This window comes from Aquarana catesbeiana, linkage group LG03, assembly GCF_042186555.1.
Source record: "Aquarana catesbeiana isolate 2022-GZ linkage group LG03, ASM4218655v1, whole genome shotgun sequence".
In the NCBI taxonomy this organism is placed as follows: Eukaryota; Metazoa; Chordata; class Amphibia; order Anura; family Ranidae; genus Aquarana; species Aquarana catesbeiana.
The window spans coordinates 197,746,536-197,818,624 of record NC_133326.1 but is presented as its reverse complement, the minus strand read 5'-3'; the positions used below and the strand labels follow the sequence as shown (position 1 = coordinate 197,818,624).

Sequence of the window (72,089 nt, the reverse complement as noted above, 5' to 3'; positions counted from 1 at the left end):
CTGGCCAAATTACTTGGCTTTGTAACACAATGTAACTCCTTCAGCCGTGGGCAGGCATGTGAGCATGGCTACAGTATTGTGAGGCAGGTAAGTGACGTCAACTTAAAATCCTATGTTTGACCTTGTTAAAGAAGTGATATTTATTTTGCAAGCTGACCTGCAGGCTTCTTATTTAACCAAGGGTGTGGAGAGTAAATATTCAGTGGATTAGGTGGAAGAAAAGGCCTGAATAGGAACTGTCAGCAATAACATTTGCATATGCTTCATCAGTGAACTGTTCTACAGGTGAAAATACTGGATTTTCTGGACCCAGTCAGTATAGTGTTTACCAGTCCTGCTTTTCATTGCTTTATTCGGAATGATAATACTTTGATGTTTTATAGACCCATATACTCTGTACCATGGTAACAAAAGCAACCAGACGTCCATTCAGTGTAGTCCAATTGCAGTCCATGTACGATTTATAAGACATTGCTGAAACATTATCAGCTAGATCGGGTTTCCTTACTATTGACTCTGTGCTTGACATGAAGACAATAGTTCCTTTACTGGACTAGAATTTCTAGTGTGTTATTTGGCTGAGCAGCTATTGTGGCAGTTCATGAAGCTTACACACTTGTATAGAACATGACCTCACATTGTCCAACAAAAACCAGGAATAGCTGACTTTTCTTTTTTGAAAAGTTATACTAAGGAATGTTTTCTAATGCAGATTTTTCATTTAAAAAAAAAAAAAAAAAAAAGTGCAACCTATACAGTACATTGGAATGCTAAGGCCCCAGGCGACAGTAATAAACACAAATTTTCCCAACTTCAAGAATTTTATATTTATTTTTTCTGTACCAAAGTCTTTTAATTGTATTAACTGTTCAAGTGGTATAATTCAAAATAGGAGGCGATGACCCAAGCAGAAGCATGACTGATGAAACTACTTTAGCTATAAATTAACACACAAAATAACAAGTGTATCTGTAAATTTAAATGACTTTTTTTTGTAAAAAATAAAATAAAAACTGAAGCTCTAACTCCAATGCCCCCCCTGCAGAAATACCACTTCACTGTCAGTCCTCTTCTGGTTTCTTCTGGTTTACATGACCAGCCTTGTGCAAGCCACATCCTGTGATCTCGGGATGGGATGATGGGAAGCGTGTCACCACACCAGCCTGGACTTGTAGTACAATACTGTAGAGTGGTGCCCATTTTAACATCAGCACCCTCTGCAGTATTGAAGAATGCCCACATGCTGCCAGAGGGAGAAGATCTTATGATGATGTGGGACCAACCAGAAGACGCAAGGAAAAAGGTATCTTTTTTTTTTTTTAAAGGAGTCTATACAGTTGACCCTAAAATGCAACATTTATATAAATACAATAAAGAAAAAGGACTTGGGTAGAAAAAAAATGTAGTATGGTACTGAAAGGGAGACTGCTGAACAAATGATAAATTGCCACAAGTGCTCTAAAACAATCTTGGAATAGTTCCATTATTATGTGTTCGAGGGAGCTCAATAGTGTGTATATAGTCCAATGTACATATAATTGTAACTATCCTAGAAAGGAGAAAAAAAAGGGGAAAAAATATGTTGCCACTGCGTTATAGAGCGATGGTAACTTGATCAGGGAATCAGTATAACAGAAAGTTAGTAGAGTGCAGCATCACTGTATGTTTGTTTAAGAGCATGTTCATAGCTAAAAGTTATGTGCTCTTGGCATGCAGTTATGCAAAGAAACATGAAGGTAGCATGTTTTTTTTTTAAATCTTCATGCACAATTTATTCAATCAGCAGTGAGGAGCCAAGATCAGGAATAGGTAGACTGGTATCCTCTGGCTGACAGGCAAGCCACAGGAATCTGTTGTAGCCTCTCTAGCCAGGCTAAAAGTGATTGCTATTAATTCTCTTTTTCATGTCTCTTTCTGATATTACCAAGAGCTATATATATGCTAGTTGTTGTATTAATGTCTAGTTGCACACTTTATGAATTATAGGACTAATAGGTGCTTACAGCATGCAATACATTGCAATGAAACCCCTGGGTGCTGAGCAATACGCTGTGGGAAAAATGCATACTGTAAGCGTTTTTCTGCAATGGATTGGCGCTCACCTGAAGACTCTATTTCTACACACCGCAGAAATGTAACGTTAAAAGAAAAAGGAAAAACAAAAAAGTACCCAACAGAACAGATGCCCATCACACAGTCCTTTCCCGGACCTCACACTGACAGGTGCCTACACAGTAAAACCTTAAAGGGGCGCTGGACCAATGTAACTAGGTATAAAATATACATGGGTTTCCTCTTTGGCAAATTCCACCTTTTAAAACATTTTTCTTTTAAAAATGCACCCTCATTTTCAAGTAGTGCAAAGTTGTTTGCATTGGAGCTTGCAGAGCCTTGCAACAGAGTAGTAGTCTCTTCCCCCAAGTCCCTTCAGTTATGGACTATAACACCCCAACGTCACCACCCCTGTTCCCCAATGAGTACCGTTCATATCTGTGCAACTTAAAGTCACAACTTTAAAGTAGTTCCTGCACTACTTTGGTTCAAATTCCATGTGACTTGAGGGCCATAGACTTCAATGTAAACCTTCAAAAGTTGCATGAAAGTTGCACCTGCAGGATATACATGCGACTTGTGAAAAGAATGCCGGCAATGAAAAAAAAACAGTGTGGGTGCCCCCCTCCCATCCATACCAGGCCCTTTAAGTCTGGTATGGATTTTAGGGAAATCCCATGCCAAAATTGGAAAAAAAAAAAAAATGGCGTGGCCCCCCAAAAATCTCTACCAGACTCTTATCTGAGCATGTAGCCCGGCACGTCATGAAAAGGGGGGGGACATGAGCGAGCGCCCCCCCCAAACCACACCAGGCTACATGCCCTCAACATAGGGGGGGTTTCTTTGGTTGATGGGACAAGGGCCTCTTCCCCCACAACCCTGGCTGGTGGTTGTGGGGGTCTGCGGGCCCCCAGACGCTCCGTTTCATGTGAATGAGTATGGGGAATGACCACCCCCTTGTAACGTCACCAGCCCAGCATACCCCCGGTCTATGACATGACAAGGGAGTGATGCCACTCTGTAATATTGCCAGGTGGCCCTGCCCCTTGGTTATTTAAAAGCTGTCAAACGGCAAGAGCCTTTTTGATGGATCTTTAACCAGGGGACATTTTTCTTTTTTTATATAATAAACGTGTTGAGTTTTTATTTACTTTTTACACTTTTTTGGTGGAAAAAAAAAGCACCCCCTTATGTTGAGGGCAAATGATATGATGGGGAGGGGGGGTGCTCATCCTCCTCCCCCCAGTTTCCTGACCTGCCGGGCTGGGCTGCACGCTCAGATAAGGGTCTTGTGTGTATTTTGGGGGGGATCCCATGGCTTTTATTTAAATTTTTTTTTTACTTTGATCATTTCCAAATTGATCAGCCGATTTGAATTCTGTGGGGGGTGCCACGTCCTTAAACGATGACTCATCAGCTGACAGCCGGCAACAAAAAAAATAACGTGGAGGTCCCCCCCCCCAATCCATACCGAGACTCCACGCCAACTTTTACACTGTTTCATGACATCTGTGTCAAACCAGATTCCCCATTGGTAGAGCAGGAGGTAAGCCCCTGTAGCAAGACTGAGCCTCCAAGTAGTTCAGGTGGGGAAAGGAGTCTCTGCTGCCACCAGATACTGTTCTTGTGCTTGATTAGTAGATAATCCAGCAGAAGCAAACTCAGGGGCTCCCTCAACAGCATTTTACTCTCCTTGTCACTGTTCCCAAGGGGAGAGTAAAACACTGATGTGTGTATTGAAGGTTCTTTCTGTCCTCTGCTACCACAAAGAAAGAAGGGAGCTTTGCTTTTTTTTTAATCAGTATTTTTATCAGTGCTTTATCAGTATTTTTAAAGTAGGAAAGTACATGGAACTTTTAGTAAGTTTTTTTTTAATTCACTCGCACAACACTTGACCTTATTCTGTTTATCTTTCAAATATTTCAAAGTTTCTAGACAGGTCATGGAAACTGAAGATTTTTTTTTTTTTTTTTATCCTCACTAAGGTGTGTATGGTTTCCAAATGCAATCTGCTCTTCTGTAGAAGTTAGACAATGAATATGACTTTGCATGTCTCACTAATGTAAATTAACATTAGATTATGCAACTTTAGTGTACCAATCATTCTTTAAGTCTGAAGTGGGGCAAAATCTATTGTTACAGGTTAAGGCAAGACAGGTCTTATGTTCTTTATAGATGCCAAAACAGTGGATGGGGTGGTGAACAATGATTGATGTATGATAGATTTGGAATTACTTATGCTGCTTGTACTACAAAAGGACAAAGGACCAGTTACGGGTAAAGGAAACCTGTAAACTTAGAAATATAAAAGCTGAGGACCAATATGAAGGACAAGGGCTCAGAGATTTCATATTTCACGCATGTTGCAGGTCAGTAAGGAAAGCTTCTCTATTCCTATACTTGTAAATTCACTTACACCCTAGGCACTGACCTGTAACTAGTGTGCAGGTCAGGTGGTCTGACATTCTAAATTTACATGCATGTTCCTGATCAGTGGCGCAAACATTTAAAGTCAGAGGCAGCCAGGCAACTGGTATATATATATTAGCCCTGAAAACTGCATAAACCCCTCCAAAATATTATATATTTTCTGGAAGCAGACACCCTAGAGAATACAATAATGGTAGTTCCAATTTTGTATGTTACATATTTACGCAAAGGTCTAAGAAATGTAAAAATTAATTACATTTTAGGGCACACATACTCAATAAATTGGCCAATTTTGGTAAAATACACAAGATGAGGTTTCACCAAGTAAATAGACCTTAAAATTACGTGTGCCTGTGAAATGGCAACAAAACTTCAGTATCTTATGTTTTCCTTAGATTTGGCGACACTTTAAAAGCCTCTACGGGTCATCAGTTTAGAGGTATCTATGGGCTCTGGTGCTAGAATTTTTGCATATTCATTATAAATCAACATTTTCATGCACAGTCACCCTCAAAGCGTGCATTTACATTCGCATGTGCGTGCACTTGAGGGGCCTCCATTTTTTGTGGAGGGGGGGTTATGTGCTAGGGTGTAACTTTCGTTTTTTGCAATTTGTTTCCTTACTCTGCTTTCTCCCCCCCCATCACATAGGGGACAGAAATTGTGATGATGTTTTGGTGGCGACACCAGGGGTCAGGGCCGGTGCTACTACTAGGCAAACTAGGCAGCCGCCCAGGGCGCCCGGCCGCTGGTGATCCTACTCCCTCCCTCCACAGAGTCAGCAACTCTCAACCAGGCAGCAGTTCCCGAGTCCCTCTGTACATAGTGTCAGTCTGTCTGTCATCAGAGGTGGCGGAGGACCTGCATTGCTGAGCGCCTCTGATCATCAGTGACCTGGCTGTTTCTGTGTCTCACCGCAGACGCTCACGTCACCCTGTAGTCTCTGAGCATCTGAGACTGACTGTGACCAATCCTACAGCCAGCCAGCTTTGCCTCTTTATTCTGCCAAGCCAATACACCACGCAATTTCTAATCCTGGAATCCCCACTGCCCTCCCCCCCCCCCCCGCCATTGTGGAGGCCGCTCTCCATCACTGGAGTCACTCAAGTGCTATAGTGCGGTGCCGCTCCAGGCTTGGCGAAAACTGGAGCCTGGAGGAGGCACCAAGGCAGGCACAGCAGTGTTTAAAATTGCGCTGGGTAGCAGGGTTACCACGTCGTCGGATACAGAGCAGTTTTTAGAGCCCAAGCCCGTCACCTGGCTGTGAGTAAAAAGTTTTAAAAACTGTCATTGGATTATCACATGCAATTTATAAATAAATGTATATAGATATCGTGTCTAAGGATTGTCTGATCTGCCAATCAAACTGATGTGTGTGTGTGTGTTTACCAAGGGCCCCCCTGGTGAGGCTGTATTTATTGGCACTGGTGAGGCTGCATTTGATGGTCGCTGATCAGGCTGCATTAGCAGGTCTAGCAAAGCGTTGCATGCAAAATAGTAGCAGTCATTAAAAAGGTGGGGTATACATGGGCAGGGCAAAGGGAGTGGAGCAGCAAAATTAGGTTTCATCTAGGGTGTCAAAATCCTTGCACCAGCCCTGCCAGGGCTGTTTGATGTCTCACCTGTCTTTACTGCAGATCAGATTGCACAGCTAGATTTTTTTCCCAAGCCTTACAGGCTGGGGAAAGGGACACTGGGACCCAGCAGTGACGTTTTAAACGTCGCTTCGGGGTCAGCAAGAAGGGAAGGAGAGCGGACACATGTCCGCTTGGCTCCTCCCCCTCTACCTGCCTCCCCCATCCTGGTCCGGGGCACACCGAGCTCAGGATCCATGGCAGGAGTGGCATGCTGCCCAGTTGCTGGATCGGTTCCATCTGTCAGTCAGCTTGTCAGATATACACAGACTCCTGGTGTCTGCAGCCCCCAGTAGTGTGCGGAAACCACGTGCAAGTTGGCATAGCTGTAGAGCGGCAGATGCGATGGCGGCCGCTCGTGACCGCCGCACGAGCGTGCCCAGGGGTCAGGCACACCCTATGTCTGCCGGCGACCCGCGATCGCCTTTTACAGAGGCAGCACGCCTTTGTAAACAAGGCAATTCCCCGTTCTGACAGGTGACATGACAGGGATCTACTGTTCCCAGTGACCGGCGACAGTGATCTCTGTCATGTTCCAGTAAGCCCATCCCCCCCCACAATTAGAACAGACCTAGGGAACACATTTAACCACCTAGTGTTAACCCCTTCCCTGCCAGTGACATTTACACAGTAATCAGTGGCTATTTATAGCACTGATCGCTGTATAAATGTCAATGGTCCCAAAAAAAAAAAGTGTTAAAAGTGTTCGATCTGTCCGCCGCAATGTCACAGTCCCGCTAAAATTCGTAAATAGCCACCATTACTTGTAAAAAAAAAAAATATATATATATATATATATATATTATATTATATAATATAATACAGTGGTCATCAACCCTGTCCTCAGGGCCCACTAACAGGCCAGGTTTGCAAGATAACTGAAATACATCACAGGTGATATCATTTGCTGCTCAGTGATTGCAGTATTCTAGTCTGCATCTCCTCAAGGTAATACATAAAACCTGGCCTGTTAGTGGGCCCTGAGGACAGGGTTGATGACCACTGATATAATGCATGCCATAAATCTATCCCCTATTTTGTAGATGCTATAACTTTTGCGCAAACCAATCAATATACGCCTATTGCGATTTTTTTAATATATATTAAATTATATATATATATTTATATTAGGGGTGCTGAAATTAATCGATGCATGCAACCGTAAAAATCGATTTCCGGTGACGTAATTGCCCCGCCCCTCCCGCGAGAGCGATCTGAGAGTATCCCCTGTTGTGTACAATCCATACCGCTCATGTGACTGCCAGGCCTGCCTCTTTCCTGACGTCAGCGGAGAATTCTCAGCCCCGCCCGCTGACTGTCACTATCAAATCAGAAGAGAGGCTGAGAATTCCCCACGGACATCAGGAGAGACGTGAGAGGGGGGCCAGGCAGCCACATCGGGGGTGCATATGCTCATGGCCGACGGTCGCGATGGCCGACGGTCGCGATGGCCGCCGGCCACGAGAGGCAAAACAGGGACGTGTGTGTGTGTGTGTGTGTGTGTGTAAACGCACAAATCCCTGTTCTGAGAGGAGAGACACAGATTGTGTGTTCCTAATAGCTAGGAACCACAATCTGTCATCTCCTATAGTTAGTCCCCTACAGTTAGAAACACACACTAGGGAACACAGTTAACCCCTTCCCTGCCAGTGTCATTTACACAGTAATCAGTGCATTTTTATAGCACTGATTGCTGTATAAATGCCAATGGTCACAAAAATGTGTCAAAAGTGTCCGCTGTAATGTCGCAGTCACAATAAAAATCACAGATCGCCAACATTACTAGTAAAAAAAAAAAAATTCAAATAAAAATGCTATCCATCCCCTATTTTGTAAATGCTATAACTTTTGCGCAAACCAATATACACTTATTGCGATTTTTTTTTTTTTTTTTACCAAAAATATGTAGAAGAATACATATCGGCCTAAACTGATAATTTTTTTTTTTTTTTTTTTAAATAAGCAAAGGGGGATATTTAAAACTAAAAAGATAAAAATAATAATGCGCCAACCAAAACAAAAAAGGAGCTGCCGACACAACAATCAGACTAATTGTGGTGAGAATATAAAGTAAATAAGTGTGGCGCTAAATAATATGTGCGTTATTGGGCAAAGCCTGACAAAATGGATATCCGTGAGGACAACAGCCCAATAAAGTATATTTAATGAAACACCAAATAAATTGTGTATAATACTAGTGAGGGTAAATATATAAGAAAAATGTGTAAATAAATCATTCAAAACGGTCCTGTGTACATTGGAGATCCGTAATGATAGGATCTAATCACTATAAAATAGTGTGAAGAAATACATCGAGAAATTGATCCCTATGAATCTCAAATTAATGTATGAGTATATAGAAAAATAAAGGGGGATATTTATTAGAGCAAAAAAAAAGTACAAAATATTGTGTTTTTTTCAAAATTGTCGGTCTTTTTTGTTTATAGCGCAAAAAATAAAAACCGCAGGTGATCAAATACCACCAAAAGAAAGCTCTATTTGTGGGAAAAACAAGGACATCAATTTTGTTTGGGTACAACGTCGCACGACCGCGCAATTGTCAGTAATTGAAAGTAACGCAGTGCCGAATCCCAAAAAATGGCCTGGTCATTCAGCAGCCAAATCTTCCGGGGCTGAAGTGATTAAGGGAGTGAGGTTGTTTTGAATTCAAAGCGGCGTTCCAGTAAATTTTTTGTTTCTTAAAAGTCAGAAGCTACAAAAAAAAAAAAAGTATCTTCTGACTTAATAAAAAGACACTCACCTGTCCCACAATCCAGCGACGTGGCCACCCAAACCCTCCCTTCTCTCCCCGCCTGTCCACGACGCTGGCAATACTACTGTGGGCATCCGGCTGTGACAGCTTGCAGCTTCACAGCCGGGTGCGCATGTCTCACTGCACTGTCCTATATGGCCGGGCAATCTTATTGGACCTGCGATGCGTCCCAGAAGATTGCAGGGAGGAAGGGCCGCCTAGGCACAAGCAGAAGTTCGTCGGTAATCGTGATGCATCGCGGAATCCAATACCAGATAATCGTAATCGAATCGTGAGACCAGTTAAGATGCGCACCTCTAATTAAAATAAATATATATATTTTTTTATTAGGGTTGTCCCGATACCACTTTTCTAAGACCGAGTACAAGTACCGATACTTTTTTGAAGCACTCGCCGATACCAATTACCAATACTTTTTTTTAATGTCATGTGACAGTGGCACGTGTGTCAGTAGGTTTTTGTTTTCACAATTAATTTTTTTTTAATTATTTTTTACAATTTTATGTTTTTTTTTTTTTTTTTTACAATGCTCTCTACTTTTTTAAGGGGGGGGGGAGTGGACAGTATCAGTGTGTTTTTTATTTTATTTACAATTAATTTCTTTTTATTTATTGCAATTCTTTTTTTTATTATTATTATGACCCCTGACATCTCCCCTTTGAGACAGGGAAAGGGACTGAGGACACGTGTTTCCCAGTCCCCTTCTCAGCAGCCTCAGCTGCACTGAAAATGAAGAGGGGAGACAGAGGCTCCTCTCCATTCATGAACTGAAGCATCGTAAAACGGAAAATTGTATACTCACCTTTCCGTAATTTTCCTTTCCTGTCGCATCTTCATGGTAGCATACACGTTGGTTTGTGACTCCGCCTCCACAACCTGATAGGACCACATAGCTATAAATTAGAGAGTAGACACCTGCCCCAGTATTCTCTGTAAATATATACACGTCACCTCAGAGGGTGGGTGATTGTATGCTGCCATGAAGATGCGACAGGAAAGGAAAATTACGGAAAGGTGAGTATACAATTTTCCGTTTTCCTGTCGCATCATGGCAGCATACACGTTGGGGAGTAACTCGCCAAACTGGGTGGGAATGCAAAATTAAATTTATTGACAAGAAACAGAAGAATTGGCCTGTATGACGGCCCTCACAAATTCAACTGCTGCTAAGCGTGCAGCGTCTATTCTATAATGGGAAATGAAGGTGTTTCTCGAAGACCAAGTGGCCGCTCTACAAATGGTTTCCACTGAAACTTTACAGTAAGCTGCCCATGAAGTAGCCAATGCCCTGGTGGAATGCGCTCTTAGATCTTCCGGAATCTGCAAGGTGCTTAAGGAGTAGGCCTTCTTGATAGCTTTCACGAGCCATGAGGCGATGGTACGGGCAGAAGCTGCCTGGCCCTTCCTGAACCCATGTGGGATGACTAAAAGGTTCTCGCATTTTCTGAATGACTTGGTTACCAAGAGGTAATGCAGAATGTTGCCCTTGACATCCAGGGGATGAGGGACGCCCTGATCCGTGATCAAAGCCGGGAGGTCAATCTCCTGGTTAAAGTGGAACGAAGAGGAGACTTTTGGGATAAACCTGTCTGAAGGCTTCAGGGTTAGCCTGTCTGAGTAAACCATCAGATACGGTTCTTTGATCAGCAAAGCTTGCATTTCTGAGACCCTCTTCGCCGATGTGATGGCAATTAGGAATGATACCTTTAGAATCAGGTCCCAGAGGGAGGTATCCTCAAGTGGGGAGAATGGCTCTCCGGATAAAACCTCTAGGACAGTTGATAGATCCCATGTTGGAAATGAAGGTTTTCTGGGAGGTCTTAGCTTCAGGCAGGCTCTTTGAAATTGTACCACCAGAGGGTTAAGTGCCCACTTAACCCCTGTCAAAGCAGAGATGGCAGAGACTTGGACTTTCAGGGTGCTGGACCTAAGGCCTTTGTCTAGACCTGACTGGAGGGACTCAAGCACTTGTATTGCTGATGGGGAAGAAGGGTCCCAACCTTGTTCCTGAGCAAAGGAAGAGAACTTTCCCCAGATTCTCTCGTAGGTGCTATTCGTGGAGGATTTCCTGGCTTGAAACAGGGTATCGACTACCTTCTGAGAACAGCCTTGATCTAGGAACCTAGACCTTTCAGTCTCCAGGCCGCTAGGTGCAATCTCTCTGGATTCGGATGTAGTAGCTGGCCCTGGGTTAGTAGATCCGTTGTCACCGGGAGTGGAAGTGGATCCGCTGTGCTCAGTTGCAGGAGGGTGGTGAACCAAGGCCTCCGTGGCCAAAAGGGAATCACAGCCAGTACTAGAGCTGTTGAATGTTTGAGCCTCAGAAGGAACTTAGCTATCAGTGGGGTCGGTGGAAAAATGTAGCCTAGGCGAAAGTTCCAGGCGTGCTGGAGACAATCCGTACCCTCTGCTGAGGGGAAGGGGTTCCTTGACAGAAACCTCTGACACTTCTTGTTCTCTGGTGTTGCTGCGAGGTCTATGTCTGGATGACCCCATGTCTGGCATATGAGGGCAAAGGCCTGTGGGCTTAGACACCACTCGTTGTTGGAAACGAATGTTCTGCTGAGAGAATCCGCCAGTAGGTTCTGAACCCCCGGAATATAGGCCGCCTTCAGGTCCCGCATGTTCAGTTGAGCCCATCGCATCACCGGACCGACTTCCCGCATCATGGAGATGCTCTTGGTACCCCCCTGCCTGTTGATGTAGGCTACAGCCACTCGGTTGTCCATTTGAATGAGGACCTGTTTCCCTCTCAGAAGTGAGCTGAATGCCAAGAGGGCTTGGAAGGCTGCCTTCATCTCTAGGACGTTTGATACTACATCCTTGGTTTTGAAGTGCCAGCGGCCCTGAGCTGCATAGTGTAGGTAGTGTGCCCCCCATCCCTCCAGACTGGCGTCCGAAGTTACTACCTCCTGGTGGAGGATGACTATCTGCTTGCATCTGCTGAGGTTGTCGGGGTGGGTCCACCACCGTAGAGATAGCCTGGCTTCCTCTGAGATGCAAATCAATTGGGACATGGACCATCCATCCCACTGGCGCAGGAAGGAGGCTTGCAGGGGTCTGGTATTCCATTGCGCCCATCTGACCATTGGAATGGTTGCTGATAGGGAACCCAGGAGGCTGAGGTATGCTCTGGCCAGTAGACATGACGCTGGGACAGCCTCCTTCACTTTCTGAATTAGTAGGGACAACTTCTCCCCTGGCAATTTCACTGTGTTTGCTCGGGTGTCTAGTTCGGCTCCCAGGAAGACCATCCTTTGGGAAGGCTGGATGTTGCTTTTTTGCCAGTTGATTATCCATCCTAAACTCATTAGGGTGGAAACCAGGATCTCGCGATGTTGGACGAGTGATTCCTGGCTGCTTGAGAGGAGGAGGATGACGTCCGGGTAATGGTGGACCCTTAGACCTTTCTCCCTCAAAAAGGCTATTGCTGGTAGTAACACCTTCGTGAATGTTCTGGGGGCTGTTGAGATCCCAAAGGGAAGGCTTCGAAACTGGAAGTGCCCTTGACCCACCGAGAATCGCAGGAATTTCTGAAATGCCACGTGGATTGGAATGTGCAGGTAGGCATCCTGGAGATCTATGGAGAGCATCCAGTCTCCCAGGATTATGGCCTGGAGGATAGACTGCAAGCTCTCCATCCTGAATGACTCCACTCTGATGGACTTGTTGAGGTTCTTTAGGTCTAGAACCGGTCGAAAGTCCCCTGACTTCTTCTTGACGAGGAATAATGGAGAATAGAATCCCCTGCCTCGTTGTGCTGGCGGAACTTCTATTATTGCTCGTTTTTGGAGAAGATCTTGAATGTAGTTCAGTAGAGACAACCTTTTTTCCCGAGATGGAGGAATACGGGTTGGATAGAACTGATCCCCTGGGGGTCGGTTTTTGAAGGACCACCTGTGGCCGAAGGTGACAGTGGCCAGGGTCCAGGTATCCCTTATGGTTTCCGCCCAGACCAGCTTGAAACTGGAGAGTCTTGCTCCCACTACCGCTGGTCGGACGGGCGCACCTTCAAAAGGGCTTCTGGTCACTAGAAGCAGGCGCCTTAGTTTTCTGAAACTTCATAAAGGAGGTTTGAGGGTTCTTCCAGCTCCTTCGATACTCCTTCCGCTTAAAGGGAGGAGGTCTCTGCTGCTTGGGCCTCCTGTCTGAGGGGATGAGCCCAGACTTTCCACCGGTTACCTTGGAGATGGCTGTGTCTAATTTTGTTCCGAAGAGGTGCTCACCATCGAACAGAATACGACACCAGTTAGATTTGGAAGCTGGATCCGCCGTCCAGGGCTTCAGCCACAATGCTCTTCTGGCCTTTACTGAGGCCAGCATAGATTTAGACGCAGACCTGATGGTGTCGACCGAAGCTTCAGCCACAAAGTCACCAGCCAAGCTTAGCTCTTGCAACGCCTTCACTATTCTTTCTTGGTCTGCACCCTCTAATACAAGCTTTTCTGCGCTTGTGGACCAGCTCGAGATGGCTCTTCCTACTGCAGCGAGTGCTATTGCAGGCCTGCAGGTGCCTCCAGCCGACAGGTAAGCCCGCTTGAGATCCGTGTCGATCTTTCTGTCGAGGACATCTCTAAACGTTACCGCGTCTTCTAACGGGAGGGTAACATGCCTGGCTAGGCGCATCAGGGATGCGTCCACTACCGGAGGGGACACCAGAGGGTTCACCTTAGGCTCCTTGAGTGGGTATAGCTTCAGGAGTCTGTTATTCAGACTAGACTTTTTTTCTGGCCTCTGCCATTCTTCTTTGATTAGGTCCTCTAGTTCGTCAATGAACGGGAAAGATTCTGGATCCTTTCTGAGCTGAGGAAAATACTTCCTTTGCTTCGGTTGGGCTTCCTGGGGTTTCTCCCAACCTATTGCCTCCTTAACCGATTAAACAAACGGCTCTATCAGACCGAAGTCGAATCCGGCCGATACCTCCAGACCTTCATTATCAGACAGGGAGTCTTGCTCCTTTGATGTGCTAGCCCGGGCTGGAGAGGTAGTAGTGGAGAAATCCACATCTGATATCGAGGCCTGGGGGGCTACGGCCCCAGCTGAATCTCCGACCTCCAAGACTCTCTCTCTTGTGGCCTCTTCCAGGCATTTTTGACAGACCAGTTTATCCGGAAGAGCCGCTGCGCCGCAAACCCAGCATGCGTTCCCGGCAGGACGGGAGTGGCGTGTGGGGGAACGATGTCTGCGTGAGGGCGATCTTCTATGGCAGGATCGGCCATGTCTAGAGTATGACCTGGAGCGGCTTCTTCTGCGGCTTCCTCTCGAGCGACTTCTTCTATGATAGGAACGGCTCCTTCTGTGTCTGGAGCGACTCCTCCTGCGTGAGGACTCTCTTTGTCTTGAAGCAGACGTTCTTGAAGACCTGGTAGGGCTGACCAATTTAGGCAGCGTTAGTAGTGCTCTCTTTTTCAATCTTCAATACTTACACTTGTCTTCCCCCCCCTTACCTAATAGGCTGGCGGTGATCTACTGGGGCAGCGGTCTCCATGGAGAGAAAGTGGACTGGAAACCTGCAGGGAGAAAAAAAATAAGCAGAGCTATGCAGAGGGAGCAGGAATCCTGACTTAAAAGCCGAGTAGAGGAAGGCCACCTACCTTTGTAGAGCGCTTTTGTAGTCCAAAACGATCTGTCATGCACAGACAACCAGCAGCAGCAAATACAGCTACTGCTGGGCTTTTAAATCCGCCGCCATCAGCGTCGGACGCTCGCGCATGTGCAGTAGCGCCGCGGAACACCCGGCGCCATCTTGGAAGCTGGAAAGCGGCACAGAGGTGCCCAAACGACGCACTGCGCATGCATGAGGACGCCGAGAATGCTCGGCGCTCTGGACGGCAGATTGGAGAACCACAGAGCCCAGCAGATGGGCAGAGATACTGGTAGGAGAGGGGGAAAGAGGGGGGGGGGGGAGACCGCTGCACACAACTAAGCCTGTTTAAGGCTTATTTCATGAGGCCACACCGAAGCTTCCCTGGCCATTCCTCCAGCAAGCCTGTTTAAGGCTTTTGTGGGCTGCTGCACTTGAAGCCTGTTTAAGGCTTATATTGTGGTCAGACAGCTGAGTGAGATGAGAGAGTGCCCGAGTGGGGCTCCTTCCATTTAGCTCGTTTAGAGGCTGTACAAGAAGGACTTCCACCCAGGAGAGGCTAGAACCTGGCTGGGGCGAAGCGGTAAGGGGGTGCTGATCCGTGCGTCCTGACAGGTGAGGAAAAATAAGAGAATACTGGGGCAGGTGTCTACTCTCTAATTTATAGCTATGTGGTCCTATCAGGTTGTGGAGGCGGAGTCACAACCCAACGTGTATGCTGCCATGATGCGACAGGAAACACAGGTTATGATGTTTCAGTTATGCGAATGGACAGAGTCAAGTTATCACTGACTGTTCATTCGGAAAAGGAAGGAGCCGGATTTACTGGCTCTTACCTCCGCTCTCCATCCTGAAAGATCGAGGGGGGAGCAGAACGGAGGGGGACTGGAGAAGGATACAGGGACAGTCAGTGGTGATTGGTGCGGCTTTGGGGGCAGTTACGAGCACTGATCACCGTTGTGTAGATTTCACTAAAGCAGCTAAAGGGGGGGGCTTGTAACTCCCCCTCCAATCACCCTGACTGGCCAGGTACAAGTCGGACAAATGCTCGGTACCGATACTAGTATCTACTACTATCGGTACAACCCTAATTAATATATATATATATATCTATCACCATTGATCTATATCAATTACCTATATCAAGGGGGTCAATTACCACCAAAAGCAACGCAGTGCCGTATCGCAAAAAATGGCCTGGTCATTAAGGGGGCAAATCCTTCCAGGGCTGAAGTGGTTAACCACCTCCCGTCTGCACTATAGCCCAATGACAGCTACAGCACGGCCCTTAATTGCCAGGAGGCCATCATGACGTCCTCCCGTGCATGAGCTGCCTGTGCAACCTCTGTGATCACCAAGTCTATGACTCAGCTGATCACAGATCGGAGTAAGGGGCCACCAATGACAGCTGATCACGTGATGTAAACAGAAGATCGGTAATCGTTTTCCCCACACACACTGTCAGCATGAGGGGAAGAAAAAAAAAAATAATGCCGATCACCGGCTTCTGTCACACAGAGAGCCGCGGCTGCCTCAACTGTGCCACCTATCAGAACCTACCAGTGCAAACAGTGCCACCTACCTTTGCCCAACAGTGCCACCCATCAATGCCCACCAGTGCTGCCAATCAATGCCCATCAGTGCCACCTACCCGTGCAGCCCATCAATGCCCATCAGTGCAGCCTCATCAACGCACATCAATGAAGGAGAAAAATTACCAGTTTTCAAAATTTTATAATGACCACTATGAAACTTTTTTTTTCCAAATTTTCGTCCTTTTCATTTTAACAAAAAATAAAAAACCCAACAGTGATTAAATACCACCAAAAGAAAGCTCCAAAAAAAAAAAAATGATAAAAAAAAAAAAAAAAAAGTCATTTGTGTACAGTGTTGCATGACCGCGCAACTGTCATTCAAAAAGTGACAGCGCTGAAAATTAGTTCTGGGCAGGAAGGTGGTTTTAAAGCGGAGGTCCGCCGACCAGTCATTTTTTTTTTCTCAGCCATTAATACACTTGCATAATAATATAACACTCAACTTTTAGGTGTAATATCTTCCCCGGATGTCCGGTTTCGGATTGAAAATGAAGTTCTAAAAATTCATGAGGGCCGGTTCCATTTTGCTTGTGGGCATGTGAAGCCCACAAGCATTACATTTCCTGGATGCGATGAATGCTGATCTCCCAGCATTCACCGCTCGTACCCGCGCATGCTCAGAAGTTAACACCGGTCACGTGATGAGGGCGTATCGAAAAGCGCCATTTTAAATGAGGGCATGCAGCTAAATTGGTTTTGTTGCCACGGGGCAGGAACTTACGACAACGCCACCCGTTGTGATGGCAACAAAACCAATTTAGCCGCATGCCCTCATTTAAAATGGCGCTTTTCCATAAGTGATGTTTTACGATCTCTTGAGATTTTGCAGCGGCGTTCAGCACTGACTCCTGGGAAGCATCACACTTAGCTCCCAGGAGACAGTGCACCGCAGGGGAAGGGGAAAAGAAAAAAAAAAAAAAGAAGAAGATTATAAACGCCTACTCCCTCGGGAGTGACAAACAGGAAGTGCCACTATAAAGACCAAGGTAAAGTTAAATACAGCACAAAAATTTTTTTTGTTCATTTGAACATCTGTTCATAGCACTGATGGGGTTAAGATTAAAGTGGATGTAAACCCAATGTCATCCTTTCTAAACTACTGCCATAGAGGTTATCTATATGGATATACATGCCTCCTGCATGTATCTTTACCTGTCAAATGTCTCCCCTCTGTCTGTTATGAGAGCCGAAAAACTGCAGATTCTGTGGGTGGGTCTGTTGTCTGGAGCTCGGTGGGTGGAGTCGTGATGTCAGTAGACTCCCCGCCCACCTCTACACTCCCCTTGTCAATATGCATTTTCTCCTGTGTATTTCTAACACTGAATTTCTGCTATGATCTCTAACATCTAAATCATGCTGAGGTGTGATACAGCCAATCCTTGCAGAGCAGCAGAAGAAAGGAGTGGGGGAGGGAATTAAAAAATACTGCATGTCTCTTAGGCTAGTGCACGAGATATGTAAATCACCTGTCACTCACAGCAAGGGGGAGGATTTGACAAAGTTTTTCTCTGTTTGTCAAGATTTATCTCACTGAACAATAAAAGAGGATTGCTCAGAGCTGGATTAACTCTGTGTGGCAAGACTGGGCTCAAATGATAGGAAATCTTATACTCTACAGTATGATAAAAAAAAAAAAATATTTGGGTTTACATCCACTTTAAGTCAATAATTTGTGTGGACCTCCACTTTAAGTGTCCAGTAAGCAAGTGGTTAATAAATCAACCTTGCAGCCTGAATGTTAACAAATATAATACAATTTGCTGAAAAACATACCCACACATAAAGAGACACAAACATAGTCAATATTGTAAAACCTCATTTTTATTGCACTAAATGCCCTGACCTTCTCAGTTTGTTCAAGTAAAAAAAAAAAAGTAGTAAAAATGTAATTTTCTCTTCAATATAAAAGACTCACATATTGTCTGTAGAAAACAATTGATTATTGTTTATAAAAAGGCCTCAGAGGTAGGATGCCAGTCAGAGTCTGTCAGAACTTGTCCCTTAATTAAGCTAGAGACAGCGTGCTTTCGTTCTGCCATCATTTTTTGGCTCACATTTCACTAAACACTTTCAATTAGCTGAGAAAATTGCAGCAGTCAGGTTAGTGGATCCAGATCTTTAAAAGTCTCTGCTGACACTTTTGCCGCCGCCGCACATTTCATTCTCTCTTCGCACTGTTGTAAGACGTACAATGAAGGCCCCAGTCTCATAATCTTCCCACTTCCAAGACATTCTTCCCCTTTGTAGAAGACCGCAAACTGGCATGTAAGCAATATAAACAGGAGTTATAAAATTGAAAACTTGCAATGTAAACAAAAGGAATGCTTTTAGAATACTCAAAGATGACTTCATGATAATCTGAACAAACTCTGAAAATCATGAAAGTCTTGTACAAATCTGGCACTCTTACATTTTTGTCTCAAACTGTTGCAACTTGCATATGGTCTACAAAAAGATACCTTCTATATAGAAAAACATGGAGGCAGTCATGTCCTTGTAAAAATGGTGGTGTAATATATAGACTCTGCGTTACCTGGACTTCCCAGCCCTCAGGAGTGTATGAATGACAAACAGAATATCTCCACCTCTTGGTACTTGGGTTTATACAGCCATGCCATCAAAATCAATGACCGAGAAGCAGGGTGGTAGATTGGCCCTTGAGACAGGAGGATACAGATGATCAGGAAGGGCCCATGAGGTGAGGAGTACCATGCTCCTCTGTGTTAGTTTGGCACAGTGAAAATCATCAGAAAGCCCTACATCATGATCTTGAAGAACAGATAAAAGAGCTTCAGAGGAGGAAAGGCATAGATCAAGCGGTACTGATCCCGAGGTGTGACGCTGTCTTACCGAATCTGGATCTCATGACTGTGCAGTCAAGGAGGTCAGCTTTAGAGGGATAGAGGAATCATACAGAGCTTCGGTATTTTTATAGCGAGCAGCGCTTCTGCTGGTGGTCACCTTCCCTACACTGTTAGTGTCCAAAACGCCTCCCCAGTCTGTCAGGCTGGTATCTGTCATAAGGACTTTTCAGAATAATGGAAGAAAATATTTGCCCGATTCTAGGGCTGGGTTGGTGAGCCAACAGGCCAAAGGCATCCTGATCCTGGGAGTCAGACTCATTGGTAGATACAAAGATTGTACCTTGTCCCAAGCAGCCAAAACATTGAGTTGCAACCTTCTAGAATACAGTGGGGACGGAAAGTATTCAGACTCCCTTAAATTTTTCACTCTGTTATATTGCAGCCATTTGCTAAAATCATTTAAGTTGATTTTTTTTCCTCATTAATGTACACACAGCACCCCATATTGACAGAAAAACACAGAATTGTTGACATTTTTGCAGATTTATTAAAAAAAGAAAAAAACTGAAATATCACATGGTCCTAAGTATTCAAACCCTTTGCTGTGACACTCATATTTAACTCAGGTGCTGTCCATTTCTTCTAACCATCCTTGGGATGGTTCTACACCTTCATTTGAGTCCAGCTGTATTTGATTATACTGATTGGACTTGATTAGGAAAGCCACACACCTGTCTATATAAGACCTTACAGCTCACAGTGCATGTCAGAGCAAATGAGAATCATGAGGTCAAAGGAACTGCCTGAAGAGCTCAGAGACAGAATTGTGGCAAGGCACAGATCTGGCCAAGGTTACAAAAAAAAATTTCTGCTGCACTTAAGGTTCCTAAGAGCACAGTGGCCTCCATAATCCTTAAATGGAAGACGTTTGGGACGACCAGAACCCTTCCTAGAGCTGGCTGTCCGGCCAAACTGAGCTATTGGGGGAGAAGAGCCCTGGTGAGAGAGGTAAAGAAGAACCCAAAGATCACTGTGGCTGAGCTCCAGAGATGCAGTTGGAAGATGGGAGAAAGTTGTAGAAAGTCAACCATCACTGCAGCCCTCCACCAGTCGGGGTTTTATGGCAGAGTGGCCCAACGGAAGTCTCTCCTCAGTGCAAGACGCATGAAAGACTGCATGGAGTTTGCTAAAAAAAAAAAACACCTGAAGGACTCCAAGATGGTGACAAATAAGATTCTCTGGTCTGATGAGACCAAGATAGAACTTTTTTTTCTAAGCGGTATGTGTGGAGAAAACCAGGCACTGCTCATCACCTGTCTAGTACAGTCCCAACAGTGAAGCATGGTGGTTGCAGCATCGTGCTGTGGGGGTGTTTTTCAGCTGCAAGGATAGGACGGCTGGTTGCAATCAAGGGAAAGATGAATACGGCCAAGTACAGGGATATCCTGGATGAAAACCTTCTCCAGAGTGCTCAGGACCTCAGACTGGGTCTAAGGTTTACCTTCCAACAAGACAATGACCCTAAGCACACAGCTAAAATAACGAAGGAGTGGCTTCACAACAACTCCGTGACTGTTCTTGAATGGCCCAGCCAGAGCCCTGACTTAAACCCGATTGAGCATCTCTGGAGAGACCTAAAAATGGCTGTCCACCAACGTTTACCATCCAACCTGACAGAACTGGAGAGGATCTGCAAGGAGGAATGGCAGAGGATCCCCAAATCCAGGTGTGAAAAACTTGTTGCATCTTTCCCAAAAAGACTCATGGCTGTATTAGATCAAAAGGGTGCTTCTACTAAATACTGAGCAAGGGGTCTGAATACTTGGGACCATGTGATATTTCAGTTTTTCTTTTTTAATAAATCTGCAAAAATGTCAACAATTCTTAGTTTTTCTGCCAATATGGGGTGTTGTGTGTACATTAAGAAGGAAAAAAAAATGAACTTAAAATTATTTTAGCAAATAGCTGCAATATAACAAAGTGAAAAATTTAAGGGGGTCTGAATACTTTCCGTCCCCACTGTATATATGACTTAGTTTAAAGTTTTCCTTTTCTGAAAAGTTTTGAAATTCCCTTTAAAGTGAAGTTCCACCCAAAAGTGGAACTTCTGCTCATTTGTCTCCTCTCCCTCTCCGGTGCCACAATTGGCACCCGTCTTTGATGGGTATCCTGTTCCCACTTCCGGGAGTCCGGGCCACAGCATAAATGCGGGGCTCCCTCCTCCTCTCCCTGTCACCGGGCCAGTAGGAGAGAGATGCGCAGTAGGGTTCCCAGCGTGAAGCCGTAAGTCTACACTGCCGGGTACCCTTACCCGCAATGGTGGCGGTAGCACCTGACAGCTGATGGAAAGATCAGCTGTGGTGCGGACATCGCTGGACTCCAGGACAGGTAAGTGTCCTATTGTTAAAAGCCAGCAGCTGCAGTCTATGTAGCTGCCGGCTTTATTTTTTTTTTTTGGGCGGAACACCGCTTTAAGAACTAAAACATTGAGGCCTTCCATAGCATGATCCAGTTGTGAGAAATTATGTCCCACAGGTGTGCAGTACAAAAGTATTTTATGTTGTAGGTTAGTGCAAAAAAAAAAAAAAAAAATTTAATAAAAAAAAAAAAAAAAAAGGCATGGGATTGATTTACTATATAACTAGAGAGCGCAAAATCTGGTGCAGCTCTGCAAAGAAATCAGTTTCCAGTTTTGTTTTTTGGCCACAGTTTAATTGAACAAGCTGAAGTTAGAATCTGATTGGCTACCATGCACAGCTGCACCAGATTTTGCACTCTCCAGTTTTAGTAAATCAACCCCATTGAGTGTCTTGAGATTCAGGATGGGGTATATGGCCCTTTGGCTTTGAAAATGACAAACAGGTTTAACCACTTCAGCCCCGGAAGGATTTACCCCCTTCCTGACCAGAGCACTTTTTACAATTTGGCACTGCGCCGCTTTAACTGCTAATTGCGCGGACATGCAATGCTGTACCCAAACAAAATTTGCGTCCTTTTCTTCCCACAAATAGGGCTTTCTTTTGATGGTATTTGATCACCTCTGCGGGTTTTTTTTTTTTTGCACTATATAAACGGGAACAGACCGAAATTTTTTTTTTTTTTTTTTTTCAAAAAGATACTTTCTACTTTTTGTTATAAAAAAAAATCCAATAAACTCAATTTTAGTCATACATTTAGGCCAAAATGTATTCGGCCACATGTCTTTGGTAAAAAAAAAGTCAATAAGCGTATATTTATTGGTTTGCGCAAAAGTTACATTTTCTGGAATTTACACAGCTTTTAGTTTATGACTGCCTATGTCATTTCTTGAGGTGCTAAAATGGCAGGGCAGTACAACCCCCCCCCCCCCCCCCAAATGACCCCATTTTGGAAAGTAGACACCCCAAGGAAATTGCTGAGAGGCATGTTGAGCCCATTGAATATTATTTTTTTTTGTCCCAAGTGATTGAATAATGACAAAAAAAAAAAAAAAAAATTACAAAAAGTTGTCACTAAATGATATATTGCTCACACAGGCCATGGGCATATGTGGAATTGCACCCCAAAATACATTTAGCTGCTTCTCCTGAGTACGGGGATACCACATGTGTGGGACTTTTTGGGAGCCTAGCCGCATACGGGGCCCCGAAAACCAATCACTGCCTTCAGGATTTCTAAGGGTGTAAATTTTTGATTTCACTCTTCACTGCCTATCAGTTTCGAAGGCCATAAAATGCTAAAGTGGCACAACCCCCCCCCCCCCCCAAATGACCCCATTTTGGAAAGTAGACACCCCAAGCTATTTGCTGAGAGGCATGGTGAGTATTTTGCAGCTCTCATTTGGTTTTGAAAATGAAGAAAGACAAGAAAAAAACTTTTTTTTCTTTTTTCAATTTTCAAAACTTTGTGATAAAAAGTGAGGTCTGCAAAATACTCACTATACCTCTCAGCAAATAGCTTGGGGTGTCTACTTTCCAAAATGGGGTCTTTGGGGGGGTTTGTGATAGGCAGTGAAGATTGAAATCAAAAATGTACACCCATAGAAAGCCTGAAGGCGGTGCTTGGTTTTCGGGGTCCCGTACGCGGCTAGGCTCCCAAAAAGTCTCACACATGTGGTATCCCCGTCCCCAGGAGAAGCAACAGAATGTATTTTGGGGTGTAATTTCACATATTCCCATGGCATGTTTGAGCAATATATCATTTAGTGACAACTTTGTGCAAAAAAAAAAATTTGCCTCTTTCCCGCAACTTGTGTCACAATATAAAATATTCCATGGACTCGACATGCCTCTCAGCAAATAGCTTGGGGTGTCTACTTTCCAAAATGGGGTCATTTGGGGGGGTTTGAGCTGTCCTGGCATTTTATGCACAACATTTAGAAGCTTATGTCACACATGTCACATATCACCCACTCTTCTAACCACTTGAAGACAAAGCCCTTTCTGACACTTTTTGTTTACATGAAAAAATTATTTTTTTTGCAAGAAAATTACTTTGAACCCCCAAACAAGCAAATGCCCTACAGATTAAAATTGAGGGCGTTTGACTTTTTTTTTCACACAGTATTTGCGCAGCGATTTTTCAAATGCATTTTTTGGGGAAAAAACACACTTTTTTAAATTTTAATGCACTAAAAACACACTATATTGCCCAAATGTTTGATGAAATAAAAAAGATGATCTTAGGCCGAGTACATGGATACCAAACATGACATGCTTTAAAATTGCACACAAACGTGCAGTGGCAACAAAATAAATACATTTTTAAAAGCCTTTAAAAGCCTTTACAGGTTACCACTTTAGATTTACAGAGGAGGTCTACTGCTAAAACTACTACCCTCGATCTGACCTTCGCGGTGATACCTCACATGCATGGTGCAATAGCTGTCTACATTTGACGCCAGACCGACGCTTGCGTTTGCCTTTGCGCGAGAGCAGGGGGGGACAGGGGTGCTTTTTTTTTTTTTCTTTTTTTTTCTTCTTCTTCTTCATTATTTTTTTGCTTTTTTATCTTATTTTTAAACTGTTCCTTTCATTTTTTTAAAATGATTTTTATTGTTATCTCAGGGAATGTAAATATCCCCTATGATAGCAATAGATAGTGACAGGTACTCTTTTTTGAAAAAATTGGGGTCTATTAGACCCTAGATCTCTCCTCTGCCCTCAAAGCATCTGACCACACCAAGATCGGTGTGATAAAATGCTTTCCCAATTTCCCAATGGCGTTGTTTACATCCGGCGAAATCTAAGTCATGAAATGCTCGTAGCTTCCGGTTTCTTAGGCCATAGAGATGTTTGGAGCCACTCTGGTCTCTGATCAGCTCTATGGTCAGCTGGCTGAATCACCAGCTGCATTCTCAGGTTCCCTGTTGAGACAGGAGAGCTAGAGAAAAACACGGAAGACAGCGGTGGGGGGGGGGGGGGAGGCGCATTCCCTCCCACTGCTTGTAAAAGCAGTCTAGAGGCTAATTAGCCGCTAGGATTGCTTTTACATGAAAGCCGACCGCTGGCTGAAAAGAATGATACCAAGATGATACCTAAACCTGCAGGCATCATTCTGGTATAACCACTCAAAGTCGTGAATGGCGTACCTGAAGACAAAAAAAAATGGTTAACAATAAAACACAGTAAACAGTAAAGCAAACATGATAAAACATAATAACAATAAAACATTGCAGAATAGAATACAGTAAAAAAAGAGCAGAACAATAGAGAGAGAATAGAGAGAGAGAGAATAAAAAAACGACTTTTTTATTTTATATATTTTTTTGTTTTTTTACACTTTTTTTTGTAACTAACTTTTATAACTGTAACCGGTTCTAGGTTCGGGTCTCTCAAAACGCAATGGCATCTTGGGAGACCCTGTGCAAGTGTGCCTAGTCTGTGCAATGCTGTACCCTACGCTAAAACTCAACTAGTGTATGGTAGCGTTCAAAACATTCACCAATGCAAAGACCAGGATTGTCAGGACAGGAGGGACAATAATAGCGGGTGTCACGCCTATATCCGCGCTTGCTGCAGACACGACATCTTTTTTGGGGGGGGGTTCGTTGGGTAGGGGTACTCGGGAGGACATAAAGAAAATGCCTCTCATGCAGCCAACTGCATTTGGTTGGGGATGTGAATGGGGGAAGTACGGGCGCTGCAGAAGTGGTGGGTTCCCAATTAGGATTGGCGAATGCAGCAGGAAGGGCATTATAGGCACGACGGGCCTGTGTTTGTCTTCTTCTTGGTGGCAGCGGGACACTACTTGTGCTTGCCACCTCACCAGCTTGAACTGCACTTATGGGACTCGCCACGTCACCAAGTGTTACTGCAGTGCTAGTTTGACTACGACCAGGGTGTACTAGGCCGCTGGTACTTGGCAGTTCACCAAAACGCTACCAAAAAAACTGTTAGCGATCGCAGGGATCAGGCCTGACTCTGCGAACGCTGCAGTTATGTGTTTAGCGTTTTGTAAGTGACAGTGATCGATCGATACTGCACTTGGGTGAGCTGGGCGGAGGGGCAAAATGCAGGTGCTAGCAGGTATCTGGGCTGATCCCGCTAACACTGCGTTTTTGGGAACCCTAAACTGCTGGGGACGCTAGTATAGATCTGATCGGATCAGATATTGATCCGTTCAGATACTATACCACTAAGGGAGGCGTATGCTGCGTGGGTGTTATCGCTACTGGCGCTAACTTGACGCTGTCTGGGGCGACGCATATCACCGCCGGGCGATCAGGGGGCTAAACCTTTATTCGGTAATAAACGGCGGGTGCCCTGACACTATAAAAAATAAACGAACTAACTAGTGTCACCCGTAACGGTTATACAGTGATCAGTGGTGAAAGGGTTAACTAGGGGGCAATCAAGGGGTTAAAACATTAGGTAGTATATGGGGGTTTCTGACGCTATAAAACGCTGACGGCGAACCTAAATATTTACCTCCCTAACTAGCATAACCAGTGACACTAATACAGCGATCAGAAAAATGATCGCTTAGCGACACTGGTGACGGGGGGTGATCAAGGGGTTAAAACTTTATTAGGGGGGGTTAGGGGGGTATCCTAGACCTAAAGGGGGCCAATGCTAACTGCCCTACCACACTAACTGTCACAAACTGACACCAATGCAGTAATCAGGAAAAAAACAAAAAAAACTGCTTGGTGTCAGTGTGACGGGGGGGGGGGGGGGTTATGTATGCCTGGCATGTTCTACTATGATGTGTAGTGTTGTGCACTCACATTGCAGTCTTCTTTCCTCGGCGCCGGAACGGAAAATACCGAGCCGAGGAGAGATGACATAATTTCCTCTGCCTCTGTGTACTATACAGAGGCAGGGAAATTATCCCATTGGCTGGGAGCGATCGGGAGGGGGGGCCACGAATGGATGGCCTCCCCCTCACCTCCGATTGCCGGGGGACAAATGCCGACCGCCTTGGGCACCGGGGGGTACGTGATTCTGCCTGCCCGTGCCATTCTGCCGACGTACATTGTCGTGAGGCGGTCGGCAACTGGTTAAGTAGAAACCTCTCTGTTTGAGAAAGACCAAAGACTTCTTGACCCAAGAGTTCTTCCAGGGGAGCATGGAGATCTGTTGGTCTTTCCTGAGAGGTAGACAGATTTGATAGAAGTCAAGCGGAGGCAGAGATTACATTAAATGCTTGCCCCGCAACACTGGGTATGGCCTCCAAGATGGTGCCAAAGATTAGCCAATCCAGATACTGCATATCAAATCCCAGCTCAGCAACATAAATCAAGAATCTTTAAGAAAGTAGGTCTACAACTAATGGATGATACTTTTCTCTGCTAAGAAAAGACATCAATCCTCCTAGGTTACACAAAAAAAAAACACCACACACAAACCACTGGAGCATTATGGGAAAGGGTGGTGTTATATTTGGATGTTCAAAGGCCTTTTGGGTTTGCCATTGTCCAGGTCCTCAAAGGCGGCAATATAACCCAATATTCCTGATTCTACTGATCTTATGTCACTTGATGAATGATTAAAAAATAATATATCCATGAGTAAAAGGACAAGTATAGTATGCATTTACATTATAAAGCACTGTATAAACTGTTGGTGCTATACAAATATCTATTAAAAAAAAAAAAAAAAAAGAAGAGGAGCACGCACACACACGCAAAATCACGTTTGGGTGATCTATGTACATTGCAGGGATTTTTGAAAACGTAGAAGAGTCCACTTGTTTCTGTTCTTAAGAAAAAGCTGTATATTCCACTATGTCTTTAGAATACCGATTCCTGAGTGGGAGTGGCTTTCTTCAATATATTCAGCTGATTCACTTGCAGAGTTCGAATGAGGAAAGCTGCAGTGTCTGCATCGCTTTAAAAGTAATTAACCCTTAGGTAGTATCACTCCTATTGCAAAGGATACCTAGATTTTTAAATACATCTTATTGAAGACTTATGGACTATTCCGTACTCACCTGTCCTGGTGTCAAGGCTCTTATTGGCTTTGCCAAGGTTACCCAAACTGTGCCATCCTGGTTTAGGGTTAATACACAAGGTACTGAAACATGAAAAATGTGTGTTAAAGAATAAGAAAACGTTTTACAGCTTTGTTAAATATTTTACATAATTCCACCAATGGTCTGCTGCTTTAGCTGCACAAAATGTTATCAATCAATACTAGAAATTGTAATTTTTTTTTTTTAATGCGGGAAGTTGAGGAAATCTCCCTCAAGGTGGGATAAATATTTTTTCAGTCTATCGTTCCTAATTTTTTTACTTTATTATCATAAACTTTCCATTTTGAACCTTCAAAGACCAGGTTACACACACACACACACACACACACACACACACACAAAGTATTTAGGGTGTAACATGTTGCCAAGTGGGTTAACAATGGTCAGATGTCCACGAGGTCCCTCGCCAGCATCTTCTCCTCAGCCTCTTCCAGGTCCCAGTCTTTGGCAGTCTTGATCAGCTTGTATGAAATGACATCATGCATGGGAGTCATTCATCCTCGCACTGTGTCCGAAACGTAAACTGAGCTGCACATGCGCAACGCAGTGTACATTCTGCAGAGGACTGCAAACAGGTAGGCAAGTATTTTATTGCAAGTCTCTTTTGCAATTAATAGCCTGCCTGCTTGTATTTTATGGTCTTTAGTTCCATTTTAACAGTAATCCTTTCTTTCCGCCTCATTTAATAAAGAGATCAGTTAAAATGCAGTGATCGATAGCAACCTAGTACAATCCATCCTGCATTGGTTTTACTTCTGCAGAGTAAATTAAATAAATATGCATTCCTATACTCCTAAAAATGCAAGTTGCCTGGTGTCAATACTTTCTGAATCACTAACTTTGAGCCAGATCATCCACAAAGCAGCCCATAGATGTCCAAGGGTCCCAGCTACAACCTCCTGCAGTAAACCAGGGGGATAGCAAAATTTGTCAAAGGTGTGAACCTTCCTGTAGAATGCACTTGTAGCCATTTTATGTCCAATGGGACCATGCCCGTACAGATAATACAAATGACACGGCCTCTGTGTCTACTGCAATTCCTATCAATGTAAATCAAAGCCGCTAATTAGGGACTCAAAACCTTAAATTATAACCATTGGGCAAACATAAAAGCCATAATGACTTTTCACAAGGACATCTGTCGTAATAGTTTCCATATCTCTCTCATGACAGGTTTCTATTCACATTCCAAAATGGAGCACCGTTTGGAGCATATCTGAACATTTTGATCTGACGTGTGTGAAGGCCACATTTATCCAAATGCCAAGCAGTTTCCACCTCTATGCAGGGTGTAAATTTTGCTTTATATTCATTATCATGCACATAGCAATTCTACTTCTCCTCAACCTCTGAACAATGTAACCATTGACAAGAAAATAGTCAGACAATTCCAACAAGATGTGACAGGTAATGCATTTCTTGGGGATTAGAGAGCGCTCTTAGTACATTATATGGAATTAAAAAAAGTCCCACAGAATGCTGTACACACTTTCTAATAGCTCCTAAAATAACACAGACATGTCAAGCAAATTTACATAGGATCCCGGCAACAGGAACAAATGGTGGATAGTAAAAGGTATGCTTATTAACACATGCACATTGGACTGATTTCAAAAAGTACGGAAACAAAATGACTCTTCACAAAGAACTATTAAAAAAAAAAAAAAAATGTATGTCCAGGGTACCTTCATTAGGTAGGATGGATAATGGAGACTTTTGGTTGATCGTCTACTGTTCATATTCTCAGTTAAGAGTTAAGTTCCAGGGTTACTGGATGGAGTAAGTGTACTTTACAAGTCTTTCATGCATAGGTTAGCATTAATTGGCCTCATTACCAACGTATGTGTAGGGACAGAGACCGATGGTTTATTTAACAAAGCAAAAAGGAAATATTTTTTTATTTTATTTTGGGTACATACAGTACTGTGAAAATGTTTTACGCAACTGTGAAAAATGCTGTAAGCTTTCAGAAATAGAAGTGTTAATAGTTTGCCTGTATTCCTCATTTTGTTAATTGAATAAAAAAAACATTTATTCATCATGCCATACCATCAGGGAGGTGTGTGATTGACCCCAAATGTATTCTACAGCAGGACAACGACCCCAAACATACTGCCAATGTCATTAAGAACTATGGGCAGCACAGTGGCTAAGTGGTTAGCACTTCTGCCTAGCATAATAAGGGTCGTTGTTTCGAAACCCAACCATGGCACTACATGCTTCGAGTTTGCATGTTCTTCCTGAGCCTGCGTGGGTTTCCTCTGGGTCCCCGGGCTTCCACCCAAACTCCAAAAGACATGGTAGGTTAACTGGCACCTGTCTAAATTGGTCCGTGTATACGTATGAATGTGAGTTAGGGGGGACAGAAAAAAAGAAAAAAAAAGAAGACCTCTAGTAGCAAAAGAGTTAAGCAAATAACGCACATGGCTAGCTGACAAAACTGTTGCTAATGAATAGGCGCTGTCAGCAGGCAAGGACATTACTGGTAGGTAAGGCTTAATATACATTTTTTTTTGCAAATAGTCAAATGAAAAACGCCTGTACACAAAACGCGGCTAAAACGCGAGTTACCGCATTTACAAGCTGTTACAGGCGTTTGGCGTTTCAAATGCCTCTGAGCAGCCGTCTGAACCCATTTTTTTTACTTTCTAAAAAATGCTTATGAACTCAACTGCCTAGAAACGACCCTGTGTACATGTACTGATAAGATAACAGAGGAGAGTTCAGGGGCAGCTGAAAAAAAAAAAAAAAAAAAAAAAAAAAAAAAAAAAAAAAAGCCCAACTGCTCCTAAACGTTCATTTACCAGCAACAGTGTACATGAAGCCTTAGGGCTCTTTCACATGGGGCGGATCAGTGATGATCCGTCCCGTGAACATCCGCTTGCTCAGCGGGAATCGGCGCAGGAAAATGACAGGTCCGTCAGAGCGCCGCTCTCCCCTATGGGGGATCGGGTGATGACGGACCGTAGAGTCCGTTGTCACCCGATCCGATAACGGATGGAAAAGTAGGTTTTTCCTCCATTACACTTTTTCAGATCGGAGCGGGTCGGATGTCAGCGGACATGTCAACGCTGACATCCGACGCTCCATAGAGTGTCTGTCAGGTCCGCCTAAAAAACTGACAGGCGGACCTGAACGGACAGTCCGCGTGAAAGAGGCTTTAGGAAAAAGGCTGCAACAAATTCACAAAAAAACAAACAAAAACAAAAAAAACCCACAATACAATACATACTAAAATAGCTGATCTGCGATTTACACACTATTATATTTGCAATTTAGTCATTCCGACACAGAATTTGCCTCCTTACATGATGGCAATGCTTGTATTAAACACCAAAGTCTTTATCACACTATCTATTCCACACCAGTACGAACCACTATAATATCACACTGATTTTGGGAAACTATATGTACATAATACATGAACTTGATTTCTGAGGGCAATGGACAAATAATAGAAATTGTTATAAAAAAATTCATGCAAGTACCTAGCTACTTGGCATTTTATTTGGTCTTTGCTTATAAACCACACTGTACGTATTAGAACTCACCTAGTGCCATCTGGTGTTGAAATCTGAAATGACAATCCATCATTTTGTACCTCACCAACTCTGCAGGAGGGTCTTCACAGATCCAGTGCACTCTATCCGTTTGAAGGTGGTCTCTGTACAAAGCTGGGTGGTCTGTAGATGGAGCCTTTAAAGACGGAAAAAAAAAAATAAAAAAAAAAAAGCTAATTTTTCTTATGTCTTAAAAACTGATTCAGAAGGGGAAAAAAAAAAATTAGGACGATGCCACTTTTTATGAATAAAAGACAGAGATCTGAGTATTTGTAACAGGATGTATTTTCTTCGACACTTTACTGTAAGAGAGGAGGAAATAACAGCCTCCCTTTACTGCACCATGGTAAGTGGGACTTTCGTCACATACATTCACAATAGGGGGTCGACCGATCTCTTTTTTTTTCGGCGCCCATACCAATACTGATTTTTCGGCTGCCTTTAAGGCAGAGAGCAGATATCAGATGCCGATATATTCTGTAGATTTAAAAGTTTTTATTTTTACACTCTCCTTTTACATTGTTTTTTAATCACTTTTATTGCGGTCACAAGGAATGTAAACATCCCTTGTGACAGTAATAGGCAGTGACAGGTACTCTTTATGGAGGTTGTAAAAGGAAAAACCACGCTTTAAAAAAAATGATTAAATAGATGAGAGAAAAAATATATAAAGGATAATGAGCAGCAACTCTGTGTGATATCACAGTAAAAGCATAAAATTCCAAAAACAGAGTCGCACATACCATTTAAAATGGCATAATATTCATAGACATATCAGCATATATATTTGCAACATTAGAGTCCTTATTTGAACAGCTGAAAGACTACATGGATATCCAATGTAACACAGTCTTATGCAGTGGGAAAGAGACAGATGCAGGACCAGGGTACCCAGACTGGAACCAGGTCTCCGTGCAGGGCAGACTGGAACCAGGTCTCCGTGCAGGGCAGACTGGAGAGCAGTAATACTGCTGAATACTTCCTTTTTTGAATGGGATATTGGCGGATAGTTGAAGCGAGAGGACAGGAGGGAGCACTCACAGGACCGCCGTGTGCCGAACTGACTGCAGTCCAAAGGCCCTGGCAGGATAATCAGTCACAGACGCTGTTGACCTTCCTTACAGGTCTGATAAATCTGGTAAGCAGGCATTTTTCTTTGGTGGCAGCTACACATGGTGTTAACAGCATATGGGATTTGGAATGCGTGGAGTGCACCTATGAACCTTGACTGGGAAGTTAGGAGTGCGACGCCTCTATCCTTTCACTACCCTGGTCCTGCATCTGTCTCTTTCCCACTGCATAAGACCGTGTTACATTGGATATCCACATCCACAGTCTTTCAGCTGTTCAAATAAGGACTCTAATGTTGCAAAATATATATGGCGATATGTCTATGAATATTATGCCATTTTAAATGTTATGCGCAACTGTTTTTTGAATTTACTCTTTATGGAGGGATCAGGGGTCCCCAAACCCCTCCGCTGCACTTAAAAGCATTCCAAACGTCAACTTTTTTTTTTTTTTTTTTTTAAGACTGGCGCCTTTAGGATGAGAGTAATCGGAAGTGATGTCATGACATCGCTTCCTGTTACTAGATCTGAGACCTAGCCAGCTGGCGGACATGCTGTTTGGTTGCTCGGGCCACCCAGTGGGACGGGAGACCCGGGCTAAACGGTGAGAGGGCGTCACCTCCCGCTACTTGTTATAACGGCCTAGCGGCTGCATCGGTTGTTATCACACATAAAAAAGCCCATTGTCCGCTCTAAAGAATGGTACTGTGGGTGATGCCTGCAGCTGCACGCATCACCCCGGTACAACCACTTGAGGCAATATTGGTAAGTTTGTTACCGATACGGATTCTTAAAAAAAAAAAAAATTTATCGGCTGCGCTGATAAATCTGTCAACCCCTAATTCACAATCAAACATAGTGCATCCACCAGAAAAGCAATATTTTTATCCCTTATTTCCGGTATACACCAAATGCGGCTTTGAAAACTCTACTTCAGCGAGGTTTCAAAGCCGCCAGTCAGTGCCATTTCATGTGCGGCTTGCAAACATCTGTGCGATTTAATGGACAGATGTAAAGACAAGTTTCACATGAAATCGCCACAAACAGTGCAGGAACCCTTTTCAAATCGGAGTCGCATCGATGTGTTCCATAGGCACAAATAGGGTGTGACTTGTCATGCAATTTTGGACTGTCAAATCACATAACAATCGCACTGGTGTGAACAGGGGCATACAGTGGAATAACCCAATAGTGTATATAAAAGGCAAGTACAAACATCTACAGTCTTCATAGACTACTGTTCCTAGCTTGTAAACCTGAAATACAGTGATGAATTGCTTCATCTTCAACGCACCATACAAAGTAGAGAACCCCTGTCGACGGATGATCTACTTCGAGAACATTCAGGCCCTGTTCACACCAATGCGAATTAGATGCGCGTTTCTCCGCATCCAATTGGCATAGCAGGAGAATGTGACTGGCTCCCTATGGAGCCAGTTCACATATCTCCGGGGCAGCTGCGGAGCGCACTGCACATGGTGCGTCTTTGGCTCTGTTTCAGGGCCGAATTCAAGGAATAGAATCGGCCCTGATTCGTCCCTGAAACGGGGAACAGGGACGCACAGCGCTCCTGGGCGATCCGCAGCGTGTTATAGTGTGAACCCGGTCTTAAAAAGGGGTTGTAGACCCTCATGTTTTTTCATCCTATGCATTAAGGTGAAAAAACTTCTGATACTGACCGGCCACCCAGCCCCCCCATTTTTCTCACCTGAGCCCTTTGTTCCCTCAGCAGAGAAGCACTCTTCCTTTCTGCCCGGGGTACTCGGCTCTTGATTGGATAGATTGATAGGAGCGCAGCCATTAGCTTCCACTGCTGTCAATCAATTCCAATGACGCGGGGGGGCGGGGCCCAGTCTGGCATTGTGTGTCTATATGCCTTTTTTTTCTTTTTTTAAACAAAGGTTTAGTGTCACTATAATCTATAACTGGAGAGTCTGTTGCCTTAAAAAAAAAAAAAAAAAAAACTATAGGGCAACTGGCTTGGTACCCCAGCTTAGCCCCTATGTTACTGATAACTCACAGACTGCTCTCTCAGTAAAATATACTGCTGTTTTGAGTTGTTCTCTAATCTCAGTTTCCTGATAAATTAACACGTTGTTTATTTTTATATCATGCATCATTAAAGCAGAACTATACGCAAAAAACTTTTTTTTTCCATTTTTGGATAGAGTTAAAACCCCTGTCATTTTCTCCCCATCTGTGTTCCATTGCGGAGATTTCCCTTCACTTCCTGTCCCATAGCCAAACAGGAAGTCAGAGGAAATCTCTTCAGATTAAGGAAATTCCTTGGGGACCCCCAGGTCACCAGAACTAGTGTCCCCATTAGAAGATTTCTCCTCTATTACTTTTCTGGGGACAACCCAAAATTTGGGATTTTCTTTTACTTTCCCTTTCAATGATAACAGCAAACAGGACAAAAAGAGAAGGCGAATCTCCCTAACGGAGCTGCAGACAGCAATAATAACCCGGCAGCCCTTCTAATATCTCTCCGCTCTATCCAAAACGGTTTATTGATATACGGTATACTACTTATAGTCAGAGATGGGCTGGCTTTCCTTCTTGTCTCACCCCTAATACTAGTATGCTTTGATACTCAATTATGAGGTATGTTTCTTTTTCTATCAAAGTGGTGTTCAGCCACATTCTTGGCTGCCGTTACTGGGTCATGTCTGGGATACCATTTAAGTGACCCCCCCCCCTCTCCCCCCTGCTATTCTATGTATGGACTCACAATCACAAAGTATTCACCATTCAGCAGCGATAAAGAGAACAGACAAGAGTACAAGAGAAGTTTTGTTAAATCACTTATTTATGGTTTGCACTGGGATTTCAGTTGGAGAGAGAGAGGGTGGGTACAGCGAAAAATGGACAGCCAAGCTAATGTTAAGAAACTGTTAAATAAAAATTATTTTTTGAGACAAAAATAAAGGCATGGGACAAAATAACTTTTTTTTCTCTTTTGCACAAGGTCTTTATTTCAGCATCCTGATTAATACTTTGCCCATTAATATAGAATTAAATCCCCCAAAAAGGAACATGCAATAAAATTGCAGCTTACAAGTCCTTGGATATGTTGACTGCATTTGTTTTCTTTTAACCTTTTCGCTGCCAGGCCTTGCGCTCCACTTTTAAACTCAGCTGGCCAGAGCATTTTTTTAGCAATTTTTCCAATTTTTTTTACTTTCTTTACAGCTTTTAGTTGGAAAAAGACCCCTCAAACCATATTTTTTCTGAAAACATGTGACCAGTAGTATAAAAAGAAGGTGCTACTGATTTTTATGGCCCTGCAAAAGGTTTATCAAAGCAATATTTTCTTCAAAGATGCACTACAATCATTATTAGCAGATAAAAAAAACACAGCAAATTTTATAAAATCTCTGCTAAATATAAAAGCTTAACCTGTATTGAGTTAAAATAACAAATATTTGTAAAATTTAAAAATACGTCTTTTTGCGAAATGGTGAAAACTGAATTTGTAAAAGACCCCCCAAACCATATATTTTCTGAAAGCACATGACCTGGCGAATAAAAAGAAGGTGCTATTGATTTTTAAGGCCACGCAATATTTGCACAAATGTTAAAAATAAAAAAAAAAAAAAAAAGGAAGAAGTCGCTATTTTCACTAGAAAAACCTCACTAAAATACCTATTTGCACACAAACACAGCATAACCTACAACAGTGCAAGCATTTTAGGCAATGCAGGAGGGGAAGAAGCAGCGGGTGAGAGATAGAGAGGCGGCGGTGTCATTTTAGGCGAATAGCTCTGATCAGAGCTATTGTTCAGCAGAGTCTGCTGAACATTTATGATATAAGTTCATGGTCACCAAAGTGACCACAAGCTTACAGCAGAGGAGGAATGTAGGACCATACAATGTACAGACCTGGCCTGCTGGAAGCATTGCCGTAGGTCATACACCGTACAGACCTAGCAGCGAAATGGTTAGAGAACTTACTTCAATTTTGTTGGGAAAAAAAATACACAATTTCCTCTGGTTGAGCTATGTACATTTCAAGGATTTTAACAAAATGTAACCATTTAGCAAAGTTCCGCTTGTTTGCATTCGCTCCCTTCCACTGACACATTGGGCACTTTTTTTGGGGGGGGGGGTACATGGTTTTGACAGGTATCCGCTTCCACTTCCAGTCAGATTGCTGCTGTGATCTGAGCCAAAAGTTTACCCCACCTCCTTCCTCCGCAGTCTTCTAGGACACATCACAGGTCCCAGAAGACTACAGGACCATTAACTTGTGCATGCGCAGTAGAAAACTGGCTGTGAAGCCGTGTTTCCTTACATGAGATGCCGGCACCTGCACCCCATGCTGATTGAAGACATTGGGACATTGCTGGATCCCTGGAAAAGCAAGTGTCCTTATATTAAGAGTATTTGTAGCTGCCGATTTTTTATTTTTTGGGGGGAGCCTAGAGTTCCTCTTTAATTTTGTTGCAAATGTATACTTTTTTCTAGAATAGAAAATTAAAAAAAAATCCACATAGATTATAAAATGCAATCAAGCAGATCTTAAAAAAAAAAAAAAAAAATTAAAAAAAAAAAAAAGTAAAATAAAAAAAGATCTCTTTTAACATTACACAAGTGTTTTGAGCATGGGTGCAACATACAGAAAAAAAAAAAAAAGCATTATGGTGACAAAAGCAATAAATCAATACTATTTATCAACAGTTAAGAAGACAATTGAAAATAATGCCACCAAATGTACTGGGCTACAATGAAAACGATAAGTATCACACCACAGGTCTTCACACATGGTCATAAAAGCTTCACTTACCACGAAAACTTCTGCTGTGGTCACATCTTTATCAACAACAAACCAAGCATCTCGCAGACCACCAATTCTTGCTCTTTGGCCCAATGTGAAGAGAAACCATCCTAGTCACGGTAGAAAAAAAAAAAAAAAAAAAAAAAAAACCTAGGGATCACAATGATGCTTTAAACAGGAGAAAAAAAAATTTTAATAAAAAGGGGAATTTTTCAGTGAGGGGGTAAAAAAGGAGTGTGTTTCTGTAAAAATAACCACGAGTCACTCTATTTCAATTACTTTTTGGTGTTCTCTGCGCTAGAGAATAATTCCATGAAGACGTCATTGACATGAGCATTCCATTGCAAATGACCTTTTTTGGGGTCATTGAATTATTACAGATAGCTGACAATTTTATATCAGCCAATTTGGCCTTCTGTTTCACACAGTTATTTGTTTACATTTTATGAACCGATTAGAAAGATTGGAGGACTTGGCAAAGCAAAGCATTCAGTAGAAACAATATAGGAGACTGTATTCTGAATATCTGCTGTTTGTTAAGTCCATTTATTACACACTGTGCAGTTTGATCCAAAAATGACCCTGTAAGAGGATGGTCACTGTCATTTTAAACAGGAACTGCCTATAAATTCCAGAAGGAATGTCAGGTCTGATGCAGTGTGCGGCGTATTGTCAGTGCACTGACAGGCTGACCCCCCACCCCTTCAACCTCTGCAGCAATGCTGGCAGCACTCATACGTCTATTTCCCAAAGACAACCTCTGGATATGACGCTGAGCATGTGCACTCAACTTCTTTGGTCAACCATGGCGAAGCCTGTTCTGAGTGGAACCTGTCCTGTTAAACAGCTGTATGGTCTTGGCCACCGTGCTGCAGCTCAGTTTCAGGGTCTTGGCAAACTTATAGCCTAGGCCATCTTTATGTAGAGCAACATTTCTTTTTTTACATCCTCAGAGAGTTCTTTGCCATGAGGTGCCATGTTGAACTTCCAGTGACCAGTATGAGAGCGATAACACCAAATTTAACACACCTGCTCCCCATTCACACCTGAGACCTTGTAACACTAACAAGTCACATGACTTAGGGGAGGAAAAATGGCCAATTGGGCCCAATTTGGACATTTTTCACTTGGGGGTGTACTCACTTTTGTTGCCAGCAGTTTAGACATTACTGGCTGTGTGTTGAGTTATTTTGAGGGGACAGCAAATTTACACTGTTATACAAGATGTACACTCACTACTTTACATTGTAGCAAAGTGTCATTTCTTCAGTGTTGTCACATGAAAAGATAATAAAATATGTACAAAAATGTGAGGGTGTACTCACTTTTGTGAGATACTGTATACACTATATTGTCAAAAGTATTGGCACACCTGTCTTTACACGCACATGAACTTTAATGGCATCCCAGTCTTAGTCCGTAGGGTTCAATATTGAGTTGGTCCACCCTTTGCAGCTATAAACAGCTTCAACTCTTCTGGGAAGGCTGTCCACAAGGTTTATGAGTGTGTCTATGGGAATGTTTGACCTTTCTTCCAGAAGCGCATTTGTGAGGTCAGGCACTGATGTTGGATGAGAAGGCCTGGCTCGCAGTCTCCACTCTAATTCATCCCCAAGGTCAGGACTCCGTACAGGCCAATCAAGTTACTCCACCCCAAACTCGCGCATCCATGTCTTTATGGACCTTGTTTGTGCACTGGTCCAAATCATTTGGTAAAAGGGGGGGATTATGGTGTGGGATTGTTTTTTTTCAGGGGTTGGGCTTGGCCCCTGAGTTACCGATAAAGGACACTCTTAAGGCATCAGCATACCAAGGCATTGTGGACAATTTAATGCACCCAACTTTGTGGGAACAGTTTGGGGATGGCCCCTTCCTGTTCCAACATAACTGCGCACCAGTGTTGAAGCTGTTATAGCTGCAAAGGGTGGGCCAACCCTATATTGAACCCTATGGACTAAGACTGGGCTGCCATTAAAGTTATGTGATGTGTGTGGTGTAAATGCAGACATCCCAATACTGTGCGTACGTACACACACTGTCTATCTATATCTCCTGTGGTATCTGGGAGTGGATTACATATTGTGTTCCCTAACCATATAGCTCGTTTTTATATTTACCACCGCATACAGATCTTTGAGAATAAATTGTCCATTTTTAAACATTACATATTAACTAAAATTATACACCACACTTTGAGGTTTTTATCCGATCGATCGGCCAACTAATTGATTAGGAAAATAATCGTTATTTGCAGCCCTACTATGTTTTTATGTCAATTGTCAGAAGTCACATAAGGACAACAGGATGAAAATGTTCAGCTTACCATTGTGCGTTCCCATAATTTTCCCATCTTCAATAGAAACAAAGTTCCCAGGCTGTGGCTCTAAATACTTAAAATAAAAATTAAGCAATGAACATTGCTTGAGACAAAATGATTTACCTAAACTCCACAGTATTTAAGAAAACGTACCTCAAGTATGAATTTGTCGAAGTTTCTCTCACCAATGAAGCATATTCCCATGCTCTACATGAAAAAGATGTACATTATCTGTTGGTGGCAGTGTAATTTACACATAAAACTTAACACTCTCATTATTCCATAAGTCTTTCATAGATGAAAACATTAAAAGAAAAAACAGATATAATACAATAAAGAAAGTTCTTGCCTCTTTTCTCTTTAAAACATGATGAAATCCAGCTTCTGTGGCAATTTTCTTCACAAAGTCTTTTGTCAATCCTCCCAGTGGAAATAAGGTTTTTCTCAGTGCATACTGTGGTATTTGACTAAGGAAGAAAGTCTGGTCTTTGAATTGGTCAACAGCCTGGAGAAGTTTCACATCTGTTGCAGAACAGAAGCAAATATAACTGAAAGTCCAAATCCACCAAAAATTAGAACCTGACTACAGAGCGACCGCTAGCTGGTTATATCTCATGTGGTTTTATTTTTATTATAATGATCTTTCTAAAGCTCCAAGGATAAAGTAAAGAATTTTTTTTTTGCCTAACTGCAGCAGCCATTGGAAAAAACGAACAATAGCGCCTTCTCCAATTGTATTCCTCTCTAAGGGACACCATTAAGCCCAGTACACACTAGTAGTACATACTATTAGTTGTTTTCGTTCAACTCAGCAGGTTGAATGAAAAAAAAAAAAAAAAAAGGAAGAAGAAGGACTGTCAGCTCTGGTCGTAGCTGCTGTATTAACGATCCGACGTTAGTATAGCGATCTCCCCCGCTGAGCTATTGTGTTCTGACAGGTTTTTTTAATAAAAGGTATTCGCAAAAACTGTCTGTGTTTTAATTTCTTTTTGCCACTTTTTTTGGTGAATGAGTACGGGGTACCATGTATCCCCTACCATGTATCCCCTACTACAGGTGTCAAACTGTCAAGTCACATGAGGCATTGCAAGGCAGGCAGTTACAAGCATGACTCCCACATGCAGATGTATGATGGGACTTGTAGTTCTGCAACAGCTGGGAGGGCCACCAATTTGACACCCCTGCGCCTACTCATTTAATTATGGGAGGGTGGGATCTGGGGACCCCCACAACCCTGGCATCAACATGGGGACAAGGTGCCTTGGGGTAGGGGAGGGCAGAGCCCCTCCTGCCCCAAAGCACCCCCCCATGTTGAGGGCATGTGGCCTGGAGGGGGTGGGTTGGGAGCACTCGCTTGTCCCCCCTCCTTTCTGGCCTGCCAGGCTACATGCTCGGATAAGGGTCTGGTATGGTTTTGGGGGAGACCCCACGCCATATTCTATTTAAATTTGTTTTTTTGGATCGAATTCATGCTCAAAACTGATCAAATGTGACATTCAGATGTGTTCCCATAGTAGGCAATGAGTCTGGAATATGCATCTGACACCCCCTGCAGTGCTCAGAAAACGCACAGGACTCGCTTTAAATTTGAAGCGAATTTGCACTTCCAATGCAACGCATATATGTGAACTGGCTCCACAGAAAGCCGATTTGATTCACAGGACATGTGAATAGGAGCAATTCAAAACGCATCCAATTTGCATATATGTGAACGGAGCCTAGATGTAGTTAGCCCAACCAACCTTTATCAAACATTAAATTTTGTATTCAAAATGTGCAATATTAGAAGAAATCATGAAGAAGCCAAATAAATAAATTGTGCCCCATCTAATCAGTACAAAGCAAAATTACATCACAAACTGGAAGCTGTCCAATGACTGATAACGTATATACTTGTCAGAAAGATGTGGACAGAACTCTTACCATTTCTAACTTCGAATCTATTCCTGAAAAGACTTTGAGTACTTTTAATAAATGGATGTTGAAATATTTCTTCATCCTCGTGGGATATCCTGGCGTAATGCCCAGTGGCTATAGCATCAGCTCCTAGCACAAATAAATAGATTGCTTCAACACAAAAAGGACAGATCTCTAAAGTTTTGATGGCCATAAAATAGACAGCAAATCCTGACAAAAACACCTTCATGGGTTTATTGTAACACTAAAATATTCAGTATTGCGAGTTTTCAAGAAAGTTGAAGTGTAACTAAAGGAAAAACTTTACAGTAATACCTTGGTTTGCGAGTAACGCAGAGTACGAGCATTTTGAAAGACGAGCAACATTTTTTAAACATTTTTGACTGGATATACGAGCGCTGTCTTGATTTACAAGCAGTAGTTTAAATGTAAAAACAAAAGAATTACACTCACAATGTTAAGAAGTCTGGTGCTCATCCACGTAAAGCCGCTGTATATATGTACAGTAAAGCCGCTGGTGTACAGTATACAGTACAGCGTTGTATGTGGCCAGAGATTCAGGGGCGATGGTGGCTCCCAGTGCTTCCTGGAGACACTCCCAGCTGGGTGGGGCAGGCGTAACGTGCGTTCGGTGCACCGGGAAGTGATGTCAACAGTTCCCGAGTGCCTCCAGGAACCGCTGGGAGCCACCATCGCCCCCAAACCTCTGGCCACATACAACGCTGTATACTGTACACCAGCAGATTTACTGTACATATAAGGGGGGGGGGGAGCAGCGCTCCAAATAGTTCAATATCAGTTGTACATAAGAAGTGAAAAGGTGTCTATGTGCAAAATAGAACTCAATCTTAATAATGCAACACAAAAATTCAAAAACAGTCCATAAGTGAAAAACAATCCAATGAAGGAATGATCTGTGCAGAGTGAAAGTAAAGGGATCTGTCCCCAGCACACTCACACTCAGGCTTCTTACCAGATGTAAAGGACCATAAATCATAATGGTCAAACGGGCAGCCGCACGTTTATCCAGCAGGGTAACCATTATATGGATCACAGACCGTATAGGAGAGACTCACAATGATAATAAAAAAAACGATTTTAAAAGATGACTACAATTACCTTCATACATATTCCTCAATGCATGATGTTCGTCACTCGGCCCATCCTCTGAAGATGTCTTGTTAATGACGAAATGCATCAGGGAATGGCCTACCAATGATGACTTCACGCACGCCCGATCGCTTACCAGTGGTAGTGTTTGAAGCCAACAGCCTGCTGCTCTTCTGTTATACAAAACAAATGCCTTTAATGTTTTGTATGAAGGTAATTGTAGTCTTCTCCTTTAAAATAAATCATTTTCATGGGCTTCACTATGGGAGTTTTCCTTTTTTTTTTTTTTTTTTTAATCATGGTGTCTCTTCTATACGATCTGTGATCCATATGACGATTATCCTCCTGGATAAACTTGCCGCTGCCTGCTATTATTTCATGATATGATTTATGGTTCTGGACATCTGGTTAGAAGCCTGAGCGTGAGTGTGCTGCTGGGGACGGATCCCTTTACTTTCACTCTGCACAGATCATTCCTTCATTGGATTGTTTTGCACTTTGACCCCTTTCACACTGAGCCGCCCCGTGCGTCAGGGGGTAAAGCAGCGCTATTCGGCTGCTAGCTGGGCTGTTTTAACCACCGCTAGCGGGCAAAAAGGGGTAGAATCTGCCCGCAAAATGCCACTGCAGCGGCGCTTTGCCGGCGGTATAGCAGCGCTGCCCCACTGTTTTCAATGGGCAGGGGGGCTTTAAGAGCAGTGAGTTCACCGCTCCAAAGAAGCTGCTGGCAGGACTTTTTCTGACACCCTGCCAGTGCATCGCTCCAGTGTAAATGGAGCCGCTGTTTCAGGGTGCTTTGCGGGCGCTATTTTTAATGCTATAGCTCCTGCAAAGCGCCTCAGTGTGAAAGGGGTGTTTTACACGATATCTGAATTTTTTGTGTTGCATTGTTAAGAATGAGTTCTATTTTGCACATGGACACCTTTTCACTTCTTATGTACAACTGAATGTTATATATTAAACTATTTGGAGAGTTTGGAGAGCAGCCCCCCCCCCCCCCCTATAATTTATTTATTAACTGGTATCACGGTTTGCTAAGTGACTGCTATTTTTCCTTATTTACACCGAGGGCAGAGTTTACATTCTTTTACTGTACATATACACCGCAGCTTTACATGGATGAGCTCCAGACTTCTTAACATTGTGAGTAAATTTTTTTTTTTTTTACATTAAAACATGGATCCCCCAACAAACACAGAGGTGCAGTACAGTATTGTGAGCTTTTACTCATATTTTGATCATTTTTATAGGAATAAACGGTTGTGGAACGAATCATCTTAGTTTCCATCATTTCTTATGGGAAAATTGTTTTTTTTTTGTTTTTTTATATCAAGAGTGCTCTGGATTACAAACATGCTTCTGGAATGAATTATGCTCGCAAACCAAGGTATTACTGTATCAACTATGACCATTATTATGATTCAACATAGTAATAAATCTCCTGCAGGCTGACAAGTCAGTCCGATTGTCCCGTTTTTTTTTTTTTTTGTTTTGTTTATTTTTACACACCTTCTTGCCACCAACTTTATACCATGACAAAGGCAGATTTTTAAGAAGTACAAACAATATAAACAATAACAGTGAATTTAACCACAGACACATATATAAAAAGGACTTACCTAAGTTTTCAATTGCATAAGTGAGAAAATAATTAAACTTAATATGCTTGTTGCACATTATATCTGGGTTTGGAGTTCTTCCTTTCTCATACTCATTCAGGAAAGAGCTAAATAAAATAAAATATATAAATAATAATAATAATAATAATAATAATATCACAGTGCATGAGCAAGCCACCAAACTATCACCATCAGGAATGTTCTGGCTGTAAATTTTCATGATATATAGATATATTCCTTTACATAGGTGTGCGTAGCACACGTAGGGCTAGGGAAAAAAAAAAAAAATCGATTTAAATCTTGAATCGAGTTGAGAGGTCAAATCGATTCAAAATTTAAACAAATCGATTTTTTTAGATTTTTTTTTTTTCACCGCGCCGGTCCTGAGGAGCTGCGGGCAAGGAGTTTTTAGGTGAGGCCGCGGCTTCAGCCTAGTCTGCGAGGCCGGACGCCGCAGACTAGGCCGAAGCCTCACCTAAAAGCTCATGCCTGCAGCGCCTCAGGACCGACGCGGTTTCCAAAAGAAAAAAAAAAAAAAACTTGATTCAAATCGTGAATCGAGTTTTTCTTTGAAGAGAATCGAAGATTTTTTTTTTAAAGAAAATCTCCCAGCCCTAAGCACATGTTACCTGAACACATCATGCCAATATTCCTTCACATATGAGATGCGGTGGAAAGGTATATCTAGTTTCTCACAGACTTTATAGGCATCTTCACAGTCACTTTCCGCAGTGCAGACTCCATGCTCATCTACAACGTCCCAGTTGTTCATAAACACACCTGTCACCTGATAACCTGAAAGGAAAAAAAAAAAAAAAATCAAGTTAGACTTACCGGTAACTCGTTTTCCAGGAGTCTTTCAGGACAGCACCTTGAGAGCGTGGCTCCACCCACTTGACAGGAAACACACCTGTTTAAAAGGAGGCTCCTTCCCACTTAGTAGTAGTAGTAGAGAACCTCCGGCCCAAGCTGGAACACATAATCAGAATATGGTTAGTCACAGCATAGTAATTTAATACAATAAGGGTGGGTTGCTGCTGTCCTGAAAGACTCCTGGAAAACAAGTTACTGGTAAGTCTAACTTGATTTTTCCCTTAACGTCTTTCAGGACAGCACCTTGAGAGGGTAATAGAGAATTACCCAATAGGGAGGGACCCCAGCCTGCAAGACCTTTGTGCCAAAAGCCTGTTCACTTGCTGACAGAAGATCCAGTCTGTAATGATGGACAAACGCAAGGTAACTTGACCACGTAGCCGCCTTACAAATTTGATTTGGGGTGGCACCAGCTATTTCTGCCCATGTAGTGGCTTGAGCCCTGGTAGAATGTGCTTTAAATTCCCAGCGGGGGGGATAGCCCCGATTGAGAGTAGGCTGCCAGAAAAGCAGATTTAAGCCATCTAGCTATTGACCCCTTAGAAGCTTGTTGGCCCTTCTTTTTTCCCAGAAAAAAAAAGTATAAACAAACAGAGAGTCAGAGGACCGAAAGTTTTTTGTTACTTCCAGATACTGTAATAAAGTCCTTCTTACATCCAAATTGTGGAATTTGCTTTCTTTTTCCCCCCCGAAGGGTTTGAGCAAAAGGTTGGCAGGATGATCTCCTGCGACCTGTTGTGGGCTGATGCCACCTTTGGCAAAAACCCCAGATCGTTTTTGAGTATAATCCTATCTGTGTAGATGGCTAAAAAGGGTTTTTTAACAGATAGGGCGTGCAGCTCACTAATTCTCCTTGCTGATGTTACTGCAACCAAAAATAAGGTTTTAAGAGAAAGATTCTTCAGGAGAGATTTCTTGTAGTGGTTCAAAAGGTTACTTTGTGAGGGCTTGTAGGACCACTGATAAATCCCAATTGGGAAAGTGCTTAGCCGGAGCTGGTCTGGATCTGGTAAGCGCCTTGAAAAATCTTATAACCAAGGGCTCAGAAGTGATTGGTCTTTCTAAAAATACTCCCAATGCGGCTATGTGCACCTTAAGCGTGCTGACTGACAAGCCTTTGTCTGCCCCATATTGAAGGAATTCTAAAATTGACACTAAATTTTTTACCTTTCTTTTTGTTGAATGACAGAAAGAGTTGTAGACTTTCCAATATTTAGCATAGATTTTTCTGGTCACTATTTTTCTACTGGAAAGTAAGGTAGTTACCAAAGGTTGTGACAGACCTTTAACAACTGCTCCTCAGATACCAGGCGGTGAGGCTTAGACTGGCCACTTCCAGATGCTGTATCGGACCTTGTAGGAGCAAGTCTTGCCGGTGAGGCAGCTGTCAAGATGGTTTGACTGCCATCTGCAGAATGGTGGTAAACCATGCCCTTTTTAGCCAAAATGGAGTAATTAGAATTACTGCCACTTTTTCCCTCTGTATTTTTCTCAATACCAATGGGATTAGTTGGAAAGGAGGAAAGACATAACCCAGATGAAAGGTCCAGGGCTCAATTAATGCATCTGTCCCCTGGAAACTCTTGTTTCTGTGAATCAAGAAGAATACCAGGAGTTGCGTATTTTTCTTCTGACGCAAATAGGTCTATTTGTGGTTGACCCCAGGCCCTGGTAATCATTGCAAAAATTTCTGGATTCAAGTTCCATTCTGCCTCCTGAATCCGCCTTCTGCTTAGATAATCTGCCACTACATTTAGGGTGCCCTTGAGGTGAACGGCTGATAAGGACAGTACATGATTTTCTGCCCAAACCAGGATCTTTGAAGCTAGCAACTGCAGTGTTTTGCTTCTTGTGTCCCCTTGCTTGTTTAGGTAGGCTATGGTAGTGGCGTTGTCTGAGAGGACCTGGACATGGCAACCTTGAAGGATTGGAGAGAAGGCATCTAATGCTAAGGCGACTGCCCTTAGTTCCCTCCAATTTGAGGACCTCTTTGCCTCTGTGAGACCACACTCCTTGCGTGAAGTTTTGACCCTAGTGAGCTCCCCAACCCCACACGCTGGCATCTATCGTTACCACCTTTTCTATTGGAAAAGACCAGAGCAGGCCCTTTGACAGATTTTCCTGACTTCTCCACCACCAAAGCAATCTTTTGACTTTGGTGGGGATTTTTACCTTTGCTTCCAGAGATTCTGTCCTGTGATTCCATATTCTCAGGAGAAAAGTCTGAAGAGGTCTGAAATGTAACCTTGCCCATTGAATGGCTGGCATGATTGAGGTTAGAGTTCCTATGGATGACATGACTTGCCTAACTGATAATTCCTGATTTGTCTGTAAGGAGGCTATCACATTTTGGACTTTTACCTTTTTCTCTTCTGGGAGAAAAACTCTGTTCCCTTGAACAGATCTGATACCCCAGGAATAGTACTTCCTGGGCCGGACTGAAATTTGACTTTTGCACATTTATAATCCAACCTAAGGCTTCTAGATGACCTTGGGCTTTTCCGAGGTCCTCTAACAATTTTTCCCTGGAAGGGGCAAAGAAGAGTAGGTCGTCCAAGTACAGAATTACCGAAATCCCCTGCAGGCGAAGAGGTGCAAGTGCTTCTGCCATTATCTTTGTAAATATTCGTGGGGCAGAAGAAAGGCTAAAGGGGAGGGCCTTGAATTGTAGGTGCAGAACCTCTTTCCCCAAATTTTTCGCCATCCTTAGGAATTTGAGACTGCGGGGCTATGGGGATATGCAGATAGGCATCTCGAAGGTCTATTGATGCCATAAAGCATTCCTTTGTCAATAGTTTTCTGACCGTGAAGATGGAGTCCATACGAAACCTTTTGTACAAGACTGATCTGTTCAGCGGTTTGAGGTTTAGGATTAATCGGAAATCTCCGGATGGCTTTTTTTTATCAGGAATATATGGGAATAAAATCCCTGATAAAGCTCCCTCTGTGGAACGCGAGTCACAACTCCTTGATCGAACAGGTCTTTTAACAGGTTCTTCATTGCTAGGGACCTGGTTACATCCCTTGGAAGATTTGTCACCAAGTACCTTTCTGGGGGGAGATCTGAAAATTCTATACTGTAACCCTGGGCTAGCACATTCAGAATATACTGGTTTTCTGTTATGCTTGCCCAATAGGGGAGAAAGCCCTGAAGTCTTCCACCCACCTGTAACCGGCTGTCATTGCATCTTGCTGGATGACGCAGGAGGATGGAAAAGGACATTCCCTTTGCCTGTTCCCCTCCGCCCTGACCAACTTTTCTTTTTCTCTTAAAGCTTGTTTTGTTCCTGAGCCCTTTGAGGACGAAAAAAACATTTGACTGGCTGTTTCTTCTTGACAGGAAAAAGATTTCTTTTTATCTTCAGTCCTGTCAAGAACTGAGTCCAAATCAGGACCAAACAATAAATCCCCTAGGAAAGGGACCCCGCATAATTTATTTTTAGATGCTGCGTCCTCCTGCCAGGTTTTCAGCCATAATGCCCATCTAACTGAATTAGTAAGGGCTGCAGCTTTAGCTGTCATCCTGATAGGCTATGGCCACTGAGTAGAAAAGGAATCAAGGATGAGCTTTAAGCTGATTTACCCAATACTCCAAGTTTCTGGAGACGCAAGTAGTTGCCATTGCTGGCTTAAGGTTGCCCATAATGGATTGCCAAGCCCTCTTGAGTTGTTGATACATTTTTTTTATCCATGGGGTCTTTTAAGATCCCCATGTCCTCAAATGCCAGATCAGTAGATCTTGATACCTGGGAAAAGGCTGCATCGAGTTTTGGAACCTTATTCCAGAGAGCCGCTGGGTCTTCATCAAAAGGGAACCTTCTCTAATGAGCCCTAGAGAAGAACGGTTTCCTATCAGGATCAGCCCATTCTTTCTTGATTGTTTCAGAAATCACTGCGTGGACTGGAAAGGTACAAGTCTTGGGCTTGTTAAGCCCTGCATACATTTTGTCATGTAAACACATTTCTTTATGCTCTTCCTCCAGGCCCAGAGTAGCATAAATAGCCCTCAAAAGGCCGTCCACTTGATCCAAAGACAATTTATATTTGGAAGACATATTCTCCAGCTCATCCCCATCCTCATCTGATTCATTAGAATGAGAGGGGGAAAGCCCTTCCTGGTTCAGAAGACCCATTTCTGCCTCCACTGCCGGGACTAACAATGAGCCTTGAGAGGACTGTGAGGTAGTGGGCTGACTTGTGGATGGATTTGTAAGCGAGGATCTGAAGGATTGAATGGTAGCATCCAATTCCTTTTTGGCAGATGCGATCAGATCGCTGCATACGGAAGCGATTTCTTCCTTCACCAAGGAGTCAATGCATGCTTGACATAAAGTCTTTTTCCAGCCTTCAGTTAACTTAGTTTTGCATGAAGGACATGTCTTTTTAATCCCAGGGTCAGAGCTCTTGGTCTGCCATGATAAGGGAACAAAAAAAGAAAAAAAAAAAAAAAAAAAAAAAGGACAAACCATCCTTTAGAGTCAGCCTGAATACTCAAGATGCTCACCACAGGTGCACAGTGAGAAAAAAAACATCAGACTCATGTGCCCTGATAGGCCCCTCCGCCACCAGGGGGAAAAAAATTACCCTCAAGCCCCACTAAACATTTAAGGAGAAGAGAGCTAGAGAGAGACCCCACAGTAAAGTTGAGCAGAATCTACAGTCTGCTCCTTACCTGGGCCTTGCTGGTGCCTAAGCCTGTCCCACTTGCTGCGGTTCCTGAGTCCATGCTGAGGCAGCAGCGTGATGCTTGTGGTGAAAACGCCGGTTCCGGACTTCAATAACGCCTGTGCGCCGCACCGGAACCGAAAATATGTAGGCACCAAACCTATTCCTCCCTCCTTCCCCTGCGCTTCCGGCGGAAATGACGCCTAGCGCCTGCTCGTCAGATGCCGCCCCACTTCCGGTTACCTCACATCCGGCGGATGCAGTCCTCTGACTGCCCTTCCCAAGATGGCGGCGGCGTCAGAAAAAAGAGGCATGACCTGGACAAAAAAAGTGCCTGCCATGCCTGACGCCCCCCTGCCCGGGAGCGGCGATTCCTGGAGCAGTACTGGCTCTCCCTGAGCACTGACGAAGGAGAAGGAGCCCATCCACCCGGCACCACGTAACCCTGTGGAAATGGGAGGAACCAGCTCTCTTGAGGTAGGACAAAAAATAGTGGAGTAGGGAGCCTGGCCTCTCAGGACAGCGCCTTGAGAGCTCCAAACTCCCACATGTGTTCCCTCCGGAGGAAACACAAAAACTGATAAGTGGGAAGGAGCCTCCTTTTAAAGTTTGGTGGAGGTACGTTTCCTGTCAAGTGGGTGGAGCTACGCTATCAAGGTGCTGTCCTGAAAGACGTTAAGGGAAAAAACACATTCTACATAATCAAGAAATGTTCTCATGTCCAATGTGCTACCTAATCTGCTGAGGTATCAACGCACTGTCATTACAAGCTCAAAACTTCGTGTCATTTCAACTTAGGCCTCTTTCACACGGATGATCCGTATGTCCGTTTTTCATCCATCCGTTTTCGGATGAAAAACGGACATACAGTCATCCCTATGGAGCGTCGGATGTCAGCGGTGACATGTCCGCTGACATCCGACCCGCTCCGATCCGAAAAGTGTAACGGAGGAAAAACCTACTTTTTCCTCCGTTTTCGGATCGGATCGGATGACGACGGACACTACGGACCGTCATCATCCGATCCCCCCATAGGGGAGAGCGGCGCTCTGACAGGTCCGTCGCTGCACAGTGTGCAGCGATGCACCTGTCATCTTCCTGCTCAGCGGGGATCGGCGGAGCTATCCCCGCTGAGCAAGCGGATGTTCACGGGGCGGATCATGACTGATCTGCCCCGTGTGAAAGAGGCCTTAGGCAGCGATTCCTCCCACAAGCAGCATTTTTTTTTGACACAGCACACCACAATGCATGGTAATGAAGTACTGTGCGCTGTGGTGCACTAATACACGTGGGTCAGAACTGCACATTACAGGTCAACACATGCAACATGCAATGCGCACGTAAGCACAATGGAGGTAAAGCTGAATTCCAAGTTCACATACACTGACACCCTGATGTAAGAAGTCAATGCTATTCCCATTTACTCAGGGCTCACAATAGAGTGCATGACTTAAAGTGATTGTAAAGTCTTGTTTTTTTTTTTAGTTAAAAAATAACAAACATGCTATACTTACCTGCTCTGTGTAGTGGTTTTGCACACAGCAGCCCAGAGCCTCCTCTTCTCGGGTCCCTCTTCAGTGCTCCTGGCCCCTCCCTCCTGTTGAGTGCCTCCACAGCAAGCAGCTTGATATGGGGGCACCCGAGCCGAGTCACAGCTCCGTGTGTCCATTTAGACATGGAGCCACAGCCCGGCCCCCTTTCTCTTCTCATTTGCTGACTGAGTTTGATTGACAGCAATGGGAGCCAATGGTGCAGCACTGCTGTCTCAGCCAATGAGGAGGGGAGTCCCAGGCAGTCGAGACACTCGTACAACATCGCTGGATCAAGATGGGGCTCAGAGGTAAGCATTTGCCGCACAGAAGGTTTTTTATTTGAATGCATAGAATGCCTTTACAATCACTTTAATGCACTGTCCTATTTTTTGTTTTTTTAAATACTTTATTTCATATACTAGCAAACTGGAGATTTATTCATTTAAAGTGCAGCATTCTCCAATACACTAGAACACAATCCCTAAAATTCATAAAGAGCATTGTAGAAACTCTTTAGAAACGTCTTGTGGTAGTGAAACCAATGACAGAATGCACATCAGATACATTTGTTGGAATGGTTTATACGAAGCTGTCACAACTCTGGCAAAAATGTAGCAACAACTCCACTGCAAAGTGGCAGGGATTTAAGCTGACCATAGGTGGGTCTGTTTTTTTTTTTTTTAAAACTCAACCCATCGGTTGAATGGGGAAAAAAAAAAAAGCAGATCTCGATTCCCATATCCATGCATTTGAGGTGGAGTGGGAATCCTCCTCGCTGGGTCTTTTATTCTGACAGCAGGGGGGGACTTCAGATATGGGCTGCAGAATTTTCAACAGGACGGTTGTAGAGAAGTACAGTGATATCTCGGTTCGCGAACAGAAGAGTTCACATAAATTTGCTTCGGTAGGCAAACTCTGCTTCAGTTCACGAATCGCGGCCATCTTCCCTGCTCTGACATGTGGTCGTGACTTCCTGTAGGTGAGATTGCAGTCACAGAGACACTGAAAGTGTACAGTGAAGACACTTACAGTGTTGAGAAGCTTTTTGGTGTGCTTTTTAACACATACTGTACCAGACATTCAGTATGGCTCCAAAGAAAATTCAGAGCAAGCATGGTGGTAAGAAAAAAATGCAGAGCGGAAATGCAGGTGACAAGATGGCGCAGAGCGGAAATGCAGGTGACAAGATGGCGCAGAGCGGAAATGCAGGTGACAAGATGGCGAAGTCGACAATCTTGACTATTTTGAAGACGAAAGCTGCCATTAAAAGGAGCTGATGTAGAAAAAGGAGTAACGATGATAGCCAAGCAGAGGACGCAAGTGCTGGAAGAGGTGAGAAAAACTTTTGTTAGTGTGCAGGAATGAGAAACAGTTGGCAGGTGATAGTGTTAGTGAAGCCAAGAAAAAAAAAAGCCAAGAAATTGCACAGTAGCAAGTAGGGAATTTAAAGCCAGTGGAGGGTGGCTTGAAAAATTCCACAAGAGAAGTGGCATCCACATTGACATGGTGAGGCTTCAAGTTCTGACAAGGCCGGTGCAGAAGCCTACAAGGAAGAATTTGCGGAGTTCATGAAGACAGAAGGATACATCGCTCATCAAGTATTTAACTGTGACGAAACAGGGCTCTTCTGGAAAACGATGCCAAACAGAACCTATATAACTCAGGAGGAAAAGGAGCTGCCGGGGAACAAGCCCATGAAGAACAGATTGACCCTTTTGCTGTGTGCAAATGCAAGCGCTGATCTGAAGATTAAGCCACTACTGGTGTACCATTCTCAGACCCCTCATGCATTCAGGGAACAAGGCCAGACTGCCTGTCATGTGGAGGGCCAATGCGAAAGCTTGGGTCACAAGGCAATTGTTCATGGAATGGTTGCATGAGATGTTTGCACCCACCATAAGAAAAAAATATTTGACAACCAACTGCCTGAAAGGTGCCTTCTTCTGATGGACAATTCCCCGGCACACCCTCCAGTCTTGGTGGATGATATGGACGCCGAGTAGGACTTCATACAGGTCAAGTTAATCCTCCCCCCCACCCAACACGACACCTCTTTTGCAGCCCAAGAACCGGCAAGTGATGTGCAACTTCAAAAATCTGTACACAAAGGCCCTCTTCACTGTGTGTTTTAATGTCACTAAAGAGACGTCATTGAGTCTGAAAGAATTCTGTAAGAAACATTCCAATGTTCTCCACTGCATTGACCTCATTGATAAAGCCTGGGAGGAGGTCACTCACCAAACCTTAAACTCAGCCTGGAGGAAACTGTGGAAACTTGGAAGGGTCTGATGCAGAGGTAGTGGAGGAGATTGTGTCCATGGGCAACAGTATTGTTCTGGACGTCGATGGTGCAGACATAGAGGCGCTTGTTGAGGAACATAAGGAGAAGCTGACCATGGAGGAACTTTCTGCACTCCACAGTGAGAAGCAGAAGACACTTATTGAGGAGCATTCCACAGAGGAAGACAGGTAGGAGGTTAGCAGCGATGCCATGAAATCCATTATTGAAAAATGGAATGAGTGCCATGATTTTTTTGAGAATCACTACCCCAACATAACTGTAACGAGCCGGATGTTAATGCTGATGAACAATAACGTGGGCTCTCATTTCCGGAGGGTTATGCAGCCCAGGAAAAGACAAGCAACACTGGACAGATTTTTCACCAAAACTGAGACTGCAGCTAAGAGGTAAAGAGAGGAAACCCCTGATAGGAGATCTCCCCAATGTCCTTATGTAGGGGGACTCACCCTCTGAACAATAACCGCCTCCCACCTGCCTTCCTCCATGCCAGAATTCGTCTCAAGCAAGGTTAGTGATCTCTCTCTCTTTTCATACTGAACTGTACTTTGTTTCATATTTTTGTGGTTCAAAAACAAAAAAGTTCAGACTGGATCAACCTGATTTACACTGAACCCTATGGGAAAATTTGCCTCTGAGTCGGTTCATGACCAATTCGGTTCGTGACCAAAGTTGTTGAATTAAGTTCTTGAACTGAGGTATAACTGTAGATAAAGCAACTTCTGTACAACCACAGTGTCCATACATTGATCATCCCTGCTGACCCAGACAGATTTTCATCCCTTATTGGGCAGATTAATAGGCAGAGAAGCTATGGACATTGTGGCTTCCACACAGGTTTGCAAATATGTGCAAACCCTCTGTTTTTAAAAAGGAGTTGTAAAGGCAGAAGGTTTTTGATCTTTATGCATTTAAATAAAAACCTTCTGTGTGTAGTAGCCTCCCCAGCACCACCCTAATACCTACCTGAGCCCCTTCTCTCTCTAGTAAGGATGGGCTCGGGAGTGTTCGCACACTCTACGTGTGGAGCCCACCAGGAAGTCAGCACGGCGCTGTACTAATCACATGCAGTGAGACATTTTCTCGATGTGTGGCTGCAGAGATCTGGAAACATCTCACTGCCTGTGATTGGTGCAGCGCTATGTCGACCTCCTGGCGGGCTCTGCACGTGGAGTGTGTGAACACGCCCGAGCCCATCCTTACTAGAGAGAGAAGGGGCTCAGGTAGGTATTAGGGTGGTGCTGGGGAGGCTACGTCCACGAATGTCTCAGCTGTCAGGGGCTCTCCTCCTGATTGCCAAGACACAGCAGCGGCGCTATTGGCTGCCCCTAGAGGGGGTGGGGCCGGGGGTCAGTGTCTGAATAGAGACACAGGGAGCCGGGACTCAGCTCGGGGTGCCCCTCATAGCAAGCTCCCAGGAGGGAGTGGCCAGGAGCAGTGAAGAGGGACCCGAGAAGAGGAGGATCCGAGCTGTTCTGTGCAAAACCGCTGCACAGAACAGGTAAGTATAACATGTTTGTTATTTAAAAAAATGTTTTAAATGAGACTTTACAAACCACTTTAATGTGAATTGTTGGACAGAACCAATTTGGTTTGTTCGCAGGCTAGCTGGTAAGTGTGCTGGGAAATTCTTGGAGGAGAGGTTGGCTGCTGCATAGTAACATGTTTATTTATTACAGGTACTTATATAGCATTGGGGTGCGCTACCTACAGGGCTTGGGGGAGCGCTCAGTACAGACTGCAGGGTTTGGGGGGTGCGCTCCATACAGACTGTAGGGCTCTGGGGGGGGCGCGTTCCGTACAGACTGTAGGGTTTTGGGAGGTGCGTTCCGTACAGACTGTAGGGTTCGGGGGGGGGGGGGGCGCGTTCCGTACAGACTGTAGGGTTCGGGGGGGGCGCGTTCCGTACAGACTGTAGGGTTCGGGGGGGTGCGTTCCGTACAGACTGTAGGGTTCGGGGGGGCGCGTTCCGTACAGACTGTAGGGTTCGGGGGGGGCGCGTTCCCTACAGACTGTAGGGTTCGGGGGGGGCGCGTTCCCTACAGACTGTAGGGTTCGGGGGGGGCGCGTTCCCTACAGACTGTAGGGTTCGGGGGGGGCGCGTTCCCTACAGACTGTAGGGTTCGGGGGGGGCGCGTTCCCTACAGACTGTAGGGTTCAGGGGGGGCGCGTTCCCTACAGACTGTAGGGTTCAGGGGGGGAGGGGCGCGTTCCCTACAGACTGTAGGGTTCAGGGGGGGAGGGGCGCGTTCCCTACAGACTGTAGGGTTCAGGGGGGGAGGGGCGCGTTCCCTACAGACTGTAGGGTTCGGGGGGGGGGCGCGTTCCCTACAGACTGTAGGGTTCGGGGGGGGGCGCGTTCCCTACAGACTGTAGGGTTCGGGGGGGGCACGTTCCCTACAGACTGTAGGGTTCGGGGGAGGCGCGTTCCGTACAGACTGTAGGGGTTGGGGGGGGCGCGTTCCGTACAGACCGTAGGGTTCGGGGGGGGGGGCGCGTTCCGTACAGACCGTAGGGTTCGGGGGGGGGGCGCGTTCCGTACAGACCGCAGGGTTCGGGGGGGGGCATTCCGTACAGACTGTAGGGTTCGGGGGGGCGCGTTCCGTACAGACTGTAGGGTTCGGGGGGGGGCGCGTTCCGTACAGACTGTAGGGTTCGGGGGGGGGCGCGTTCCGTACAGACTGTAGGGTTCGGGGGGGGGCGCGTTCCGTACAGACTGTAGGGTTCGGGGGGACGCGTTCCGTACAGACTGTAGGGTTCGGGGGGACGCGTTCCGTACAGACTGTAGGGTTCGGGGGGGCGCGTTCCCTACAGACTGTAGGGTTCAGGGGGGGAGGGGCGCGTTCCCTACAGACTGTAGGGTTCAGGGGGGGAGGGGCGCGTTCCCTACAGACTGTAGGGTTCGGGGGGGGCGCGTTCCCTACAGACTGTAGGGTTCGGGGGGGGCGCGTTCCCTACAGACTGTAGGGTTCGGGGGGGGCGCGTTCCGTACAGACTGTAGGGGTTGGGGGGGGCGCGTTCCGTACAGACTGTAGGGTTCGGGGGGGGGGGCGCGTTCCGTACAGACCGTAGGGTTCGGGGGGGGGCGCGTTCCGTACAGACCGCAGGGTTCGGGGGGGGCATTCCGTACAGACTGTAGGGTTCGGGGGGGCGCGTTCCGTACAGACTGTAGGGTTCGGGGGGGGCGCGTTCCGTACAGACTGTAGGGTTCGGGGGGGGGGCGCGTTCCGTACAGACTGTAGGGTTCGGGGGGGGCGCGTTCCGTACAGACTGTAGGGTTCGGGGGGACGCGTTCCGTACAGACTGTAGGGTTCGGGGGGACGCGTTCCGTACAGACTGTAGGGTTCGGGGGGACGCGTTCCGTACAGACTGTAGGGTTCGGGGGGCGAGTTCCGTACAGACTGTAGGGTTCGGGGGGGGGGCGCGTTCCGTACAGACTGTAGGGTTCGGGGGGGCGCGTTCCGTACAGACTGTAGGGTTCGGGGGGCGCGTTCTGTACAGACTGTAGGGTTCGGGGGGGGCGATCCGTACAGACTGTAGGGTTCGGGGGGGCGATCCGTACAGACTGTAGGGTTCGGGGGGGCGCGTTCCGTACAGACTGTAGGGTTCGGGGGGGGGCGCGTTCCGTACAGACTGTAGGGTTCGGGGGGGCGCGTTCCGTACAGACTGTAGGGTTCGGGGGGGGGGCGCGTTCCGTACAGACTGTAGGGTTCGGGGGGGCGCGTTCCGTACAGACTGTAGGGTTCGGGGGGGGGCGCGTTCCCCTCAGACTGTAGGGTTCGGGGGGGGTGCGTTCCGTACAGACTGTAGGGTTCGGGGGGGGGGCGCGTTCCGTACAGACTGTAGGGTTCGGGGGGGGGGGGGGCGCGTTCCATACAGACTGTAGGGTTTGGGGGGGGCACGTTCCATACAGACTGTAGGGTTGGGGGGGCACGTTCCATACAGACTGTAGGGTTCGGGGGGGCGCGTTCCCCTCAGACTGTAGGGTTCGGTGGGGGGGGGCGCGTTCCCCTCAGACTGCAGGGCTCGGCGGCTGCAATGTGTACAGACTGCAGGGCACGGGGGTGCGCCATGCACAATGTGCAACCTCCCAAATCTTTGTTGCATCGCTAATCACTGCTACCTCTCCCTACTACCCATGTATTTGGCTCTGTTCTACCTCCCTGTGTAGGCGGTGCCGCCTGGCAGGGGAGTGAGATTGTTCTCACTTCAGGAGAGCTATCCCCATCCTGTAGGATATGTGACATCCGGAAGCCAATGAAAACAAAGTTGTCCGTTGTAAACACAGAAGGCTTGACAGGGGGGAGGGTGATAGCTGAAGATAGCAGAATAGAGTTCCACCACAATCTGGCTGCAAAACTGGGTGAGAGGGCCACATGACAAGGCCCGGTGGCCCAGATTTGTGGCTCTTGTGTGTGACACATGGGCTTTAGCCATTGCAGTTCAGGGACAGCCCCATTAGAAGGGATGATTTCTCCTTTCCCCAGAGGACATTTATAACAAATGATCCGATGGGACAATGTGAGATATGTGACGTGTAGTAGAGGTGATCTATAGTGTACAGTGATCATAGATCTGATGATGGATCACATGGCGCTGGATGCCCAGTCCCCACCTCCAGTCCTCCTATGGGGGTCCCTCTATACTACCCATATGGGAGGACTCCTATGGTTTCTGCACACAGCACCTAATCCACCGGGTCAGGAGCTCCCCCTAGTTGTCGGAAGAGGTGAAGCCCTCCGCTGGGATCCCTGTGTACACCTCCTAATAGGAATGAATGGCGCCGTGTCCTGTCTGTCCTCCTCACCTCTCCTCTTCAGTAGCAGAGCCGCCACAGCACTGTCCACCCCTCCGGACATGGCACACACCACCCGCTGTACCACCTGCATGCTCCTCACGTACACCTCCACCTCCCTCAAGGACAACCGGCACAATTCATAGGAGGTGCAAGACACACAAATCACCGGCCAGAAACTTCCACCGCGACCGGGAGTTCCCACGCCTCCTTTATGGTAATATCATGAGCGGCCGCTAGGTGTCAGAGCTGTCCTAGAAAACACGGAGGTGACCTGCGTGCTCTCTGGGTGATATAATGATCAGTCAGCATGGGGGGGGAGGAGCTTAGATGTGGTGAGCCTTTCATGTACAGGAAGTAATACACACAGCACCAAACTGTCCCAGAGAAGAATGTTTATTGCATGTTTATGGAACTGACAAGTTATATCTACATACGTTGGATGAATTATAGTTTATATAATAAGTTATATATCTATATATAATAGAAATAAAAATACAAGTATATGTGTAAATACATGCCACATACCCATAACCCACGAAACACATATGTGCAGCAGAAATAGGTCAGCCTTTAACATCCACATGCTGTACATAAGTGTCGATGGGCAGCTGAGGTTTCTGTGCTGAGAGCGTGCTCCTGGCACAGAGACTGAGCTGTCCAAGACAGCTCAGCCCCCACTAACAACTGGAAGCCAGCGGGACTGATTCCCGATCATGTGACCACTGTGACAGTGCTCATATGATTGCTGATCCTTCCCACCCCCCAGGCATATAGACACTGGGAAGGCAGGGGTTAAATATAAGGTATAAGCACAGTACACACTGCACACATACACTATATTACCAAAAGTATTGGGACACCTGTCTTTACACACACATGAACTTTAATGACATCCCAGTCTTAGTCCGTAGGGTTCAATATTGAATTGTCCCACCCTTTGCAGCTATAACAGCTTCAACTCCTTTGTGAAGGCTGTTCACAAGGTTTAGGAGTGTGTCTATGGGAATTAAGGATGAGCTCAGGTGTGTTCGCAAACCCACGCGCCCGCCAGGAAGCTGACACCTCGCAGCACTATTCACAGACAGTGAGATATTTCCCTATCTGTGCAGCTGCGGATTGGGAAATGTCTTACTGCCTGTGAATAGCACTGCGGAGTGTCAGCTTCCTGGCGGGCGCGTGGGGTTGCGAACACACCTGAGCTCATCCTTAATGGGAATGTTTAACCATTCTTCCAGAGGTCAGGACTCTGTGCAGACCAGTCAAGTTATTCCACCTCAAACTCACTCTTTCATGTCTTTATGGACCTTGCTTTGTACACTGGTGCACAGTCATGTTGGAACAGGAAGGGACCATCCCAAACTGTTCCCACAAAGTTGGGAGCATGAAATTGTCTAAAATGTCTTGGTATGCTGATGCCTTAAGAGTTCCCTTCACTGGAACTAAGGGGCCAAACTCAACCCCTGAAAAACAACCCCACACCACATTCCCCCTTCCACCAAATGATTTGTACCAGTGCACAAAGCAAGGTCCATAAATACATGGATGAGCGAGTTTGGGGTGGAAGGACTTGACTGACCTGTACAGAGTCCTGACCTCAACCCAATAGAACACCCTTGGGATGAATTTGAGTGGATACTGCAAGCCAGGCCTTCTCGTCCAACATCAGTGTCTGACCTCAGAAATCTGCTTCTGGAAGGATGGTCAAACATTCCCATAGACACACTCCTAAACCTTGTGAACAGCCTTCCCAGAGGAGTTGAAGCTGTTATAGCTGCAAAGGGTGGGCCAACTCAATATTGAACCCTACGGACTAAGTCTGGGATGTCATTAAAGTTCATGTGTGTGTAAAGGCAGGTGTCCCAATACTTTTGGTAATATAGTGTATGTGAACCAGGGCTAACATTTCTGAAATGCCAAGATTGCTAACTGTCACATTTGCTTGTGTTCTCAACCAAACTGTTAAACCATCAAATGGCTGGCGTCATAACTAATCACATGTGCAGCACCATGGCAGTTGTAGATCAAACTGAAGCAAGTTCCTTTACTGTAAAGGATAGGAGGATTTAATTCTGCTTTAAGGCTGTCAGCAGTGCCTAAAAATGCCTAAAAATGGAGAGCAACTGAGCATGTGCAGAGCAGAGTGAGACAGTGTAATACTGGATTTTAACACTTACACCTCCTTTCTGCCCAGGCCATTTTTCAGCTTTCAGCGCTGTCACACTTTGAATGACAATTGCACGGTCATGCTACACTGTAACCATATGAAATTTTTATCATATTCTTCACACAAATAGAGCTTTCTTTTGGTGGTATTTAATCACTTCTGGGTTTTTTATCTTTTCCTAAAAAAAAAAAAAAGGCTGAAAATGTTGAAAAAAAAAAAAAAAGTTTTTCTTAGTTTCTGTCAGTAAATTTTGTAAATAAGTAATTTTTCTCCTTCACTGATGAGGCGGCACTGATAGGCTGCACTGATGGGCACTGGTGAGGTGGCACGTATGGGCACTGATGAGGTGGCACTGATGAGGAGGCACGAATATGCCGCACTTATGGGCACTGATAGATGGCACTGATGGGCACTGAAAGGCGGCACTGATGGGCACTTATGGGTGACACTGGTGGGTGGCACTGATGGGCACAGATAGGCAGCACTGGTAGGCACAGATAAGTGACACAGATAGGTGGCACTGATGGGTGGCATTGATGGGCAGCAGTGATTGCCAGCACTGACTGGCATCACTAATGGGTACTGATTACTGGCACTTGTGGGCACTGATTGCTGGCACTTGTGGGCACTCACTGCTGGCACTGGTGGGCACTCACTGCTGGCACTGCTGGGCACTCACTTCTGGCACTGTGGTACACTTTGGTCTGATGTTGGTAATGTATAGTGGTGCATTAATGTTGTTATGTACAGTACAATATATAGGCTGTATGTGTCATTGTCCCCTATATTACTGGCCAGCAGTATATGTCATAGTGTCTCCTATATTGCTGGCCAGCAGTATATGTCATAGTGTCTCCTGTCATAGTGTTCCCTATATTGCTGGTCAGTAGATATGAGCTTCGGGTTCGAGTCGAACCCATGTTTGACTCGAATATCGCCTGTTCGACCGTTCGTCGAATTGCGAACGTTATGGGCCGTTTGCGCCAAATTCGAGTGGCGCGTCACGGCCCATAATTCACTGCGGCATCGCAGTGCATTGCTGGCTGATGATTGGACAAGCATGCACTATGACCCGCATGCTTGGCCAATCACAGCACCATCTGTACAGAGAGCCGTAATTGGCCAAAGCCAGGGTGGCTTTGGCTAATTATGGCTCAGGGGGTTTAGTACATGCCTCACACTATATAAGGTCGCCTGCATGGCGGCCTTGTGTAGTGTGTTGCGGCGGCGGAGAGAGATAGACAGAGAGACAGTGTCATTTGATTTAAGTTAGATAGAGTAGGCAGGCGAGTCAGTTAGCTGCACTTACAATGTATTGTGTATATATATGCATCCCAGGTGTTTTATATATATATATATACATATATATATATATATATATATATATATATATATATATATATATATATATATATATATATACACACACACACTGTAATCAGTTTTGCTAGATCCGTTCCTGGTATTCTATTCCTACTGACAGTCCAGCAGGTGTTTTTACAGTATTTACAGTTAGTGTACTGTTTCCTTTGCACAGTGTGCATCTAAAGCTACCTGAAGAAAATTGCTGGTGTTCTTCTGATCCTATTAGTACCACAGGCAGGCAGCTGCAGTATTTCCAGTTAGTGTACTGTGTCCTCTGCACAGTGTGCACCTAAAGCTACATGAAGGCAATTGCTGGTGTTCTTCTGATCCTATTAGTACCAAAGGCAGGCAGCTGCAGTATTTACAGTTAGTGTACTGTGTCCTCTGCACAGTGTGCACCTAAAGCTACCTGAAGAAAATTGCTGTTGTTCTGATCCTATTAATACCACAGGCAGGCAGCTGCAGTATTTGCAGTTAGTGTACTGTGTCCTCTGCACAGTGTGCACCTAAAGCTACCTGAAGACAATTTCTGGTGTTCTGATCCTATTAATACCACAGGCAGGCAGCTGCAGTATTTACAGTTAGTGTACTGTGTCCTCTGCACAGTGTGCACCTAAAGCTACCTGAAGACAATTGCTGTTGTTCTGATCCTATTAATGCCACAGGCAGGCAGCTGCAGTATTTACAGTTATGCCCTGTACACATGGTCGGATTTTCCGACGGAAAAAGTGCGATCGGATTGTGTTGTTGGAAATTCTGATTGTGTGTGGGCTCCATCGGACTTTTTCCGTCGGAATTTCCAACACACAAAGTTTGAGAGCAGGCTAAAAAAATTTTCCGACAACAAAATCCGATCGGTTAAATTCCGATCGTGTGTACACAAATCCGACGCACAAAGTGCCACGCATGCTCAGAATAAATTAAGAGATGAAAGCTATTGGCTACTGCCCTCGTTTATAGTCCTGACATACATGTTTTACGTCACCGCGTTCAGAACGATCGGATTTTCCGTCAACTTTGTGCGACCGTGTGTATGCAAGACAAGTTTGAGCCAACATCCGTCGGAAAAAATCCATGGATTTTGTTGTCGGAATGTGAGCCCAGAGAGAGAGGGTGCCCAAGAAGCAATCTGGCAGTCATGTTCCCCCAGCTGCAGCATACTGCCAGGTTTGCTCCAGTCCTGCATCCAGCGTTCTTTCGGAACGCACATTCAATGCTGCTGGAGGCTTTGTAACTGATCACAGGGTGCGCCTGTCCATCAGATTGGTCGATCGGCTGACCTTCATAAAAATGAATCAATCTTGGATCACCAGCTACCAAGCACCTGATGCTGATGTAACCGAATAATTTTTTTTTTAATGTGGGATCCCTTCAAGACTACCTATGCTGATGCTGAGTGACTATCCTGTTATGCTGAATGACAATCCTCTTTATCCTCAATTTTCATGCTGATAGCTTGTAAGAACATTTTTGGTTTTGGGCACCGCCACCAGTGGCCAATTTTTCTGCCCCTGTTTAACAGGGGCGTGTAATTACAATTTTTGATGCAATACTTTGCAGCAGGGCTCATTCCTGCGCTCCAACTAAAGTATCTGTGAGGGGTTGCAGTGTTGTGGCACCAGCACCAGTGCCTAAGGCCCAATTTTTCAGCCCGTGTAACAGGGGCATATAATTACAATTTTTGATGCAATACTTTGCAGCAGGGCTCATTCCTGCGCTCCAACTATAGTATCTGTGTGGGGTTGCAGTATTGTGGCAGCAGTGGTTAAGGCCCAATTTTTCTGCCCCTATTTAACAGGGGCATGTAATTACAATTTTTGATGCAATACTTTGCAGCAGGCTCATTCCTGCGCTCCAACTAGAGTATCTGTGAGGGGTTGCAGTGTTGTGGCACCAGCACCAGTGCCTAAGGCCCAATTTTTCAGCCCCTGTGTAACAGGGGCATATAATTACAATTTTTGATGCAATACTTTGCAGCAGGGCTCATTCCTGTGCTCCAACTATAATATCTGTGAGGGGTTGCAGTATTGTGGCAGCAGTGGTTAAGGCCCAATTTTCTGCCCCTGTTTAACAGGGGAGTGTAATTACAATTTTTGATGCAATACTTTGCAGCAGGGCTCATTCCTGCGCTCCAACTAGAGTATCTGTGAGGGGTTGCAGTGTTGTGGCACCAGCACCAGTGCCCAAGGCCCAATTTTTCTGCCCCTGTTTAACAGGGGCGTATAATTACAATTTTTGATGCAATGCTTTGCAGCAGGGCTCATTTCTGCACTCCAACTAGAGTATCTGTGAGGACTTACAGTGTTGTGGCACCAGCACCACCACCACCACCACCAAAGGCCCTATTTTCTACCACTGTTCAACAATGGCATGTAATTACAATTCTTGATCTAATATTTCACAGCAGGGCCCATTTCTACGCTCACCAAGAGTAACTGTGAGGGCTTATGCCCTGTACACACGATAGGATTTTTCGACAGAAAATTTGTGATAGGACCTTGTTGTCGGAAATTCCGACCGTGTGTAGGCTCCATCACACATTTTCCATAGGAATTTCCGACACACAAAGTTTGAGAGCAGGCTATAAAATTTTCCGACAACAAAATCCATTGTCGGAAATTCCGATCGTGTGTACACAAATCCGACGCACAAAGTGCCACGCATGCTCAGAATAAATTAAGAGGCAAAAGCTATTGGCTACTGACCTGTTTATAGTCCCGACGTACGTGTTTTACGTCACCACGTTCAGAACGATCGGATTTTCCGATAACTTTGTCCGACCGTGTTTATGCAAGACAAGTTTGAGCCAACATCCGTCGGAAAAAATCCATGGATTTTGTTGTCGGAATGTCTGATCAATGTCTGACCGTGTGTACAGGGCATTACAGTGCAACACCAACACCTAAGGCCCCAATTTCTGCAGAGTATACAGGGCAGGCCCCTACTTTCAAACATCCAACTTACAAATTACTCCTACTTGCAAACGGAAGGAGACAATAGGAAGTGAGATGAAATCTACCCCTAGGAAGGGAAATTCTCTCCTGTAATGCCGCGTACACACGGTCGGACTTTTCGTCTACAAAAGTCCAACGGACGCTGACGGACTAAAGGTGGCTGGTAATCCGATCGTGTGTGGGCTTCTCCGGACTTTCAACGGACTTTTTTAGCCTCAAATCCGACGGACTTTAGATTTGAAGCATGCTTCAAATCTTTACGTCGTAAGTACGACGGACCCCGAAGTCCGCTCGTCTGTGTGCTAGTCCGACGGACAAAAACCCATGCTAGGGCAGCTATTGGCTACTGGCTATGAACTTCCTTATTTTAGTCCGGTGTACGTCATCACGTACTAATCCGTCGGACTTTTGTGTGGTCGTGTGTAGGCAAGTCCGTTCGTTAGAAAGTCTGCTGCAAGTCCGCCGAAAGTCCGCAGGAAGTCTGTCGGACAGGCTGTCGGACTTTTGTAGACGAAAAGTCCGACCGTGTGTACGCGGCATAAGAGTTAATATAGGAAAAACGTGTCTCCTCTCCACTGATGCTTTATCACCAATCCTTGTTTCACTAAAAACCCCAAATTTTGAAAAAACATTTGTCATTGGGACAGAAAGTGAGGTGAAATCTTCTGAAGAGGCGCACAGACAGCAAAACAAATCTTACAGGGGTGATAACCCTTCCCTAGGTTTTCCAAAAAGCTTAAAAATAGATTTTTTGGCTGGAGCTACACTTTAAAAATGTACCAGTTTAAAATTACAAACAGATTCTACTTAACAACAAACCTACAGTCCCTGTCTTGTTTGCACCGCCTGTATACTGCTGTTCAGAGTATATAGGGCCTGGGAGCCCCACGCCTTTCCTTTTTTAATTTGGGTGCGGGGTTCCCCTTAATATCCATACAAGACCCAAAGGTCCTGGTAATGGACTGGGGGGGGTACCCATGCCGTTTGTCTCACTGATTTTCATCCATATTGCCAGAACCCGACATTACATTAAGCCACAAGCAGTTTTAAATGACTTTTATTCCTTTACAAATGTCATTTTGTACAGGGACTGTTCTAAGCACGGGAAACTCGGGCCACTTTACAGGCATACTATAGACACCCCCCATGTAAGATATTTAAAGGAATATTTCACTTTTTTTTTCACTTTAAGCATCATTAAAATCACTGCTCCTGAAAAAACGCCCGTTTTTAAAACTTTTTTTGCATTGACACATGTCCCCTGGGGCAGGACCCGGGTCCCCAAACCCTTTTTAGGACAATAACTTGGATATTAGCCTTTAAAATTAGCACTTTTGATATCGAACGTTCGAGTCCCATAGACTTTAACGGGGTTCTAAAGTTCATGCAAACTTTCGGTCCGTTCGCAGGTTCTGGTGCGAACCGAACCGGGGGGGTGTTCGGCTCATTCCTACTGGTCAGCAGTATGTGTCATAGTGTTCCCTATATTGCTGGTCAGCAGTATGTGTCATAGTGTTCCCTATATGCTGATAATCAGTATGGGTCATAGTGTTCCCTATATTGCTGGTCAGCAGTATATGTCATAGCGTCTCTTATATTGCTGGCATAGGCGTGCGCAGGGGGTTTGCCAGGTGTGCCTAATGACTACGTGTGGTGTCGATTCCCCCTACTGCCCAAGCTTCCCTCCCCCTTGTTGGCCCCCCACCCCACAGTGCTGCTGGTTTGTCTCCTCTCCTATGTCCCCGGTTACTGCGGGGTATGTTTCAGGATGAAGAGCAGGGGGAAGGGGCTAGTAAATATGTAGTTTACCAGCCCCTTCCATTTCTAAATGAACACAGTGAACACACTCGCTCACTGTGTCCATTCATAACTGAAGCATAATAAACTGTGTTTATTATGCTTCTGTTTGTGAATAAACAGGAAGCCATTCAGCACAGAGCACTTCCCATTCATTCACTGTCCAGTGCAGCTGAGACTGTAGAGAAAGGCATGTGTGTTTGGGCTTTGGGGTGCACACCCTAATGTAATAGGCTGCGCACACCTATGATTGCTGGTAAACAATATGTGTGATAGTGTCCCCTATATTGCAGATAAGCAGTATATGTCATAGTGTCCCCTATATTGGCTATAAGCAGTATATGTCATAGTGTCCCTTATATTGCTGGTCAGCAGTATGTGTCATAGTGTCCCCTATATTGCTGGTCAGCAGTATGTGTGATAGTGTCCCCTATATTGCTGGTCAGCAGTATGTGTGATAGTGTCCCCTATATTGCTGGTCAGCAGTATGTGTGATAGTGTCCCCTATTTGCTGGTCAGCAGTATATGTCATAGTGTCCCCTATATTGCTGGTCAGCAGCATGTGTCATAGTGTCCCCTATATTGCCGATAAGCAGTATATGTCATAGTGTCCCCTATATTGCTGGTCAGCAGTATATGTCATTGTGTCCTCTATATTGCTGGTCAGCAGTATATGGCATAGTGTCCCTTATATTGCTGGTCAGCAGTATGTGTGATAGTGTCCCCTATATTGCTGGTCAGCAGTATGTGTCATAGCATCTCCTATATTGCTGGCATAGGCGTACGCAGGGGGCAGGGTCATCTTTAATATTGACTGGACCCTGGGCAAACATTTTCTTGGGCCCCCCATGCAATTTCACTCTCCACCTGCATAGACTGGGGTGGTGAGGGGACCCATCAATAGAAAGAAAACTCCTACGGCAGACTTTGTCTGGTCGGACTTTTCGACGGACTTTACAACGGACTTTCCGAATAAACGGACTTGCCTACACACGATCAACCAAAGTCCAACGGATTCGTACGTGATGACGTACGACCGGACTAAAACAAGGAAGTTCATAGCCAGTAACCAATAGCTGCCCTAGCGTCTGTTTTTGTCCGTCCGACTAGCATACAGATGAGCGGACTTTTCAACCGGACTCGAGTCCGTCGGAAAGATTTGAAACATGTTTCATTTCTAGGTCCGTCGAACTTTTGGGGAAAAAAGTCAGCTGGAGCCCAGATTCCGGTGGGACCAGTGAGTTCCGTGAGAATAATCCTGATGATTTCAGGAACTTTCTCAGGATGACGGACCCCGTATTTCACCGTTTGTTGGCTTCGCTGACCCCCTATATCAGCAGGCAGGATACCTGCATGAGGCAAGCCATCACTCCGGAGCAGAGGCTCATCGCTACCCTGCGGTGCTTGGCGACAGGGAGAAGTCTGCAGGACTTGAAGTTCTCGACAGGCATCTCCCCCCAGGCTCTGGGTATCATCATCCCAGAGACCTGTTCTGCCATCATCCAGGTCCTGCAGAAGGAGTATATGAAGGTAAGATTTGTATCCTTTAATATCACATTTCATTATATTTAATGTTTGCTAATATATTGTATTTCTTTCCTCATTCCCTAATTACTATGTTTGGAATATGCTGTGAATGTCCCCTTTGTCCTCATGCATGCTGGATTTTTATGTAATTAATTTTTTAGGTCCTTCATACAGATTGTCCTTCACTAACTTCACTAACTTCCCCAGCATGCTCTACGGGCCCTATATTCACCTCATGTAGTCACCTAAAACAATGTATTTTATCAGCTCCATAGTAGTGCTTTACCCCAAACACCCCCTAAAATGTTTGGAAATGTTATTTTAGCTTTAAATTCAGGCAGAGTGGCAGAGGCTTTTTTTTTGTGGTGTCCCCAAATCATTTTTAACCCTCCCTCCCCCAATTCTCTATCTATCCTCAATCATCTATCTGCTGACTTTGCCAAACCTATACACACTATACCCACCTCTTTTGTGCTCAGATTTATGGATGAATTCCCCAAAGCATGTAGTGCAAGGGCCTGCCTGTATACGTTCAAATGGTATTGTTTCAAGGTTTTGTATCCTATTATTATCTTGATAGGTAATAGCAGAATGTCCAAATGTCCTCAAATGTGTACAGTGTGTATTTATATCTTTGTATTATGACACTTCTTACCTGTCCAGTGGGCTGCCAATAGTGTAACTATGGAGGGGCTGTTCCAAGTAATACCCTGTATTTAGGCATTCATCTCTCAATGAAGTGAAGAGGGTTACCTGTCCAAGATTTCCACACCCCCCATAATGTTAGAACTGGCCCATGAGAGGGGGGGGAGGGGGAATATGATAGGTGTACCTTATACTTTGGCGTTGTTAAATTCCCCTTACTAAATGCTATCTGGAGGTTGGCGAAGAATGTTTGTGTCTAATCTGCTTGCCATGTTTATGTGCAAAAATACTCATTTATTTTTGTTTTCCTCAACAGTTTCCTTCCATGCCAAAGGAATGGCAGACTGTGGCCTCCCACTTTGCCCAGCGGTGGGACTTTCCTAACTGCGGAGGGGCAATTGATGGGAAACACGTCCACATCGTCCCACCACCCAACTGGGGGTCGTACTATTTCAACTATAAGGGGTTCAATAGTATAGTGATGTTGGCGGTGGTGTCGGCTAATTACGACTTCTTGTATGTGGACGTGGGGAAGAATGGCCGGATGTCCGATGGTGGAGTCATCGCCCAGACGGAGTTCTACAGGCGTCTCCAGAATGGCAGCTTGGACTTGCCAGCTCCAGAGGACAATGTGGAAGGACTCCCATTTGTGTTCGTTGCTGATGAAGCGTTTGCGCTGGGGGACCATCTTATGCGGCCATTCCCTATGAGGACCCTCACCCCGGAACAGAGGGTTTTTAATTACCGGCTGGCCAGAGCCCGAAGAGTGGTGGAGAACACATTTGGAATCCTGGCCAGCCAGTTCCGCCTATTTCTGACACCTATCCATATGGCGGAGTATAAACTTAATCATATCATCATGGCGTGCTGTATTCTCCATAACTTTTTAAGGAAACATTCGGCCAACTATGCTGGCTCTGTTGGGCCTGAGGCCGGAGTGATACCTGAAACCACACTGACGGCGCTTAAAAGCGGCCGTCCTGGCTTGCCCTCCCTGAGTGCCTGTGATGTCCGGTTACGATACCTGGAGTTCTTTGCGGGTAGGGGGGCCATCAATATGCCAGCAAATATGTGAAGCCTTTTTCAAATAAAAAAGCAAAAAAAAAAATTCTTTGTGGACATTTACTGCTTGTGTTTGTTTTAGCTGACCCTGACAAAAATGTGTGATTGTGTAACCTTATACAAAGCACTGTTAGGTGTTATTGACAAAATGCAAAGACACTTTTCACTACAAGTGCACTTGCAACTGCACTGAAACTGCACTTGTAGTGCCAAGAGGATTTGCCCTTAGGAAATAACCCCCATTTTCACTGAAAACACCAATTACATCACCACCAAAGTGTTTTAGCGTTGACACAATAAACCACACATTCTTGATTAACACACTTTTTAATACCTGCACAATCACATGTGCATTTAGCAAAGGTTTTTCAAACAAACCAACATGTTTGTTGGCTAACAATTTTTGGGGTAGCATTATCAAAAATAGAAATGTCCATTTAAGATAAAACAGGCATGTGTAAAACCAACAAGAAAGACACAAATCTTGAACTTACAAAGTTCACATTTGCTAGAATTTGAAGGCAATATTAGACATGAGTATTTAGGAACTGTGTTTGATATTGCGTTCAGATGGGGTGAAGTCACCCCTTGAAAAGCCAAATTTGGAAGATGCACACCAATTTACGAATGTCAACATGTGCTAGCTGCCATCACGGGGGATCAAGGGACGTGTTTTGGGGGAGAAACCCCTTCCTCTCAGCTACTTTATTATTGAGGAAGGGGTTGCACCCCCAAAACGCGTCCATTGATCTCCCGTGATGGCAGATAGCACATGTTGACACACTGTGTGCATCATCCAAATTTGGCTTTGGGAAAAATCACAAAAACATTTTTCACATTGTAGCACACCAAAAAACAAAGGGATTTGGAGGGGCTTTAAACTCGCCCCAAAACATCAATGATGTTTTTATTTTTTTGAATAACATCATTGATGTTTTTCTTGAGGTTTTCCAATTGTAAATTACACCCCATGATCTCCCCGATCAGGATCTGTGCACTTTCGGATGTGAAAGGATCTGGATCCACAACATCACGATCACCTAAAAAGAGAGGAACCCCCAAAAAAATTAGGTATCAAAAATCTGCCGCCATCCATCTCTTACCTGAGCCTGTGGTCGCAGACACTCACCTGTTGTGGTGACTAGTTCCACCACGTCTTCTTCCTCCTGCTCAGCTTGTGTTGGGGGGATTTCCCCTTCTTCCAGAGGGGGGTGGGCTCTGGTCTCCTCGGATGAGGGGTGTCCTCCGAGTCTTTTATCCCCTATGTAAAACAAAATGGTATAATTAGCACACAGATATTTGATGGCAGAACTAGAAATAGTAAACATTGCTTGGAAGTGGTGTACAATTGTCAATTTTAGCAGAGTTCCAAAATGTAGCATTTTCAGTGTCCTTTGTCAAGCTTCAATACTTTACCTGTTTGGTACAAGCTTCACAGATGTAGCTCCCCCCTATAGTATACACTGGAGCACCTGTGTGGGGCCCCTAATAAAAATAGTGTTCTTGTGTACCACACTAGTGCTCCAGTGTCCAGATGTGAAAACAGCTGCTGAGTGTCCTCTCCTTACACAGAATCTAGTTTGCATTTCATTCTAGTAACAAAGCCATCTACACAACCAAATTTGTTTCAGACAAGTATAGGGCGTAAAAATGGTGGCCAAATGCATATGGCCTAAGCAATGGTGTTTTATAGGCCGAAAGAAAAATGTTTGATACAAACGAATAATGTGCCCATCAACATGAAAGTTGCCATTTTAAACTGTACAACAGTTCCTAAAAGCACATGAAGCAGCACGAACGTAATAAACATCAAAAGAATAGGAACACAGCACAACTACTTACTTTTTTGCAGCACTCTCCGGATCTTTCTGTACTGCTCATGTTCTCGTAATTTCAGGTCCGACCACCGCTTCCTGAGCTGATCTTTCGATCGTCGTACCCCGAATTTGCAGTGCAGGCTTTTGACCACTTTCGCCATGATCTTGGCCTTTCTGACATTGGGGTTGGGGTAAGGCCCATACTTCCCGTCATAGTCGGCCTTCTTCAGGATGTCCACCATCTCCAACATCTCCCCAAAGGACATATTTGAGGCCTGAAATCTCCTTCTGGATTGGGCCGTTTCTGGATCCGGCATTTCCTCCTCCTCCTCCTCGTTGCTACAATTAGCACGATCCGCCATGTGCTCTTCCCCCACTGCGCAGATCGAAAAGGGGCAGTGAATAGACTAGAAAGAACATCAGGGGCGGGCGGAGTTACATGCATGCGCAGTGTGTATAAAGCATAACACACGTGCGTCTTACGTACGATCTGTGAGCGGAGGAAGGTGCATCGGAGGCGCCGATCGTGATAACGAAGGTAAGATCTAAACTTGCGCCTATACTGCTTCGAAATGGAAGCCTATATTTTAACAAGATTAGGGGAGTTTGGCCTGACCTTAGGGTTTGTCTTGTGTTGTGTCTTGCAGAGAAAATGGATGGGTTCAACGACCACAATTTCCTCCCCCTGTTCATAGACAATTACAGGGAGCTGCCCTGTCTGTGGCAGGTGAGACACCCCCATTATAACAATAAACAAAAGAGGCAGGCAGCGCTGGAGACACTGCTGGAGTTGGTGAAGCCGGTGGTCCCCACAGCAACCATCCCCTATTTAAAAAACAAAATTGGTGGCCTGAGGAGCACTTATCTTAGGGAGCGCAAGAAGGTCACAGATTCC

The 72,089-nt window shown here is 44.8% G+C and overlaps 1 protein-coding gene across 1 annotated transcript; it reads right to left on the bottom strand.

Moving 5' to 3' along the window:
- Nucleotides 1-17,875: 17,875 nt before the first annotated feature.
- On the bottom strand, nt 17,876-58,111 carry TRMU (tRNA mitochondrial 2-thiouridylase). Its single transcript, XM_073619702.1, has 11 exons — nt 57,873-58,111; nt 44,326-44,491; nt 43,697-43,803; nt 40,974-41,096; nt 39,400-39,572; nt 39,204-39,257; nt 39,057-39,123; nt 36,743-36,843; nt 30,878-31,022; nt 27,285-27,367; nt 17,876-18,326 (listed from the first exon to the last, which is right to left on the bottom strand). The coding sequence occupies exons 1-11, from the start codon at nt 57,952-57,954 to the stop codon at nt 18,165-18,167; spliced, it is 1,263 nt and encodes a 420-aa protein (XP_073475803.1). The 5' UTR covers nt 57,955-58,111; the 3' UTR covers nt 17,876-18,164.
- Nucleotides 58,112-72,089: the final 13,978 nt, after the last annotated feature.

Coding starts and splice junctions, on each gene's coding strand:
- TRMU (XM_073619702.1), bottom strand. CDS start 57,954: ATGCAGGTGGTACAGCGGGTGGTGTGTGCCATGTCCGGAGGGGTGGAC. Junction 43,804..44,325: donor TATTGGCATGATGTGTTCAG/GTAACATGTGCT, acceptor TATTTTATTTAG/CTCTTTCCTGAATGAGTATG. Junction 31,023..36,742: donor CCACAGCAGAAGTTTTCGTG/GTAAGTGAAGCT, acceptor CCGTCTTTAAAG/GCTCCATCTACAGACCACCC.